Here is a 70,382-nt window from a genome sequence, read left to right as displayed (position 1 = left end):
TGTGTGTATGTGAGAGCGTTTCAGTAGTGTGTGTGTGTGTATGTGAGAGCATTTCAGTAGTGTGTATGTGAGAGAGCGTTTCAGTTGTGTGTGTGTGTGTGAGAGAGCGTTTCAGTTGTGTGTATGTGAGAGAGCGTTTCAGTTGTGTGTTTGTGTGTGTGTGAGAGCGTTTCAGGAGTGTGTATGTGAGAGAGCGTTTCAGTTGTGTCTGTGTGAGAGCATTTCAGTTGTGTGTTTGTGTATGTGAGAGCGTTTCAGTAGTGTGTGTGTATGTATGTGAGAGCGTTTCAGGAGTGTGTGTATGTGAGAGCGTTTCAGTAGTGTGTGTGTATGTATGTGAGAGCGTTTCAGGAGTGTGTGTATGTGAGAGCGTTTCAGTTGTGTTTGTGTGTGTATGTGAGAGCATTTCAGTAGTGTGTATGTGAGAGAGCGTTTCAGTTGTGTGTGTGTGTGTATGTGAGAGCGTTTCAGGAGTGTGTGTGTATGTGAGAGAGCGTTTCAGTTGTGTGTGTGTGGATGTGAGCGTTTCAGTTGTGTGTTTGTGTGTGTGTGTGTGTCTGTGTGTGTGTGTGTGAGAGCGTTTCAGTTGTGTGTTTGTGTGTATGTGAGAGCGTTTCAGGAGTGTGTGTGTATGTGAGAGCGTTTCAGTAGTGTGTGTGTGTATGTGAGAGTGTTTCAGTAGTGTGTGTATATATGTGAGAGCGTTTCAGTTGTGTGTGTATGTGAGAGAGTGTCAGCAGTGTTTGTGTGGATGTGAGAGTGTTTCAGTAGTGTGTGTGTGTATGAGAGAGCCTTTCAGTAGTGTGTGTGTGTGTATGAGAGAGCCTTTCAGTAGTGTGTGTGTGTGTATGTGAGAGCGATCCAGTTGTGCGTGTACGTGTGTGTATATATGACAGCGTTTAAGTAGTGTGTGTGTATGAGAGAGCGTTTCAGTAGTGTGTGTTTGTATGTGAGAGCTTTTCAGGAGTGTGTGTGTGTATGTGAGAGCGTTTCAGTAGTGTGTTCGTGTGTGAATGTGAGAGCGTTTCAGTAGTGTGTGTATTTGAGAGCATTTCAGTAGTGTGTGTGTAGGTGAGAGCGTTTAAGTAGTGTGTGTATTTGAGAGCATTTCAGGAGTGTGTGTGTATGTGAGAGCGTTTCAGTAGTGTGTGTGTATGTGAGAGCATTTCAGTTGTGTGTGTATATGTATGTGAGAGAGTGTCAGCAGTGTTTGTGTGGATGTGAGAGTGTTTCAGTCGTGTGTGAGTGTATGAGAGAGCCTTTCAGTAGTGTGTGTGTATCTGAGAGCGTTTCAGGAGTGTGTGTGTGTATGTGAGAGCGTTTCAGTTGTGTGTGTGTGTATGTGAGAGCATTTCAGTAGTGTGTATGTGAGAGAGCGTTTCAGTTGTGTGTGTGTGTGTATGTTTGAGCGTTTCAGGAGTGTGTGTGTATGTGAGAGAGCGTTTCAGTTGTGTGTGTGTGTGTATGTGAGAGCGTTTCAGGAGTGTGTGTGTATGTGAGAGAGCATTTCTGTTGTATGTGTGTGTGTATGTGAGAGCGTTTCAGGAGTGTGTGTGTATGTGAGAGAGCGTTTCAGTTGTGTGTGTGGATGTGAGAGTGTTTCAGTAGTGTGTGTGTATGAGACAGCTATCAAGTTGTGTGTGTACGTGTGTGTATATGTGACAGCGTTTCAGGAGTGTGTGTGTATGTGAGAGCGTTTCAGTAGTGTGTGTGTGTATGTGAGAGCGTTTCAGTGTGGTGTGTGTATGTGAGAGTGTTTCAGTAGTGTGTGTATATATGTGAGAGCGTTTCAGTTGTGTGTATATGTATGTGAGAGAGTGTCAGCAGTGTTTGTGTGGATGTGAGAGCGATCCAGTTGTGTGTGTATATGTGACAGCGTTTAAGTAGTGTGTGTTTATGAGAGAGCGTTTCAGTAGTGTGTGTGTATGTGAGAGCATTTCAGTAGTGTGTGTGTGTGTATGTGAGAGCGTTTCAGTCGTGTGTGCGTGTGTGTATGTGAGAGCGTTTCAGTCGTGTGTGCGTGTGTGTATGTGAGAGCGTTTCAGTTGTGTGTGCGTGTGTGTATGTGAGAGCGTTTCAGTTGTGTGTGTACGTGTGTATATATGTGACAGCGTTTCAGTAGTGTGTGTGTATGTGAGAGCATTTCAGTCGTGTGTGTGTGTGTATGTGAGAGCTTTTCAGTAGTTTGTGTGTGTACGTTAGAGTGTTTCAGTAGTGTGTGTGTATGTGAGAATGTTTCAGTTGTGTGTGTGTGTGTGAGAGCGTTTCAGTCGTGTGTGTGTGTATGTGAGAGCGTTACAGTTGTGTATGTGTGTATGTGAGAGCGTTTCAGTTGTGTGTGTATGTGAGAGCGTTTCAGTTGTGTATGTGTGTATGTTAGAGCGTTTCAGTAGTGTGTGTGTATATGAGAACGTTGTAGTAGTGTGTGTGTATGTGAGAGGGTTTCAGTTTTTGTGTGTTTATGTGAGAGCGTTTCAGTAGTGTATGTGTATGTGAGAGTGTTTCAGTGTTGTGTGTGTATGTGAGAGCGTTTCAGTAGTGTGTGTGTATGTCAGAGCGTTTCAGTAGTGTGTGTGTATATGTGAGAGAGCGTTTCAGTTGTGTGTGTGTGTATCTGAGAGCGTTTCAGTAGTGTGTGTGTATCTGAGAGCATTTCAATAGTGTGTGTGTATGCGAGAGTGTTTCAATCGTGTTTGTGTGTATTTGAGAGCATTTTAATAGTGTGTGTGTATGTGAGAAAGCGTTTCAGTTGTGTGTGTGTGTTTATGTGAGAGCGTTTCAGTAGTGTGTGTGTGTGTATGAGACAGCGTTTCAGTTGTGTGTGTTTGTATGTGAGAGAGTTTCAGTTGTGTCTGTATGAGACAGCGTTTCAGGAGTGTGTGTGTATGTGAGAGCGTTTCAGGTGTGTGTGTGTGTGTGTATGTTAGAGTGTTTCAGTAGAGTGTGTGTGTATGTGAGAGCGTTTCAGTTGTGTGTATGTGTGTATGTGAGAGCATTTAAGTAGTGTGTTTGTGAGAGAGCGTTTCAGTTGTGTGTGTGTATGTGAGACAGCATTTCAGTTTTGTGTGTGTGTGTGTGAGAGCTTTTCACTAGTGTGTGTATGTGTATGTGACAGCGTTTCAGTATTGTGTATGTGTGAGCGTTTCAGTAGTGTGTGTGTGTATTTGAGAGCGTTTCAGTAGTGTGTGTGTGTATTTGAGAGCGTTTCAGTTGTGTGTGTCTGTATGTGAGAGCGTTTCAGTCGTATGTTTGTGTGTATTTGAGAGCGTTTCAGTAGTTTGTGTGTGTATGTGAGAGTGTTTCAGTATTGTGTGTGTATGTGAGAGCGTTTCAGTAGTGTGTGTGTATGTGTGAGCATTTCAGTAGTGTGTGTGTGTGTATCTGAGAGCGTTTCAGTAGTGTGTGTGTGTATCTGAGAGCATTTCAATAGTGTGTGTGTATGCCAGAGTGTTTCAATCGTGTGTGTGTGTAACTGAGAGTGTTTCAGTAGAGTGTGTATGTGAGAGTGTTTCAATAGTGTGTGTGTGTAACTGAGAGTGTTTCAGTTGTGTGTGTCTGTGAGAGTGTTTCAATCGTGTGTGTGTGTAACTGAGAGTGTTTCAGTAGAGTGTGTATGTGAGAGTGTTTCAGTAGTGTGTGTGTGTATTTGAGAGCATTTTAATTGTGTGTTTGTGTATGTGAGAGAGCGTTTCAGTTGTGTGTGTGTGTTTATGTGAGAGCGTTTCAGTAGTGTGTGTGTGTGTGTGTAATAGACAGCGTTTCAGTATTGTGTGTATGTGAGAGCGTTTCAGTAGTGTGTGTGTGTGTGTGTGTGTGAGAGCATTTCATTTGTATGTGTGTATGAGAGAGCGTTTCAGTAGTGTGTGTGTATGTGAGAGCGTTTCAGTCGTGTGTTTGTATGTGAGAGCGTTTCAGAAGTGTGTGTGTGTGTGTGTATGAGACAGCGTTTCAGGAGTGTGTGTGTGTATTTGAGAGCGTTTCAGTAGTGTGTGTGTATGTGAGAGAGTTTCAGTTGTGTCTGTATGTGAGAGAGTTTCAGTTGTGTGTGTGTATGTGAGAGCGTTTCAGTAGTGTGTGTATATGTGAGAGCGTTTCAGGAGTGTGTGTGTATGTGAGAGTTTTTCAGGAGTGTGTGTGTGTATATGAGAGTGTTTCAGTTGTGTGTATGTGTGTATGTGAGAGAATTTTAGGAGTGTGTGTGTATGTGAGAGAGCATTTCAGTTTTGTGTGTGTGTGTGTGTGAGAGCGTTTCAGGAGTGTGTGTGTATGTGAGACAGCATTTCAGTTTTGTGTGTGTGTGTGTGTGAGAGCGTTTCACTAGTGTGTGTATGTGTATGTGAGAGCGTTTCAGTAGTGTGTGTATATGTGAGAGCGTTTCAGGAGTGTGTGTGTGAATAAGAGAGTGTTTAAGTTGTGTTTGTGTGTGTATGTGAGAGCGTTTCAGTAGTGTGTTTGTGTGTATGTGAGAGAGCGTTTCAGTTGTGTGTGTGTGTGTATGTGAGAGCGTTTCAGTAGTTTGTGTGTGTATGAGAGAACGTTTCAGTAGTGTGTGTGTATATTTGAGAGCGTTTCAGTAGTGTGTGTGTATGTGAGAGTGTTTCAGTATTGTGTGTGTATGTGAGAGCGTTTCAGTAGTGTGTGTGTATGTGTGAGCATTTCAGTAGTGTGTGTGTGTGTATCTGAGAGCGTTTCAGTAGTGTGTGTGTGTATCTGAGAGCATTTCAATAGTGTGTGTGTATGCCAGAGTGTTTCAATCGTGTGTGTGTAACTGAGAGTGTTTCAGTAGAGTGTGTATGTGAGAGTGTTTCAGTAGTGTGTGTGTGTATTTGAGAGCATTTTAATTGTGTGTGTGTGTATGAAAGAGAACGTTTCAGTTGTGTGTGTGTGTTTATGTGAGAGCTTTTCACTAGTGTGTTTGTGTATGTGAGAGCGTTTCAGTCGTATGTTTGTGTGTATGTGAGAGCGTTTCAGTAGTGTGTGTGTGTATGTGAGAGCGTTTCAGTTGTGTGTTTGTGTATGTGAGAGCGTTTCAGTCCTATGTTTGTGTGTGTGAGAGCGTTTCAGGAGTGTGTGTGTATGTGAAAGCGTTTCAGTTGTGTGTGTGTGTATGTGAGAGCGTTTCAGTAGTGTGTATGTGTTTATGTGAGAGAGCGTTTCAGTAGTGTGTGTGTATGTGAGAGCGTTTCAATATTGTGTGTGTGTATATGTGAGAGAGTGTTTCAGTTGTGTGTGTGTGTTTATGTGAGAGCGTTTCAGTCGTGTGTGTGTGTGTGTATGAGACAGCGTTTCAGTATTGTGTGTGTATGTGAGAGGGTTTCAGTAGTGTGTGTGTGTGTGTGTGTGTATGAGACAGCGTTTCAGTATTGTGTGTGTATGTGAGAGGGTTTCAGTAGTGTGTGTGTGTGTGTGTGTGTGAGAGCATTTCATTTGTATGTGTGTATGAGAGAGCGTTTCAGTAGTGTGTGTTTGTATGTGAGAGAGTTTCAGTTGTGTCTGTATGAGACAGCGTTTCAGGAGTGTGTGTGTATGTGTGAGAGTTTCAGTAGAGTGTGTGTGTATGTGAGAGCGTTTCAGTTGTGTGTATGTGTGTATGTGAGAGCATTTAAGTAGTGTGTATGTGAGAGAGCGTTTCAGTTGTGTGTGTGTGTATGTGAGAGCATTTCAGGAGTGTGTGTGTATGTGAGACAGCATTTCAGTTTTGTGTGTGTGTGTGTGTGTGTGTTAGAGCGTTTCACTAGTGTGTGTATGTGTATGTGAGAGCGTTTCAGTATTGTGTATGTGTGAGCGTTTTAGTATTGTGTGTGTGTATTTGAGAGCGTTTCAGTTGTGTGTGTGTGTATGTGAGAGCGTTTCAGTTGTGTGTTTGTGTATGTGAGAGCGTTTCAGTCGTATGTTTGTGTGTATGTGAGAGCGTTTCAGGAGTGTGTGAGTATGTGAGAGCGTTTCAGTTGTGTGTGTGTGTGTATGTGAGAGCGTTTCAGTTGTGTGTGTGTGTGTATGTGAGAGCGTTTCAGGAGTGTGTATGTGTGTATGTGAGAGCGTTTCAGTAGTGTGTGTGTGTATGTGAGAGCGTTTCAGTAGTGTGTATGTGAGAGCGTTTCAGTAGTGTGTATGTGAGAGCGTTTCAGGAGTGTGTGAGTATGTGAGAGCGTTTCAATATTGTGTATGTGTGTATGTGAGAGCATACATTTAAAGCATTAGCATAGGTTGTACGACCCTGCGTCTCTCAACAATGTCATTTTTTGCTCCTCTCTCTAGATAACCATGGCAAAGGCAATGAGTGTCCTTGAACAGGACAGGACAAATTTGGTCAAGGACATTGAGCATTTTGAAGTTGGAGAAAACGCCTATCTATCATCTGAGAGGCTGGATAGGAACCTATATGAATTGTTAGAAGACAGAAACTTCCAGCCACTAAACCTTCATGAGATACGACCGATAGCACAGCAGGTAAGAATGTCAAGCTTTTCTATTGACTGGTCCAGGAATTATACCGACCTTCACCTTGGTCTCATACGTTTCCTCCTTTTTCCTGCAGCTACTGACAGCTTTAGACACACTAAAGTCAATGGGAATAATTCATTCTGACTTAAAACTGGACAACGTCATGTTAGTGGACCATGAAAAGACACCCTTCAAAGTCAAGATCATTGACTCTGGCCTGTCCTTCTTTACGAGCGAGGCTAATAGCAAACACGGTCAGATCATCCAGCCCTTGGCAATACGGTAAGATCCCTCTGCAAGGCCCCTCTTGTCACATGCTCTTCACAATCCATTAAAAGTTGTTCCAATGTTCCACACACATGCTGACTTTGTGAAAAGTCAAAGTCGACTTTACTGTCAAGTGTACTGTACGTGCATGACATACAGCACAGATGAAATTTCACGGTGCAAACAGGCAATAAACCAACATAAAAATAGTAGCAGGCAATACACAACCCAAAACACAATAAACAATGCCCTCAACTTGTTCTTTACCAACAGTGCCCCTGAAGTCCTTTTGGGACTCCCTGTGTCCGAGGCCATAGATATGTGGTCTCTCGGCTGCCTGTTGTTTCAACTGTTCACCGCCCGTCGCCTGTTTCCAAGGGACAAGTTCCAGATTGTAAGTAGCGAAGACCTCATGACATCCCACTGCAGAAAACATATCCCAAGTCATTTAGGGAGGTAAAGTAGGACATTGGCTGATACAAATTTCTCTCTCCAGATCAGGTCCATGGTGGACGTCTTTGGCCAGCCACCTGACCACCTACTCAACGCCGGGAAACACACCCAGATGTACTTTGAGTACTGTGAACACTTACAACCGAAATGGAGGTTGAAGGTATTTGAACTTCTTCTGTCCTTTCCAGATGTGTTCATTTAGGCAGGAACTATTTGAAATGATTCAAACCTTTAGGAGAAAGTATCTAACGTGTTTTGTTGCTGTCGACCATGTAGGATTACACTTTAGGGACTACAAACTGGAAAGGGCTACTCCAGTACCTGGACGCGCTGATGACAGTAAGTGGTCCATTTGCATTAATACAAGTTTGCTCTCCTGCTGATAGAAGGATGCTGACAAACACAATCTTTGCAAACTCAGTTCCCCTCAGAGACAGACAACAAAGCGGAGTTGGAGGATCGAGCTGCCTTCATCGACCTCCTGAAGGCTCTCCTGGAATTGGACCCAGACAAGAGGATCACACCTCAGGAGGCTCTCCATCATCCATTTATAAAAATGGTCCATCTGATGGTGAAACCAGACGGGGGCCAGTAGTAAGTACCTGAGTTTCTGGTATCAGTAGAGTTGAGCAGACACCTGAACAGGTGAATTCAATGACTGACAGAGTCATTCATCGTCATGTTTTTTGTTTTTTTCCAGTACGAAAGACAGTCTAGAGAAAATGCAGATGAGCCAGGGGGATGCCCCCGCTGAGCCCAAGAAGGGGCTGTTGCAAAGAGTCCAATTTTCTTTGGCAAAATATGCAGACATGCTGTTCTGTTGACACACAAAATCTGGTGTAGGCAAAAGTTCTTCTTTCACTGGTGTAGAAGACGTTTCCCCACTTATCCGAGAGGCTTCTTCCGTTCTAAAGGAAGGTGAGGAAAGCCAGGTATTTAACCAGTTGGGGGATCACCTGGGGGCTTGGCCAGAATGTCATTAGCGCCCTCATCAGCCTGGTGTGTGGCTCATGGAGAATACAAGGTCAAAGTTAATGTCAACTTCATTGCCAGATACACTGTACGTGCATGCCCCCTCATGGAAGCAACATCGAGGACACACCTATGCACCTTGCCAGGGGCTGCAGGAAAGCCAAAAATGAGGGAGAGCCACTGGGGGCCGTGGCCCTCATGCAAATGGACCTAGTTGGCGCAACTGTCCTTGTTCAGAGAGGACGGAGACATTGACCTTCCCCCAAAGGACACCCACCAGGGCACCGTTCCAGGGGCCGCAGGAAGGCCAAAAACAAGGAGGAGCCTTTGGAGGCCATGTCCCTCATGCTAATGAGCCTCCCTGGCACAGGAGACATTCTCAGAGGACAGAGACAGTGCCCCTCCCCTGAGGACACACATCAATACCCCGTGTAAGAACACAAAGGTAAAGTCCAAATCTTTTTTACTGAAATCTGGGTGACCAAATGTTATGGTTGTAACTTGAAACATTGTATTTTCTTTGTAGCCTGTGGCTTTGGACCATCCAGGGGCCAAAGCTCTGTGGGGCCGCCTGAATAAGGATCAGCGTAACTAGCGGGATCATGACATCAGCAGTGAGATGCGGGAGTCCCACCAGAGCGTGAGAGACCCTGTCCAGCCCTTGTCCCTGGTAGCTGGCCAAAGAAGATCCTCAGGAGTTCGTTCCAGTGCGGAGACACTGAGCCTTTTGGCAGAGGGGCAGAAACCACTGAGCTCAATCAAACAACTTTGTGTCAAAGTAGTGGCGCCTCTCTGCCAACACTTGTGTTCATGTTCTCTCCACCTTTTTTGTTTTTTAATGGAAAATTGATCATGTTCATTATTTTTTTAATTCCCTGTGCAAATAAAAACTAATGATCAATGAAGACCAAAGGTTGTGTTTTTAATTTTCCAAATAAAAGAAATGACCCAAACCTGCTCAACTGAAATGATTGATAGTTATTGTTTGAATTGTGTGAGTTTATGTGTTCATCATCCAGCAGCTCCAGATAACGGACGCCTCAAAGTGCAGTAGCTGGCTCGTAATCCTTAAAAGGAATAAGCAGAAGACAATGGATGGTGTTTGTGTGTGTGTGTGTGTGTGTATACATATATACAGTATATTTATATATATATATATATACTGTATATATTTATCGTTTGTGTGTATATGTGTGTGTATATACAGATGTGTGTGCGTGACAGATTAATGTGTATCTGCTATGAAATATATTGATTCTCTATAAATGCTTTTCTATTGTTGTGTTTATATTCAGTGTTTGCAAAATACCTATCATACACCACATGTTTCTTGTATCAGAATATTCCATTAATTTATTGGTAATCCCACCTTGAATGCATATAAAATGTAATGGCGACCCCACGGCTCGTCGGCGCTAACAGGCAGTAGCGGTAGATGCAGGGTCTCCTCTTTACTATGTCTGTGATCGGCCCTGCCATGGACCGGTGACCCTCTGGTCAGAGGCTCCCAGTGGTTGAGGGAACTCCCTCCACCATCAAGCAGGAATCAGCAGATCAAGCAGCTGAGATCAAGTGTCTGGAGCAGGTCACCTCGGAGCAGCAACTCCAAATCCAGGAGCTCCACAAGCTCAACAACAGCATGAGGAGTGAGATACAGGAGCTGGGGAAAACAGTTGAATCAGAATCGCTCCCGATGGTCGAGAAGTGCTGCCATCGTGTAGATGCCTTGGAGAAAACCGTGAACCGTCTGAGAGACAGGATGTGGAGGTACCCTAAACCGGAGGAACTGAGTTGCTCTGACCGGCAGACTGCTGTAGAGTCGGCCATACTCAACTTGGAAAAAGGGATCGAGTGTCTGCAAGTTCGTGTTGCAGCCCTGGAGGAGGGAAAGGTGGACCGGGCTCAGCTGGAACACCTCAGAGAGCTCATTCATGACCGTGAACACATGGAAAAGTCTGAGGCAGTTTCTTCAGCCAAAGCCTATAAAGAGCTTCAAGAACAAATAAATGACCTCTGCAACTCTGTGGAGGAACTGGAGAAGCAGCTGATGGCTGAAATTGCTTTAAGTGAAGAAAAAATGAGACAGCAACGCCATCAAGATGAGGACGTGGGTCAAGTGAATCACTCAAAGAGCAACATTTTCAACCTTGAATTCCAGTGGGAAAATCTACATGAGACTGACAAGCGTCTGCAAAACGACAGCAGAGAGCAACAGGCCGACATCGACAACCTGTACAAGACAATGAACCAGCTGGAGAAGAAAAAGGCAGACAAGCGGGTCGTGGAGAGTCAGATTAAAGCAGAAAAACAGGCGCTGGAAGGGAAAGTGAGTCATGAGCTTGACTCCTTGGCAGAGCAGCTCAAAAACGTGTCTCTTGAGGCGGCCACCAGAGATCAGCAGATGCACAAGGTCATTGACAATTTGTCATCGGAGCTGACGAGTCAGTTGGACTCTGTGAAGAAGCAGCAGGAGGATCGTTGGAAGACAATCCAGAAGAAGCTGCAGGCTCAGGAAGCACCAGAGAAAGTGGTTGCCGCTGGGATCAAGAAACAACTGAAATGCCTTTCATGCGACCGACCAGTTGCCATGCCTGTTCCCAAGCCCACCTCAGAGCTCCCCTCAGCCAGTAGACCCCCCCCCCCAGTGCAAGCTCATCCACTCCCGTGCCCTCCACACCCCAAAGCCCAATCAAAGCCAGGTCGTCCCTGACACACAGGCACCCAAAATCAAGAGTGCTGTGACCGGTCAGCACGCTGGCATGAAGCAGCCTGCCAAGAAGAAGATGGAACCCTCGCCTCAGCCCATACAGTCTAGAAAAGTGAGAAATGGGACTGTTCACCAAAGACACGGAAAGGTTGCCATCCTCGGAACAGACGGGCGTATTTACAAAGGTTCTTGAATACACAGGTCAAAGCAGACGTCCGTCCCCACGGATCCTGGATCTGCTCCACCTTCCTGCCTACTTCCATGCTCTCATGAGCTCAGTGAATTCAGGCGTTCTAAATATTCCCCGCTCAACTGTTACTGGTTTTATCACCGAGTGGAAGCAACTGGGAACAACAGCAACTCAGCCTCAAAGTGGTTGGCCAAAATCACAGAGTGAAGTCAGCACACGCTGAGGCGCAGTGCACAGAGGTTGCTAACGTTCTCTGAAGTCCATTGCTACAGACAGGTTACCCTAATGGGAGGGGAAAAGAATCGACGGTGGATGGAGCCCTTGACCTTGAATCCCAGCAGAAAAACAGGCGTTGGAAGGGAAAGTGAGTCATGAGCTTGACTCCTTGGCAGGGCAGCTCAAAAATGTGTCTCTTGAGAGGGCCACCAGAGGTCAGCAGATGCACAAGCAGTGCTGCACACTTGGTGACTTTCTCACTCAATCTGGCGACTTTCCAACTCTCCATGGCGACTTTTTTGTGTCAAAAGTGACTCGCGACAAATCCAGCGACTTTTCCTGGTGTTATTGGAGACTTCTCTGATATTTGGAGACTTACGTAAAATCACATATCTGTGTTCCGCAACTCATGTTCTCAGCGAGCAGTGGGCTCTTCCTGCTCCGCCCGAAAGTCGTCACACACAGGCGATCACCGCCTCCAGCGTTGCGGTAGTTGGCAGCTGTAGTCAGGAGAGGAGCAGAGACCCTCAACCCTCTTCGTCCAGGCAGCAAATGAATCGCGCATGCGCAAAGCCGCCGAGGAGTGGGCTTGGATGGCGGGATGTTAAATAAACGTAAAGGTTCATTCATTTCATTTTTTGTCACCAAATCACTGCATTATACAGTTTTATATACAGTATGTATATTATATATATTATATAAACATGTGATAAAACATATTTAGTTTCTTCAACACTTTTTGTCTCGACTGCGAAGTCTCTCCTGCAGCATCCAATGCGATCACGTGCACATTATGCAAATTAGGTGATGGCGTCATTTAGCGACGTCCTGCGACTTTCCTTCCTGAGGAGTTGGCAACAATGAAGCCAACTTTCCGAGGTGGCATTTTTCACCTCACATCTCGTGGCTGCGTGCTGCTGCCTCGGGCTGAAGTCTGCACAGGTAAGTTTTAAACAGCCTTTCAGTTTGCCTACCAGCCCGGCATCGGCGTGGAGGACGCCATCATCTACCTCCTCCACTCATCGCTGGAACACCCGGAGAAGGCTGGAAGCACTGTGAGGATCATGTTCTTTGATTTCTCCAGTGCCTTCAACACCATCCAGCCCATCCTGCTGGGGGACAAGCTGCAGCATGCTGGAGTGGACCACCACCTTACGACTTGGATTACGGACTACCTCACCAACCGACCACAGTATGTGAGGGCACAGGGCTGTGAGTTGGACATGCTTCTCTGCAGCACTGGGGCGCCGCAGGGGACTGTCCTGGCTCCGTTCCTGTTCACCCTCTACACCTCGGACTTCACCTACAGCTCTCCATCCTGCCACCTCCAGAAGTTCTCTGATGACTCTGCGATCGTCGGCCTCATTACTGACGGAGATGATCGGGAGTACAGGGGACTGATGGAGGACTTTGTGGACTGGTTCCTGCAAAACCACCTCCAGATCAACCCGGGGAAGACTAAGGAGCTGGTTGTGGATTTCTGCAGGAAACAACATTCTCCACCTGCACCAGTGAACATCCAGGGTTCAAACATAGAGAGGGTCACCTCCTACAAGTACCTTGGTGTTCACCTGAACAATAAACTGGACTGGTCACACAACACGGACGCCCTGATCAGGAAGGGGCAGAGCCGGCTCTTCCTGCTCAGAAAACTGAGGTCTTTTGGAGTGTAGGGGTCACTCCTTAAGACCTTTTATGACTCTGTAGTGGCCTCAGCCATCCACTTTGGCATCGCCTGCTGATCAGGCAGCATCTCAGCCCGGGACAGAGAGAGATTGGACCGGCTGGTCAAGAGGGCCAGCTCTGTCTTGGGCTGCTCCCTGGACACTCTGGAGGAGGTGGGCAACAGGAGGATGCTGGCTAAGATCACAGCAATGAAGGACAGACCCTCCCACCCCCTCCAGGCCACTCTGACAGAACTGAGCAGCTCCTTCAGCCAGAGACTGTTACACCCGCGCTGCAAGAAGGAGAGGTACCGCCGCTCATTCCTGCCCACTGCTGTCAGGCTGTTTAACAGTCACACCTGAACTCTGGACTCCATTAGGCCAGACATACCTTTTCACTACAGCTATATGAAGACTTCCATCAACTGCAAGATACAATTGTGAGCAACTGTAATAACTGCTTTTCAGTATACAGTGTTGCAGTACCACTGTACATAGACATACAGTATATTTGAGACTGTACATACTCCACTGCTGTACATACTTCTTCCTCTTTAACTTTGTTTATTATTTTTATATATTACTTATTTTTGTACATTTGCACATACCTCATATTTATCTTCACATACTATTTATGTTAAATTCTCCTTGTTCTTGCTGCTGTAACGATGTAAATTTCCCCACTGTGGGACGATTAAAGGTTGATCTTATCTTATCTTATCTTATCTTATTTAATTTCTTTGAACGTGAAATAATAGGGGAATTTTTACTTTGAGTTGAGTCATCATGGAGAAAGCGACCTGCACCTTTTAAACACAAAGCTTTTCAGTCCTCAGCAGTTCGCGGCTAACTGATGCTAGCAGGGCTGCAGCAGTTAAGCCAGTAACGTTAGCTTGTCTGGGCTTGTCTGTATAATTAGTGCAATTTAGCATATTTTCCTTTTTTTTACCGGCCAAACACACCTGTCCATTGCAACGTTGGGCTGGTGCAGGCCAGGCAGCACGTGTTCAGCAAAACACCGGTTAGCAGGTTGGCATCAGAGAGGCGACAGACAGCTCGTTGGGATTTCCACGCAACAGCTTTATTTCTACGAACTCAAACATTGACCATAGAATGCCAGGTCTCCACGGCGCTACATCTACAAATCATACGTGAAGAGCAGAATATACACAGCTTACGAACTGCACCAGCTCGTCGTTACTGATGAGAGTCCAGTCTTGAGGCAGTGACTGGAGCATAGCAGCGATCGGCATGCAGCACTGGCATACAACAGAAAGGAGGCGCCGCCCTGTGGCGCAATCTGGTACTGTAGTAATAGACTGGCTGTGACACCATGCACTCGCGTTTTTACTTATTAATTTTTACCCTTCCATCAGACTGAGTTCAATAAGTCAAGGCAGCATGGTGATTTTCAATTTTGTTTAATTTAAGTTGAATTTTGAATTTTGAATTTCCATTCCTCGTCCTGGTTATACTGAATCACAGTGTTTGAAAACGTTGAAATGCATGTATTTGGCTCAGTTTTTTACTGACTGCTGACTTATATGACTGTCCTGGTTTGTTGAGTCGTCTCCCTAATTACTGAGTTAAGTGAAATTCATCTTCACAACAGCAACATATATCTAAAATTAAAAATGGGACAGAATATTATATTGTTCGTCTTGTCAACTGTAGTTTCTCGTCTACTGTTCACTAGGGCTGCAACGATTAGTCGATGCTGTCGACAAAAATCGATAATAGAAATAGTCGACAATAAATTCCATCGTCGACTCTTGTCGCCAGACGCGTTTTTCCAACAGAGTGAGGCACCACTCTTGATTATGATCTCTGCCGAGAGTCGCTCATGCACTGTAGCGTCTCTGTCTCTGAGTGGTAACATAGAGAAATGGCGGCGTCAACATCACGTACGCGCACCAAAACTTCTAAAGTTTAGTGGCACTTTAGCCTGGATAAGGCGAATAAAAAGACTACTAGCAAAGGTTGCTAAGCAGACCTTGGTGTCATGGCGGTGTTGCAGGAACATTTAAAGAGAAAGCAGGTCGGACAGTTGAACGGAACGGAGTCTGACTCGCCTCGGTGAGGTTCAAGTAACATTCAAGCAGGACGGTTTTTAGGACACACATTGTACATTTTATAAGAGTGTTTTCGCTATAAAAGAGAGCTTCAGTGTTATGAGACTGTCACTGACAAACGTGTTTTAAATTAACGAATGTTCAATAAAAGATGTATATTTCATTGTACCATCTTTCTTGTTTATTATCATTTGCCACATAATTAAATTAACAAAATGCTAAATTTAAGAAAAAATTAATAATTATCCGATTAGTCGACTGATCGTTTCAATAGTCGGTGACTAGTCAGTCGACTGTTAAAATAGTTGTTAGTTGCAGCCCTATTAATTAGGCACAGCCTCGTCCAGCGCTGTCAGCTTTGTTTATGGTACGAGAGGTGAGAACACTGTTTATTTCTACACAGTAAACACGTTTCGAATGCTGTGAAAGTTTGTGTGTCTGAAACACGATGTGTCATGTGATACAGTACAGTTTACACAGCAGGTACAGGTTCCCTACTACTATTGGAAGTTATGCATATATGCAACTTGTTGTTTGTAGGAAATGTTAACAAATCGGAAGCTTCCCCAAACAGCATCTCTTTCCTGACCATCCCCTCTGTGCACGAACCTTACATGTGGTAATTAAACACTAAAACACCTGCGGCTTACAGTCCAGTGCGTATATATCCTTGTATATGTACACATTAGTTTTTTTACCTAAATTTCGCTGGTGCGGCTTGTAGTCAGGTGCGCCTTATAGTCCAGAAATTATGGATGTATTGTAGTATTTTAAATATAAAAAGTGTTTGCGGCTCCCAGTGTTGTCTTTTCCGTTGAAACCGGATCAAAATGGCTCTTTGAGGGTTAGAGGTTGCCGACCCCTGGCCGATGCTGATGATGTTGTTGTTGTTATAATGTTTAGCAGGACATTGATGCTGTTGCCAGTGTTACTAACAAGTTCTCTAAAGTGTCGGCTGCAAGGGTGAACTGGGGAAAGAGTGAAGCCTTTGCTGTTGGGGAGCGGCGTGGGGGCCTCCCGGGCCTCCCTCAAAGCATGACTTGGAAAAAAGATGGTCTACAATATCTTGGTATCTACCTGGGGAATGAAACTGTGGTTAAAAAAAGAACTGGGAGAATGTTATTGAAAAGGTGAAGGGGAAACTGTTGAAGTGGAGGTGGATTCACTCACACACGTCTTCTAGAGGAAGAGTGTTGGTTTGAAATAATCTTGTAGCCTCTCTGCTGTGGCACGGGCTGGCCTGTTTGGATCCACCATCAGGTTTGTGAGCCCAGATCCAGGCAAAGATGGTTCATTTCTTCAGGGATGGACTGCATTGGGAGTCACAGTCAGTTCTGGTTTTATCTAGAGAGGAGGGGGCCGGGGCCTTGTCCCCCTGGCCAGTAGAACAGCTGCTGTTAGGCTACGTTTTATCCAGAGGTACCTGACAGGGCCGTCTGATGTGGTGTGGAGGGATGAGGCCAGCTGCATGCTCAGGCGTGTTAGTAACTTGGGACTGGACGCTGCTCGGTTTTTAACTGGTTTAAACTTTTAAAGTTAAGTGGGTTCCCTCCATTTTATCATGGTGTTTTTCAATCCTGTGCTCCTTTTAACTGGACAAGGTTTCAGGAGTCTGACTCTCTGCACTGGTTGTTGGAAGAGCCTTTAGTCTGTGGTGGCAGACTGGATGTCTGCAGTAGCACCGTGCCTGGGCTGATGGGGGCGCTGTGCAATTCAAAGATCGTGACACTGAAGCAGCTGGTGGACACAGTGGGGCCAGCGCTCTCCCATGCCCAGGTTTTGAGCTCTTTGTTGGGGATGCGATCTGTCCGGCTGGTCCAGAGATGCTTGGAGCTCTGGAGGCAGAGGCTCTCTGTCCTGGAGAGGAGCTTCCTCCTGAGGTACGGCAGAGGGGAGGCTGAGCCTGACCTCACAGACCTTTTTCCCGATTGCCACCAGAGTCCTGCGACCACAGAGCTCAGTGGTCCTCTCCTGAAGGTCTGCTGTAAGGAGAAGCTGAGCCTGCACGAAGCACACAGACAGACTTTGTGCATGAACTGTGTGAAAGTAATTAACAAAAAGGGCCTGTGCAAGAGAGCAGCCAGTGTATGGACAAGCAGACTGGGGGACAGAGTCCTGGTGAAGACTCTCTACTAGCCCCTCTCAAAGAGCAGACTGGGGGACAGAGTCCTGGTGAAGACTCTCTACTGGCCCCTCTCAAAGAGCAGACTGGGGGACAGAGTCCTGGTGAAGACTCTACTAACCCCTTTCAAAGAGCAGACTGGGGGACAGAGTCCTGGTGAAGACTCTACTAGCCCCTCTCAAAGAGCAGACTGGGGGACAGAGTCCTGGTGAAGACTCTACTAGCCCCTCTCAAAGAGCAGACTGGTCTGTTTTAAATGGCGGTGTTTTAAATCAGCGCCCTTCCTGTAGTCTTTTCATGTTTTTCCTGAGTGCAGCAGATTGACAGAGTTCTTTAGGGTTTGAACTGGTGGTTTTAATCTTTTTGGTGCTGTGCTGTCTGCCCCTGTTTTTATTGGTGGAGTCAAAAACAACAAGAAGAACAAATCCAAGTGCCACATTTTAAACTGATCATTTTCTGCCAGTACATTGCCTGTTCTTCTCCAGACACCTTCCCTTGTAGCTGCTGACGGATCATTCTGTAGACTTACAGGTCACTCTCCAGAAAATCGACAGAACATTCATCATCATGGATCTGAATCCACAACAAAATGTACAAACTGTAGCATTTCTTCCTGGTCATTTATTCAGTGCATCTGAGGTAACAAGTCATTACAAATATAACAAAGTTTAACTTGTGCTGGAGTGTTTTCTCTAAAGGCAAATGTCAGGAATACACGTGTAAAGAACATGCAGTGGGTGTGTGTGGGTGAGACAAGTAACAACTCACTTCATGTCACTTCCACAAAAGACACCCCTCACCACCCCAAAACAGATCAGTCAATAGAACAGGTAGAACCTGAACCATGTCCATGTGGCTTTAGCACAGATACGAGTCCTCAGTGAATGTGTGTGGGACGGGTAACAGGTCACATGACCATCTAAAGAAGATTCTTTGATAAAAAGCTCAATTAAAATTAGGTGGAATTCACAGGAGCTGCCACATCGAGCAGAGAAGACGCCCCTCACCCCCCCAAAACAGATCCAAGAACATCTAGAGAACAGACAGATAACACAGATAAAATTCTATGAATCTGCTCTTGCTCCTGTCGCCCAGATGTGGCACGGCTGCAGGTTTACATGGCGGGGGAGGTGCCAACCCCCCCAAAATCTGTCCTGTCTGCTGAGGCCCATATAGTTTGGTTTATTTTGCTGATCGCCGGCCTCATTGAGACGCTGACTCAGCACCGCGTCTCAATGCAGGCTGTGGCAGGGAGACAATGGAATGAGATAAGATGGTTACAATTGGTTAAGACACGGAAAGGTTGCCATCCTCGGAACAGACAGGCGTATTTACAAAGGTTCCTGAATACACAGGTCAAAGCAGACGTCCGTCCCCACGGATCCTGGATCTGCTCCACCTTCCTGCCTACTTCCATGCTCTCATGAGCTCAGTGAATTCAGGCGTTCTAAATATTCCCCGCTCAACTGTTACTGGTTTTATCACCGAGTGGAAGCAACTGGGAACAACAGCAACTCAGCCTCAAAGTGGTTGGCCAAAATCACAGAGTGGAGTCAGCACACGCTGAGGCGCAGTGCACAGAGGTGGCTAACGTTCTCTGAAGTCCATTGCTACAGACAGGTTACCCTAATGGGAGGGGAAAAGAATCGACCGTGGATGGAGCCCTTGACCTTGAATCCCAGCAGAAAAACAGGCGCTGGAAGGGAAAGTGAGTCATGAGCTTGACTCCTTGGCAGGGCAGCTCAAAAATGTGTCTCTTGAGGCGGCCACCAGAGGTCAGCAGATGCACAAGGTCATTGACAATTTGTCATCGGAGCTGACGAGTCAGTTGGACTCACCAGAGAGTGTGTTTTTTTTTTTGTTTTATGTTTTTTTAGAGAAAGGGATTTCTGCCAGGAACAAAAAACAGTTCAAATGCCTCTTGGGCGACTGTCCAGTTGCCATGCCTGTTCCCAAGCCCTCCTCAGAGCTCCCCTCAGCCAGGGGACCCCCCACCAGTGCCCCTGGTACTCCACGCAGGCTTCCCTATGAGGATAAGCTTCGGTTCCACGCCCTGCTGTCACGCCTGGGGGTGCAGGACACGACCATTGTGTGGCAGAAGAATCAGCTCTACATGGAAAATTAAACCTCCGAGACCCATGGCTGGTGATGTACATAAGCTCCACGAAACCGCTTTCACACGACCTATAATGCCATCCTCATCATGGCTGTGGTGTCAGCAGAGCAAGTAGCTGAGATCAAGCGTCTGGAGCAGCCCAGTGCCCCTGGTACTCCATGCAGGATTCCCTATCAGGGCTATCACCTCTCCTGCCCCTGGTACTCCACACAGGCTTCAGTGCAAGCTCATCCACTCCCGTGCCCTCCACACCCCAAAGCCAGGCCGTCCCTGACACACAGGCACAGAAAGTCAGAGTGCTGTGACCGGTCAGCACACTGGCATGAAGCAGCCCGAGAAAATCATCACCCAGACCCCATCACCTCATAGCTCCACTTGACCCCCTCACCCCCCAGGAGCCCCCCTCACCCCACACACCCCACTGCTCCCCAGGAGCATATATATATATATATATATATATATATATATATATATATATATATATATATATATATATATTATTGCCTGGATCAAGTGAATCACTCAAAGACCAGTATTTTCAACCTTGAATCCCAGTGGGAAAATCTACATGAGATTAACAAGCGTCTGCAAAACGACAGCAGAGAGCAACAGGCTGACATTGACAACCTGTACAAGACAATGAACCAGCTGGAGAAGAAAAAGGCAGACAAGCGGGTCGTGGAGAGTCAGATTAAAGCAGAAAAACCCCCTTGACCCCCTCACCCCACAGGACACCCCCCTCACCCCACTGCTCCCCAGGAGACCCCCTCAGCCCCCAGCTCCCTGGTTGAGGAGACTCCCTCCACCACCCAGCTGAAACAAAAGGAAGGACAGCAGCTGATACAGGGGGACACCTCCACAGCAGAGCCAGCAGCTGAGCCTGGCACTCCAGGCGTCAGGAGCAGGCCGCCTAGGTTAAGGTTAGACAATTTTTTCCTTCGCAACAGTATGAATTGTAGATAGGGTTATGTGCAAGTTGACATTGCCACTTCACTCCCCAGATTCCACTTTCAGATAACGGTGAAGGAATATCTTCCCTGGAGGAATATCCAGGAGACATTCCCACAGCAACAAACAGGTGAAAACCCTGATCTTTATGCTTTATGCTTCCATTCTGAAACAAAATTAAGGGGTACGCAAAATACATACTACTTTCCTCTAAAGCTTTCATTCATCCAAAGTTGTTTTGGTAATGTTTATTCTCACCTAAATGTGAACAGTATGATAGTTAAATGAATCTACGTGCTGTCTGGTGATCAGAATGGTCCAGATGAGGGCCTCGTTGCAGAAGCAGCGAGTGGTCAAACATCTGTAGAACGTTTGAGAGGAAAGCATCTTGTTAGTCCAAGAAGAGAGCACCAGCTGCAGGACGGACCAAACAGGTTCATCAGAGGCCTAAAATAGCAGCAACTGAGATTGTTGGCATTCATTGCTGTGTTATACTGTATGGGTAGTTTTGGCATTCTTGTCATTTCAATTAAATTAGATGTGATGAAAATAATGGTTGTCCTAGTCCCTACAGTGTATTTTCTTAAAATGAGACACAAACATGTATGATTGTCATCAAACCTTCACTTGAGGGTTTCCATGTATTATATCTTCATTATTATGCAGCCTGCTGGAGAGGGGGTCTCCAGAAAGACCCACCCAGTGCTGGAATTGCTACCCTCCACCGACTCACACTGCACTTCTCAATTTTGTGGGGATCACCAAGATATGCACATCGGACCGGCAGCACAGGGACTGTCGTTACAAGTTACTGGTTTCATTTTTATGCTAAAAACAACCCCTTTAACCAATACAGAAAATGTAAATAAAGCAGTTTTTATTTTTTAAAACCGACGTCTTAAAATAGTAATATAGACCACTGATAAACATGTACTGAAAGTGAACACCAGCACGGTATCACTTGGTTAAAGAATTATAACCACATAGAACTATTCCAAAGCATGATTGTATTGTTCATTCATGTTTAATTTACATTGTAATTCAAGCCAATACGTGGTTCCACATGAGGCTGCATTGAGACTTGATGGCTGCGACGTGTAGCTTCCTTTAATTAATGCAGTTCTTAAGCATGTGAAACTCGTCACTGTTTTCCTGGTGATCATCCACAGTTGGACCTTCACTGCACACATTATGCAGATGTGGCTTAACTTGCTTGATCTGACTTAAATCTGGGGTTTTATTCTGCCAATCCAACAATTTTGTCTTTTATAAAGCATGAAGTAAGCATGAAGCATGAATAAGAATTCAGTTTGATCTTCATGTCTGAACTCACTGTCTTGATAGAAACGATGTCCTGTCTTGCAGCCACCCAAGGATTTGTGCTTTTCAGTCCTCTTGTTTCTGATTGGTTAATGGAGCTCATTTGTTTTCTAGCTTTGGGCAAGGAGTTGCACATTTTGTGTATTTACTGAATGTAGGCAGTAAACAGCAATGTATCAAGTGCTAATTCATCTAGCCTGAATGGACATGTCAGGGTTCTTGGTAATCCTTGTCATGGCAAACTGTCAGCCTGAGGAAAACTTGCTCTCAAAGCCTTGTTAGGTGTGACAGTCGAGCCCTGTGTTTGTCATCACCGTTTCATTATAAAAGGCATCCTGTGTCATTCCAGCAGGAACAAGTCTAAAAAAAGGGTCTATTCAACAGTGGAGCTACAAGATGGAAGATTATGTAGAATTCTCTGCATGTCAGTCTTCAGAGCAGGTTGGCAAAGGAGCTTGGGAAGACTGGTGGAGAACTCTGCAAGGATCGTCAACAGAACATTGCTTTCACGTTTACGTCTGAGGTGTCAGAACCCAGTCATGTTTAGGCGGTGCCCACTGACCTGCTCCACAGGAAATGTGTTTCGATCCGCTCAAAAGAGACAAAGAGTACGTTATTCCTCTACCCAGTAATGTAGAGAGATTCAGTCGTTACTGGGGAAGTTGCTTTAACCACTGCCGAATTGTAAGAAAGAGGGATTGCATGCGTGTGTATTCTTGGTGCGCCTCAAAACGAGTGGACAACGTCCAAAAACGTCAACTTCAGAGGATTCAATCTCCTGTAAAACGATAACGCCGACATGGACAAGCACACACAAAGACAGTGCTGGTGTAACAGTTGTGCTACAACGAAATACAAACAAAATCATGGGGTGAACACTTTTGCAAGACACTGCACCAGGCCTCCAGATGTTGAACTTTAGCAGACTGTTGTCCTGCAGAATCAAAGACTTTCAAAAGCTTCATTTTTCAGTCAAGCAGCAAAGCGAATGTCCTGTTAGCTCCACAGCTTCATGGGTTCTCAAGGGTCATGGAAGTGAAACAATCCTAACTTTGGAACATGTACTTTCTATGTGATGGTAAGAAATACACAAGGTTGTGCTGTTGTTGTCGTTCTTATTAGAAATACTGGTGACGACTGCATGACATGAAAGCCTGGGGTCAATTGAAAGGTGCTCTATGTTGGTGCTGTTCATGTTCGCTCAACATTTACCATTAAATTTGGAGAATGGATGGATGGATTTTTAAGGGTTGCCTAACAACAACGGTGGTGCTGAAGGAATCCAAATGTACTTTATAACATTCATAGCTAACATTTTAACATTGCAATAGAAAAGTAAGGACTTTTTTTTCCATTAGACAAGGTATTATTACCCAGCAGCATTGTTGATTTTGTCAGTAAAATACAGTATTTAAAAAGGTTGAAGAGAAAAGGCAGCTCTAGAAAAGAACTGCTGTTGTGCACGCTTTGAAACTGATCTGAGCACACTGAAAGAAATGGTGACATGCTGATGACTTTGTTCTGTTCATAGTGTACTTACGAAGAATACACTAATTGAACACTTTAATAGCTTTGATTATTAGTACCCTTATTTCAAGTGCACTTTAACACTGCTATGCTAACAATGATGTGAAAAAAGAGTTAGAAAGTAATCTTATTAAAAGGGTGCTACAAGTGCACTTGATAAAAGGAGACGCAAATACACTCACATTAAACTTGTGTTGAAAGCATTCAAAGTACGTAATAAATAAATATACTAATCAAACACTTACATGTATTTCAGTGTTAGTACATTTTATATGAATATACTTCATATGAATTTAAGTATTAGTACTAAGTAGCGTACTTTATCTAAGTAAACTGAAGTACTACTGAGGGAATAATGTATTTGTAATTAATACATTTATAATATATTTTTGGTTGACTTTATTTCAACACATAAAGTCAATATGTGCTAGAAACGTACTTTCAGAAAGTGTAGTACATTTTTAGTACATTCAAGTAGATTACTTTTTTACCTGGGAAGTTACGGCACTGTGTTGATGAACAGCAGCAGGAGCGCAGTGACAAGAAGGGTTCAGCTTCAGGTGCAGCTTCCCTACCAACCAGTGGTGGAGGTTCCCTCTCCGCCAGCAGAGCCTCCTGATTGGTGTTGGACCTCAGACGCCTCCTGCAGCCGCTCTCACAGACACGTTGGGCTTTTCATCAAGACGCGGTTTACCTTTTCAGCTGTTTTCAGCTGCTCTGTCACTTGTCTTCTCTCACCAATCAGTTTGTTTTTCAACCATTTTGCACATTTTGTCTTCACACGCACACACACACACACACACACACACACACACACTCTCTCTCTCACACACACACACACACACACACACACTCTCTCTCACACACACACACACACACACACACACACACACACACACACTCTCTCTCACACACACACACACACACACACACACTCACACACACACACACACACTCATAGAGCCTTGTCTTTGTGGCATTGTATGGACACCAGACAGGGACATGCTTTCTGGGAACCACTCTTTCTGAAGGTTGTACAGCACTGAAAAAAATCAGGCAGTTTACTGGAGCAGGCATAAACAGAGATGTCACTTCAAATGATCAATCAGACAAAGTAGAGTTCCTGACCTGAGTAGGAACCTTTTTCTGGGGACTTTCATGTTTTCAGCCATTCGTGGGGTCAGCATATGCACACTTTCTGGTTTTTCTGTCTTACTGAGTACCACTTAACACACATTCAGGTTAAACTTACTTTGAGAACCACTTCACACTGGTAACTGTCAAGGTGTGTGCCAAGATATTTGCTGGAGCTTAATTTCTTGCAAAATATAGGTTCTGTTAAGTAATTGTACAACACACTTATATCCGATTTCTGATTACTGATAAACTTAAATAAATATTTAGGTCAGTAGTGTATTATTCGAAGTTTCCACTCTCCTTTTGTCAAAAAATATGCCTCTTTCTCAAGGTTGTCTGAGCTTGTTTGTGATTATTACAATTTCAGTGCTAACATATGACACCTGGTATTAATTGCAGACAAAGATGTCACCATTCAGGTCAGCATTATTACAGGACACAAGTCCCAATAATTATTAAGTAACAACACTTGATTGAGAACTTTTATTTGAAATGTTGGGATTTTGAAGCAACTCAAATCCACTGAATGCTTACAGGCTCACATGAACACTTTTTTTTGTTACTGACCCAAAAAAAAAAAATGTAAAGCATGAAAAGCTCAAATATCTGGTCAGATTCATAATCTTGACTTATTCTGTGCACAAACACTGTAAGTCAGAATTTTACCAATTTCAGCATTTTTACTTATTTTAAAAGTCCTTGCACTGCTGATTGAGTGCAGACATCACATTTTAGAACTTCTTACTTAAAAGAACATGATTTAAACATGTAACAGACCTAACAGGTGTCAATGGGATAGTTTCAAACTTTGTTCTTGAGAGCTGTGATTCGATTCTTAATGTAAAACTTAATGCCCAGCCAATTTCTGTTTTTAAGTGCTTCTTTCTCCAGTTCAAGGCACTAATCACAATCACGTGTCCCTGGAACACGGCATGAAGTGATGAAGGACATCATGTGCTTCTCGACAGCAAGGATCTCCTGTTTCTCCCACATCCTTCTCTTGAAAGGTTGATGACCTGTACAGCAGTTAACACAAACAAAGAATGTGACATTCAAGATTACATGTTTGATATTATTAATTACTGCTAATAACCAAACCTGCTCTGTGTGCACAACAATAATAAAATTAAAATCCCTAAAAACCTTACCTTTTTCCCTTTTTGGCAGTGACTTGCAATGACCAGCTTGTGGAGGTGTCATGGTGCCCTGCTGTGGTGCTGCATCACTATGACTCACATCTGGCTCTGCTGTCACATTCTCCTCCCTCTCATTAGATGTGACCTGACTCTCTGAAATCCAGAAGAAAATAAATTACAAAACAATAACAATTATGAAGTATTAGTCATACCACAGTAAATTACAGCCATCCTGAGTCAAAAGTATCAGTATCAGGGCCAATCAAGTATTTTTTTAATGGGTTTATATCAGCTACAATAAAGCCAATCTGAATCTCATCATTTCTTAACTGTACTTTACTGAGTTTCTTTACTGTACGGTTTTGTCCACCTCAGTCTGCTAGCGTTCCAACCATGCTCTTCGTTACACAGCGACACTGTACAGTATAACATTTCACTGCAAGTGAAAACTGTGTGTTGGCAGTGTGTGAAAATGACAAATTTTTTGGCTATACACGACCAATCAAAAGTTTGGACACACTTTCCCATTCACTTGAATGAGAAAGTGTGTCCAAACTTTTAACTGGTCGTGTACCTGTGTAATTGATTTCTGACACTCAGCCAAAAATTGCACGTGAAGTAGATCCACTCCGAAACACCACTGTACAATCAGAGTGGACTGAGTGTTTCTGTAGTTCCAACAAGGTGTGACACACATAAGCTATAGTTAATCATGTCATGTCAATTTCAGGAGTGGCATTCCCCAAGTAAACACTCATTAATATGTCAGTAATTTGAACATATCTTCAGTATTTTAATCACATAGCTCGCGAAAAATAATGTGTGTTAGATTTAGCATCTACAGCTGTTCGGATACATATTTAATCAATATTTCGGACACATCCATATAGTAAATTGTGGTTATCCTTAAATGCATAAGGATAGTCAGATTTAGGATCATATGAAAATAAAATAAAAATACTTACCTTGTGAGTCTGATTCACATGCCACCTCAGGGTCTCTGTCCAGGTCGCTGTCCAGGTGCACATTCTCTGTGGAGTGTTAGAAGAGGGGAGGGAGGGAAATGACTGTTACTGAAAGCAGAATGCAATTCATTTGATCCTCACATGCTCCAAAAATGCCCAAGACAAACATGTGTGAGACATAACTATTGTTTAATCACATTACATAAGCAGACATTCTTTTATGTAGAAATATGTGTAGATATAGCGAAATGATAAGTACCTTCAGGATCAATGCTGATGTCATCCAGCGTCTTGCCTTTGAATTCTGCAAGGCGTCCCTGGTCAAGGGCCATGAGAACTTTGCTAATTTTAGCAAGTTGGAGGGTGCCCTCAGGAAGTCTGTAGAACTGCCGGTGCACTCTAATATCATGGCCAAGAAAATCAGCTAACTGATCCAGCTCTGTATTACTGAGGTTGAGAACTTGTGACAGGGTTCCCGTTTGTTTGCGTAGTTTTGTAGACCTGAGACATTCAGGATTTTTTGCACCACAGATCCTGGAGAAGTGTCGAAGGCAATCAGACCCACAGTAGCAGGACAAAGTGGATGGTCTTGCAAATAAATATATGTTCTCCTGAGGAACCCCACATTCTTGCCGTTTGCTGACAAGCAGATCCAATGCTTGCTGCATTGCTGGGGTCAAAAGCACAGGAACCTTTCTTTCCCTTTTTCCTCTTATCTCTATCCTCCTGAAATGCTGACAGAGTTTCTTCTCTAGGTCTGAGAGGGCAGCATTCACATCTTCACATGGGTCTGGTGGATTTTGAAATAAATAAGCAGAAAGGGGAATTTTTGATGCTTCCCCAGCTTTTCGTCGGTTGAACAAAATGACTTGTGTCAAAATGACCTTTGCCAGCTGTGTCCATGTCTGGGGGGATGTCTCTTTGGACAATTTACTGCAAAGATCTTGTTGTTGCACATTTAAATAGGAATGGAGAGTCTGGACATCCTTTGTGAATGGAAGTAACAGAGGAGTATTCCACTTGGACTCCTGGAGTGTTCTCAGTGATGCAGCTGATATCAGTTCATTCCACCTGGCTTCATACACTTTGCGGAACGTACGAGCATCTTTTGCTGCACTGTAGTTGTTCTGTACATTTGCACGACTTTCAACAAGCATTGAAATCTTTGTCAAGCTGTGTCCAATTTTGAGTGCCAGGCTTGGGCACTTGTATGCACTGGTTTCACTGTCATAGCCTGCCAGGTGTTTCACTGCTTGCACAACATGCATAAAACTGGCAGGTTTGACGTGATCTTGAATGGTCTTCAAGGGTGTGGTTTTCCTTGAGCATATCAGAAGCCTTCCCAGCTCTCTCAATTTCTGACGAATGTATTCATGTTTGCCAGCATCATATCCGAGCCTGTTATACAGATGCTCACCATACTCCATGATACAGACATCAGATTTGACAACAGCATATACTTCATCTTGATTCATGTTGTTAAGCAGCTTCCAGAACTCTTCCTTGACACCAGGTGGTGGAGGTGCAGCAAATGCACAGAGGGCCTGGACACGTGTTTTGCCAGGTTTATGTGGAACACGAGGCTTGAACTTGCAGGTCTTCATGTGCCGCAAAAGGATTTTCTTTGTGAAGAAGCCTTGACAATATACACAATGCATGAAATTCTGTGTTTGAGAATCCTGTTTTGGTTGCCTGCGAGGAACAAGATTTCCAACACCAGCATTCAATACATCAACATTATGTGCAAAGTTCCCCCTATTTCTCAAATGTTCCATATGCATTTGTCTTTCTTTGGAGCCTTTTGGGAAAGACAGAGCCAATGTGACCTCTGGCTTATTGTGATGGGCACGCTCCAAATGCCTTGCCATTTTTATAAATCCCAACTTACAGTACAAGCAATACTGCTTTTTGTTGTACATTCTCATTTTTCTCATTTTTGCAGACAGCAGGTATGGAAAGCAAATCATCATCTACTTCATCTTCTGCGAGGATGGAAGAGGCTCTGTCAGTAAGATTTTGCTCCAGATCAGGATTTTCTAACAGGGCTCCGATGTCTCCCCCTACACTCTGTTTTGTTGAGTGACCAGTACTTTTTCGTGTTGCGGGGCAGGATACACTGCTTAAACTTTGCCTTTTGCGTGGCATGCCAGAGCTGCTTTCTTTTCTTGAGGGTGAGCGTCCTCTATTCATTTGCTTTGAAGAAGCATTGTTCAGTTCTGTCAGTTAGAGACATCCATCTCCGACGTAAGCCATCTTCCCTAAGTTTGGAAATCTTTTTTTTTTTTTTTTTTTACCTGTCCTGTTCAGTAGCTGAGGCAAGCAGCATCAGTGTTCCTGGTGCCTTGTTTTACTGAAGCAGTTTTATTCTGCATAGGAGGAATCTGATAAACTCCTCCTATTGCCATTTATGTTTAACTTTATTAGGAATGGTGTTGGTTCATTGATGAAGCTACCGGACTGAGGCTCAGGAATGGACAGGAGAGAGAACAGGGACAGGATAGGGAAGACAAGGGGGAGTGGGGAGACAAAAAAAACAACAACAGCAATAGCAGAAAACAACAACAACAACAAAAGCACGAAAACAAACAAAGACAAAAAACAAATAAACAAACAAAGAAAAAGTAACAACAACAAAAGAAAAAGAAAGAAAAAGAAAAAAAAACAAAAAACAAAAACAAAAAACAATGGTTGCAGAATTTCCGGTGCAGGCTTACCATTTGGTTTAATATAATTTTAAGATAAATGTCTGAGTGTGTGTTTATGGGTCAGTTGTGCGCTCCATGCGTGTATGTGTGTATACGCGTGTGTACGTGTATGTGTGTGTGCTACGGTTTATCTTGGATGCTGTGCGTAGCTGGCTGTAGCTGTTGTGGGGGGCCAGGACATCGCACCCCCAGTCCAGGATGGCAGGTAGGTCAGGACCAGGTCACCAGAGCACCCCAAAATCCCCAGGACACGGGGAGCCCCAGGCCAGCCCTCCCCCAGGAAACAGCCACAGATCCAACCCATGCCAGGACCCATAGGAAAGCATAGGAGCAGCAACCCCCACCCGGAAGCAACCCACCGAGAGACGGGGCAGAGATGACCCCGGTCCCGCCGGGCACTCCCCCCCCCCCCCCCCCCACAGCATGAGCAGAGCCCAGGGGCACAGGGCCCCTTCAGCCCGAGACCCGACCAGAGCACCCCAAGGGGTCCGCCAGTGGCGAGGCCGACACCCACCCACACTCCACACCCAGGCGGGGCAGCCACAGCCCACCACAACGACCAGGCCCACCGCCCCCGAACAGAGCTATCCCCCCCCCCAACCCTCGATCCCCATCCCCTCTACTCATCCCCTGTTCTCCCCCTCCCCCCAGAGCAGGAGGGTTTCAGGCTATAGGGCACCACCAGCCAGCCAGCCGGGACCCCCCACTCCCCGGAAAGGTCCAGCCTACCCGCCGGGGTGAGCCGAAGGCACGCACGCCCAGGACCGCCACCCCAAAACAATCATACTCTCATCTTCCTCCATACAGGGGCTGAGAACACCATAGATGCTGATACGGTCCAGGGCACCTCAGACTTAGTGAAACCGCCAGCGAGCGATCCACCGTACAGCAGCAGGGCCCGTGACCAACCCCAGCCCAACCACCATGCCGGGAAGAGGACCACCCCCCCCCCAGGCCCCCAGGCCCGCAATGGTGCGGTTAGCAAAGGAGGCAGCACTGGACCCACTCCCTGCCCCAGCTGCCCCCCCATCCCAACATGGTGCAGGATGCGTGTTGTGCATGGGAATGTAGATGTGATGATGTGGATGACTAGAATGTAGTTAAAATTGGCGGAGGTACCCAGGGCATGGGAGCCCCGCCGGTTGCAGACGGCAGAGTCTCCCAGTACATCCTCATGCACTCCCCCAAGCCCTAAATGTCTACGATGTGATTAAAATTGGGGGGTCCAGCCCCTCAAGGCCTAGTGATACATAAGATGTGATGTGATGGGACAGAGAGGGAATGAGAGGGGCTGAGGAATGGGCCAGACCTGCAGGGGGTCAGCTTCCAGACTGGCCCCGCTGACCACCCCGTCACCACTGCAACCAGCCAACAGGGAGTCTAGCCTCCCTGGTCCAGAGGTCAGATTGGAGCACCAAGGGGCACTGTCCGGAGATCCGGGCAGAGGGCCCACCACCGTGCAGTCAGAGGGCAGGGAGGGCCCAGGCCCCCAGTGCACAGTGGAACCCCCAGCCAGCAGCCCGTGGTCAGGGCCCCCAGTTCGATCAGCATCAAGGAGGTCAGCCCCCATCCTCAGACGTCCCCTAGCATCCTCCCTTTGTCCAGAGTGGTGGCAGTCCAGGACACCGCGCCAGGGCCCAGCCCGCCCGAGGGTGGGCCGAGGCTAGCAAACCCCTCCCAAATGTGGGTGCCACACCCCTAGGGGAGCAGCAGGGCCCCAGGTCAGCATGTCCCAGGCGCCAAGAGTCCACCTCTACCTCACTCTCCAGCCCCTACCTCCCTCCCTCCCTCCCGACCCCCCTCCCCCTGACCCCCCTCCCTCTCTAACCCCACCTAACCTTCCTTCCCCACCCTCCTCCCATCGTCCGGGGGCAAATATGCCCCAGCCGCCACGGCAGGCCCCAGCACGCCCCGCCGGGGTCCGGGGACCGGGCGACCACAGCCCCCCACCGCAGGACCCCACTGGGGGACTTGCGCGAATCCCCGGCAGCAGAGCACAGGGCCCCCGACCCAGCCCAAGGACCCCCAACCCCCAATCCCATAGGGTGCCGCTATGATAGGGGAAGCCGCCCCCACGCCCCCCATGTCGTCCCTCAACAGGCGAGACCCAAAGCCGCCCCAGAAGGCAGTAACCCAAGGCCCACCAGCCCAGCGAACCACCGGAACCCAAGGCAGCCAGCGTCCATAGCCACCCGCCCCGGGGCCAGAGCCACGAAGCCCAGCCCCCCCAATCAAAACTATGTGATGGATTTAATTATCGGGGACCAGATTTGTTCGAACTCTGACGATCGACTTTCCTCCCAAGCAGACATTCTCTCCATGGAAATGTGGTCTAATAAAAGGTTTCTATATTGAGTGATGCTTAGGTTGTTCTTGGATTTCCATTTCATCAGGATGGCCTTCTTTGCGATGCTTAGAGCAGTGAGAAGCATGCAGGATTTGTTTACTTCCATATTAACATCAGTGAGGTCACCTAGCAGACAAAGTGAGGGGGAGATGGGGATGGGGTACCCGAACCACCATGATAGGTCTTTACAAACCCTCTGCCAAAAATTGTTAACAGGTGTACAAAGCCATATAGCATGCAGATAGCAGTCTGGTGAGCCAGTCGCACAATATGGACAAATGTTTGTTTGTGTGAGGCCCATCTGGAACATCCTTTGTCCTGTGTAGTGTGTTCTGTGGAGAACCTTGTAATTTATTAATTGTAGGTTACCACTGCGAATCATTCTAAATGTGTTGGAGCAGATTTCTATCCAAAAGTTAGGGTTTGGGTTGATCGACAGATCTTCCTCCCATTTGGATGAAGGAATAGAGATTATAAGTTCTGTTGTTGAAACTATTGAGTTAATTTTAGACAGTAGTTTAGGGGGTGAAATTTGTAAAAAATCTGTTATTCTGGGTGGAAGCTCGAAGTCTAACTGGGTGAGGTCAAACCGTGCCTGTATTATAGATTTGAGCTGAAGATATTCCAGAACTTTGTTTTTGTTAATACCATCATTTGCTGTAATTTGGTTAAATTCTATGAATTCTTTGTCTTGGAAGATATGCTGTAGATTTTTAATCCTTTTATTGGCCCATGCAGCAAAATGTATTGTTTTTTTATTTTGCAGGATGTCAGGATTGTTCCAGATAGGCGTGAGCCTGCAAGGGGTGTTCGAGAGCCCATTGCTTTTGAGAAATTCCCACCAGGCTATGAGGGTGTTGCTGATGCTAATGTACTTAAAGCAGCTGTGACGCTTGATAACAGGGCTGATAAAAGGGAGATCAGAGATTTGGATTTCTTTGCAGAATGTTTGTTCAATATCGCGCCATGCTTGGTCTAATGAGTTTGGCTTTAACCATTTTAGTACGTATTGCAATCTATTGGCCAAGTAGTAATTATAAAAATTTGGTAGTTCCAAGCCACCATAGTCTTTACTCTTTTGTAAAGTCTTTAAGCTTATAGTGGTGGCTTAGCTTTCCAGAGAAATTTGGAGATGTTAGAGTCGAGTGTTTTGAACCAAGTCCGGGGAGGTTGGGTCGGAACCATCGAGAAAACATAGTTGATTTTTGGCAAGATCATCATTTTTACTGTTGCTATTCTTCCCATAAGTGATATGGATAGTGTGCGCCACCGGGTGAGGTCGTCCTCTATTTCTTTGATTAGGGCGGTATGATTTAGCCGTGTCAAGTCAGACAATTTGGCAGAGATGTTGATGCCCAGGTATTTAATGTTTCCTGGCCGTAGTGGTGCGGCGAGCATACTCTGGAAACCTGAGTTGATGGGAAGAACAGTTGACTTGCTCCAACTAATAGAGTAGTCAGAAATGGTTGAGAATTTGTCAATGAGTGCTATCGTTTCAGGGAGAGATGATTGTGCATTCCGTAGGAAAAGTAATACATCATCAGCATAAGGGCTTATCTTATGGATCACATTTGTAGCATCAATTCCCTTGATGTTGTTGTTTTGCCGGACTGCAGCTGCGAGTGGCTCTATGAATAAAGCAAAAAGGGAAGGGGAAAGTGGACAACCCTGTCTGGTTCCTCTTTGGAGAGAGAAGCTTGGAGAAGTTTGATCATTTGTTCTGACACAAGCACTGGGAGCGCGGTAAAATGTTTTGATCCAGTTCACAAAGTTATCTCCAAACCCAAACTTTTGTAATGTGGTGAGGAGAAAGTTCCAATTTACCCTGTCGAATGCTTTTTCTGCATCTAGGGAGACAATTATGGCATCCTTGCTCTGACTGTTACAGTCGTCTATCAGGTTGATAAGTCTACGTGTGTTGTTAGTAGAGTGCCGTCCTTTAATAAACCCGGTCTGGTCAGGATGTATTATGTGAGGTGTTACTTTTTCAAGCCTTCTAGCTAGCGCCTTGCTGATGACTTTAATATCTGCATTTATTAGTGATATTGGACGATAGCTTTATGGAAGTGCTGGGTCTTTGTCCGGTTTAAGGAGAAGGTTAATAATCGCACGGTTCATGTCGGGTGGCATGGTCGAGGTTTCCTGTATTTCAGTGAACATTTTGTAGAATATTGGTGCAAGCTCAGGCCAAAACTCTTTGTAGAATTCTGCAGGAAAGCCATCCGGTCCCGGGGCTTTCTTGTTTGGCATATGTTTAAGGGCTTCTTGAAGTTCCTCGATAGAAATAGGAGACTCCAGAGCCATTATTTGGTCTTGATTTAATTTTGGCAAGTCAAGTGTGCTTAGAAAGTTTTCAATGCAAGATTTGGATGGGTTAATCTCAGGTGAGTAAAGTTTTTTTTTATAGAATTCCCTAAAAATGTAATTGATTTCTTCTGGGTCACAGGTTGTTTCCCCATTGGAGTCCTTAATGGAGGATATTGTTGCTCTTTCTTTGTTCCGTTTTAGTTGGTTCGCTAAAAATCTGCTGGATTTATTGTTATGTTCAAAGTTCTCCAAGTGTAGTCTCTGCAGCTGAAATTGTGTTTCGATGTCGAGTAAATTATTTAGTTTTAGTTTTAATTCCCTTAATTCTCTCAGTAGGTGTTCCTCTTGGGAGGCAGCATAAGTTGTCTCCAAGGCTTTAATTTTTTCATTTAATTCTGTTTCGAGAGCTTTCTCCTGTTTTTTCTTATATGAAGAGTAAGATATTATTTTGCCCCGCATGCCTGCTTTTGCCGCCTGCCATAGCACACAGGCTGAGACATCAGGCTGGTCATTTATCTCACAGAATATTGTCCATTCCTCCTTAAAGAATTTAATAAAATTGGGGTCCTTGAGCAACGATGTATTAAATCTCCATTGTTTAGAAAGCGGTGTTCTAGTTTTTTTTGTGAGTGTCAGAGTGACTGGTGCCTGGTCGCTAATGACAATGGGGTGAATCTTGGTGTCAAAGACATCCTTCACAATTGAGTTGCTAATTAAAAAGTGGTCCAAACGAGAGGAGGAGTGGTGCACTGGTGAGTAGTAGGTGTATTCCTTAAGTGTGGGGTGGTGTGAGCGCCAAGCATCGCAAAGACCGAAATCACTCATGTACTGCTTTATTATGTCGGAAGATTGGCAGTTGCGCTGACTAGCTGCTCTACTGATTCTGTCCACTTGTGGGTTCAATACCAGGTTGAAGTCCCCTCCCACTATGAGTGCTGTGTCTGAGTGGGCTGAAAGTGCAGTGAAGAAGCTGTGGAAGAAGGAGGGGTCATCAACATTTGGACCATATATCCTGGCCATGCATACCTCTGTGTTGTGTGTGGCTATGGTGACTCTTACAAACCTACCTTCTGGGTCTACGATGGTGTTATTACAAGTGAACCTGACGTTTTTGTGAATCAGAATGGCTATGCCTCTTTGCTTGGTGTTATAACTCGCTGTGTATGTGTGCGGGGACAGCGGGCTTAACACATGCTTACCTGTTTTAGGTAGATGGGTTTCCTGTAATAGGACAATGTCTGCTTGTAAATTTTGTAGGTGTGTTAAAATTTTAAGCCGTTTTTCACGTGAGCCGATTCCACGTACATTCCAAGTGACAAACCGTAGTTTGTTCGTGTCTAAACTAATCTACTGAGTGTAAGTTGTAACAAGTAGGTGAGTGAGAGAGAGAATGTGTACCTGTATCTTTGTGCACGCGCGTGTGTGTGTGGTGGCGCCAGAGAGGATGAGAGTGCATGTGTGTGGCAAATGTAACAATATTATATCCCTGCACTACAAACCATATAAACATCACATTTAAAAATAACATGTAACACAGAACAACGAAAGGAAAGACAAAGGGGAGACATAAATACACACATAAATACTCACATAAATACACACTCGTGAGTAAACTCGGCATGTAGCAGTCTACCATGTGTGTTTTTATGTTTTAGGCTTAACACAGTATTAAGAGAGAAAGAAGAAAAAAAAACACAAAAAAACAACGAATGAGAGAAACTGGTGTTACCTTAATCCATGACCTTCATCATGCTAATACAATTCTCGGCTGAATCCGGTGAGTTCCGTGTGGAGAGAGGAGACGCGCTTTAGCAGAGCCAAGGGGTGATCTCCGGATCACGGAACAGCTGGCCGTTAACGTACAGTTTATCCACCGCGATGACAGCGCGGGATCCTCCGTCGATGAACCTCTTCCTTACAGGGAACAGGCGTTTGCGGCGCTCCAGCATCTCCTTAGGGAATTGATCGTTCACACTGAAGTCCATTCCTCTCAGTTCCCTGCCCCGGCTCTTCACCAGCTCCTTCTGCTTGAAGTGCTCGAACTTCGCAATGATGGGTCTGGGCCGCCGTTTCTCTGGTCTCTTCCCTCCAAGGCGATGCACCCGGTGGAAGGTGATGTTCTTCACGGTCTCCATCGGAAGTTTCAGCTGTTTGTGGAGGAAGTCTTTGATGGACATCTCGGGGTCTTCCTCCGTCTGCTCAGGTATGCCGGAGAATACCAGGTTGTCCCGCATGCTCCTAGCTTGGATGTCAAGGATAGCCTCTTTCATCCGCTTGTTCTCCACTGTAATCTCCGTCGCCCCCTCGGTGAGTGATTTAATGGAGGCTTTAAGGGCTTGATTTTCAGCGGCCAGTGAAGCCACCTGTTGCTGGCTGAATTCCAGTGACTCACAGAGAGCCTGGAACTCTCTGTGGAGGATTTCCACTAGAGAGAGTCTTGCATCGAAACTTGTCAGTTTTTTGTCTATTGATTCCAGAATGTCTCCGAAATCCTTATCGGGCAATGAGGGTGCGCTGGACGGTCGGCTTCTTTTAGGAAGTGGGGTCGTCACGTTGTCCGTCTTGCCCATGACGAGTTGGTGGTAGCACTCGTCGACGTACTCCTGCAGACTTTCCACTGTCTCTTCTTCCAGATTTATTTTGAGGATTGTTTGTGGATGAGAGAGTTGAAAATCGCTTTCCGTGGTTTGAGTTTCCGATTGATCTAACTGTGTGAATCGGCGTTTAAGGAGTTAGCTTGTTCTGGTATCTTCAGATGTGTGCCGCCATGTTGAATCACGCACAAGTGTGACGTTCACTCTGACATGCTCACAAGGTTCACTCTCCTAAGTTTGGAAATCTGAGCATGCTGTCTTCCTGATTGACTGGGCCAATAACTTCGCTTGTATCTGTACCTTCAGAAGAATCCTCACTACTCTTAGGAATATATTCCTCTCCACTGTCATCTGAGGTGAGGTCAAAAAGCTCATCTGAATCAAAATCAATCTGTCTGTTCACCTTCAGAAAAGAAAAAGTAAATTCAATTAAAGTCAGCACATGATTAAACACTTTCCACAGGCACATAACTCAAGATGCAAACTATCAGTAATTAAATTTCATGCACGTTTTAATCTCTTCTCTACATAGTGTGTTGCTTACTTGTATGCTTTTGGTCCTCCTCAACCTTGGAATATAATCTCTGTCCTGGTCGGTGATGCTAGGTCCAGACTCAAACTCAGAAGTCGGACATGTCTAGAGTGTCCAAAAGACATGTAATTTGCATTTGTACCAATGTACAAAAAGAAAGAACATGAACAAACCACCATACATGTAAATGCTCAAAAATGTATTAACATTACTTTACCTGGCAGCTTCCATTCAACTGGGAAGGACTTGTGCATGGACTCAGATTCGTCAGAATCTGTGTAATCTACAAGTGTAACTTTGTCAGTTGCAGGAAAGAGTTCTGGTTCATCTGAACCCTATAAGAAAAAAAAGTGAAGAAATGATATATATGACAACAAAATACGCAAACATATACATCTGTATAAAAACTGACGTGTAGAAAAACTAACCAAGACATTGTCATATTGTTCAAAAAACTAACATGTACTTTACCATGGTGGCATTAAAGTAATTTGAATATATGGCAAAGACACGGCATGACAAAAACTATTCGTGAATATTGCTATTTGAGGTGGAAACTATAGATTTGTAGATAATTACTCATATGACTGTAAAATCCATGTCAGCAGCCATCACTTTAGTGTCCTGTTTACAAAAGCATTTGGGTTAACTGGCAGTACTGAATACACCTGGAAAATATTTCCTGTATCTGACTTAAAATCAAAGTTACTTTTGATAGGTTCAAGTTGGCTGTGATTCTGTCTTACATAGGTTGCCTGCTGTAGGAATACTGTAATGATTACAGATGAAAAAAGGCAGAGGTGAAGTATGACAGGACTGAATTTATGTGTGACCAAAAGCTGGTATGATGGGGACTATCATTAAATCTGTATGATATCATCTACCTACGATGGTCCCAACAATTAAGAGAAACCAGACAAGTGTGTGACGGTCCCCATTAAATCACAAAAACCAGAGTGTGCTTGGCACCGTACTTGACGTCAGAGCTGTAAAGATCTAAAGTAAAACCAAAGAGTATTCACAAGTGTAACTCTTGCACACATTTGACTAAAACTAGAAACAAAAGAAGGGTTTAAAAACAACAGATTATTACCATCATCTGGGAGACTGAAGATCTCTGCGCAGTGTGCTCTGCTGTTCTGGAGACTTCAGTGTCCAAAGACTCAGTCATAGAAGATTGTCCTTCGGCCTGGAATGATAATTCATAATCATTATGGAGTAGCTCGTCAACAGAAACAAGTTAGTTTAAGAGACAAAATGGGAAGGAAAACATCTGTGATATTTATGTTTGAACCGTCCTTTATCTGATTCCAAATCGTCTTTTCTCTGATTCCAAATCGTCTTTTCTCTGATTCCAGTCACAAGAGTGTAGCCTGTTATAGCACTGTAGTCACCATTACAGTTGGTGACTACTATTACAGAAACCAAAGAGTATTCACAAGTGTAACTCTTGCACACATTTGACTAAAACTAGAAACACCAGACATTGTACATTATTAATATGTTGTAGTATTAAATAAATGAATGGAAGTTGCGTTAGTGTCAATCTGTAAAACTGTAAAACATTCACATTCATTAACCTTTCTTTCCATGAATGACAATTTTTCACACTCGCATTCAGTGACTCATTTATGACAAACCTGTTTCCTCCATGGCCAGTCAGTTCCACCATAGTCATATGACATCTCTTCTCCTGCATGAATGTCCCTTAGAGCAAATAGACAGAGGTGTGGTTTGCCCTCAGTTATGATCCTCTTCATTTTGCAGTTTGGATGCTCGTGGTCATCATTAACGAGTCGTCCAAAGCTGTCATCTTCTTGAGCTGCATCAACACTTTAGAAAGGCAGCAAATAAGTGATTCGCCTCAAAAAATTTAATCACTGATTGTAATTTAATACCAGTTCTTAAAAAGAGAGCTTCAGATACACAAGACAGGCCACTTACTAATGGTTATAATTGCTAACTAGTTGACCATTCAAAAATCTAAAACTTAATGTAAAAGCCTTCCCACCATGTTTTTTCTTGCCAGTAGAAGTCAAACATGAAAACAACACATCTACTGTGATATGCCCTCCTCCGCCTTAGAGATTCTTCAGAATGTATTAGTTCCCCTCTGTACTCCACCACAAAGTCTCCTTTTCTGAAATGGACCTTGGCAAACACACCTCGCCCTAGTGCACAAGCAGATATTGTTAAAAGCTTTACAGTTGTGGTATTTTTTTGTATCCCTATTAGCTGCATAAACAGGGGATCTAAGACATCAATAATCATCATGAACAGATATCATTAATAAAAGGTTATAACTACAATAACACCCCAAATATAATAATTTCAAACTTTGGTTTGTGCATCCGCATCCAGTCAGGCCACCAGACCAGAGCTAATGTCCTTGATAGATAGATAGATCCTTTTTCATCCCCAAATTCAAAATGCACTGCTAATTTCTGTGCAACTTTCCATGTCTTCTCTTCACTAAACAAGGGTACAATTAAGCGGTAAGAATAAACACATGCACACATACTGTACCTTTAAAAGAGTTAATGTATCGAACTTCCAAGGCTGCTGTCTTGTCAAGGGCCTTGACAGCATGTTCTATTGCATCCTGTCATGGTGGTTTCCTGCATCTCCTTGACATTGCAAATCCTAAAATAAAATAAAATGCTTAGATATTTTTAGACAGCCTCATAAATCTTTTCATAAAAATTCTTTGTTAGCTTTAACAACCAAATGTAGACCACCAGAGTGTAACACTTTAATATACAAGGTTCAAACTTCAAACAATGCAATCAGAAAATGAACCACTCCATATACCAAATCTAAATTGGAAAAAAAAATGGCAACATGCTGAGCCACTCCACACCGCACCTGTCCCTCACTCAACAATAACAAATCAGCCTAAATTTGGGTTAAAAAACTCTAAACCAGTGTTTCTCAAAGTCAGTTTTTGAGTACTACTGCCCTGCATGTTTTAGATGTCTTCAACAAGTCTGATTCAAATGAATGGATTGTTATCAGGCTTGAACCATATTTCTCTCATTCAGCTTTGCTTTCTCTCAACACCTGCTCCCTCTCCTGCTCCTGTTGTCAGCTAGCTCTGCTATCAGCTCACTCGCGCACACTCTTTCCCAAATATTCAGTGTGTTGCGCTCTCTCTTCCAAATTCAGCATGTCGGATCCTGACAGCCTTGCAGATACCTAAATCAGACCCAGGACTGCTGGCAATGGCTATTTCTGGGGGGTTTACCCGCATTTAAAAACCCTACATATATACACTAATTTTGGTGTAAAAAAGGGTATAAGACATGCAGGGCAGTGACGCTCGAGGACCGAGTTTGAGAAACACTGGTCCAAACAACCTTATAACAGTTTACACACTACCTAATTGAGAAATGATGGACTCCCTTTACAAAGGGCTTCATAATATTAAACTGGGTGCTTCACTTTCCACTTTCAAACTTATACCACTAACATGAGGCATAGCCCTCATGTTAAACTTGAAAAAGAATACAAAAAAACTTCATTGTGTCCCATTTATCGTGCTACTTTATGCTTTACTGATTCAAAATAAAATGAAACCAACTTTTTTTTTAGCCAGACACGTGCCTGCTGTTCCTAACAACTTCGAGCCGATTAGCCAATTAGCTTAGCTAGCTAACGTTGTTAGCTTAGTTAGCTAGCTGGCATTATCATTCATGAGTAAAGAAATTGTGGTCCGTGCACAAACTTTCTTGTCTTTTGACTTTTTAAAAACAGAAACACTCCTGTTATTTGTAAGAAATTGTAACATTTATTTTAATATTTTTATGTTAACCGAAGCTATCTAGCTAGCTCACGTTCAGGTAAATGTGAGCTTTTATGGTTACCTGTTTAAAAAAAACAAAAACATTTCTTCATGGTTTGACCACATTTAGACCACATTTAAATCATATAAAACAAGCTCAGTTCACTGAAATAAATCCTAATGTTGTGCCAGCACAACTTACCTTTTTATTAACGCTGCTCTGGCTGCTGTGCTGACATTGAAAGGCGAGACTGCCGCTTCTCCTCTCTCCTCCGTAGTTCCAGCCAAGGAGCGCTTGTTTCGTATTATGAGCACGTCTTGTAAGGGTGGTTATACTGTTATAGATAAAACTTAACAACTCCGCCCACCGGGCATGTCACGAAAACCGTATCAAGGCAATCCAATCTGTTCATTCAATACAAACGAAACTTTTTATCCATAAAGAGTTTTCCCCAATTTTTCTTGATTATATATACATATTCCTCATTAATATGGCGTATGAGACATTATACCCCTGACTTGGAAGTTAGGATAATTAAGCACTAGTTTATCTTATAAGCAGGGGTGCACATAAGTGGTCCGCATGCGCGCATGCGTAAGGAACCTGGACAAATGCGCTCGGCTTCAAAGGCTTTTATACGCTTTTGCGTACCGACTGCTACCGAGCGCGGGGAAAAGCACTTCTCAAATTGTCAAAGAGACAGGCCCCGCTAAGTAATTATTTTCGTGTTCCGTGTTTCGTGTCCCCGCGCTCGGTAGCGCTCATGTGCACCCCTGCTTATAAGCTTGTTTGCACACGCCAGCATGTCACTGCGTTGCTATGGTGCGACTTCGTCTGCAGTCAGGAGGAGCGGAGTCAGATAATACTGGTGTGTGCAGTGACCACTTTATCAAAGGTAACATAATTTATATGGATATGTTTATGAAGCTAACTGTTTCCTTACATTGTAACGTTAAAGTTATATAATCTAAGCTAGCACAGTATGGGCTATCTTCCATCTCGTCCATTCGGCTTTTCTTGCGAACCACCATCTGGCCCCAATAAAACAGTTAGCTAAAATCCATTAAAATATTCTGATTAGGGAAGGTAATCGAATGGATAAATTAAGTAAAATAGAATATAGTTGTGTAAAAACAATAAAACATTCCAATTAGGGTAGACAATTTGATAAATATATTAAATGATTAATGATTAACAAATAACCAGTTGTAAATACGTAGTGCAGATACAATAAATCTATGTTTAACCAGTATTCAGTGCGAATAATCCGTCTCTGACTGCATGTCCCTGTCTGGTGTCCGTACAATGCCACAAAGACAAGTAAATGTGCTTGCACATGCGCAGGAGAGCCAAGTGTGTGTGAGTTGTGTGCTTGTGCATTACCAACTCCTACCACTAGGTGCCGGTACTGAGTTACCTCTCCTAAGCACATATAAGCACACAAAGTTGGTTTCTGTGCATTGTAGGGATACCCCTGAAAATGTGACAGGGCATCCCTGTGACCTTCTTTTCACTGAATTCAAGGTTTTTTTTGTGGGTTTTTGGTTCCCACAAAAATTTTGGTCCCCACGCTGTGACTGTGTATTCAGGTTTTGAGCCCCACAATGTGATAAAGACATACACACACACACATACACACACACACACACACACACACACACACACACACACTCACTCACTCACTCACACACACTCACTCACTCACACACACACACACACACACACACACACACTCACAGTCACACAATAAAAGCCAACAGCCTCAGCGGGGAGGTACGCGCTCTTTTCCAATGTTTGTGATGTACATATTAAGAATATGTATGTTGAGAAATGGCGTGTTTTTGGTGTTGAACTTTGAGCTCAAATAAACTCTTGGAAAGGCGAATGATTGGATTTTCTCATCTTTCAGTCCAGCACCTTTGAAGTTCTCTCTGGCTTTGCTTCTGAAACTGTCACTGGCTCCTCTGTTCACACTGGGTTCCACGTTGACCACTGAAGGAACTCGTTCTAAGAAAGAAGTGCAGATGACAGATTTATTTATTTATATTTTTGAAAAGCTTCACGTACCCCTGGAGGACCTCCACGTCCCTCCATTTGAGGACCAGTGCACGACTACATGTCTCTGTCCCGCTCACACTTTGGAAGGGTTCCTTTCTCCAGTTGTAACTTGCATTGAGCAGATTGTTTCCATGTTTGTTACTCCTACGTTTGATGTGCAGTATATAATTTATCTCGGAGAAATAATTCTGACAAAGGTATCATAGAATGAGGCAAACACCACGGACTACAGCGCAGCACTTCATTAGCATGACAAACCAGCAGATCATTTTCAGATGGAGGCAAAATTGCACGTATTATTGTTCCTTACATCACCTTGAGTCAGAATCAATGGTTTTTCTACTCTGGACGCTATTTTTTTATTTGAAACAATGTATTACACATGTCCCATTTCAGACAGAAACAATTCTAATGAACATGGAATGAATTCATAAATGTCACATTGGCTTTAAAAAGATGTTAAAATAATTCCAGAGAAGAGTTAATTGAACAAGCAGCTATTTAGGCTGAAAAAATTGAAATCAATTAAGTTAATAGATGAGTAGAAAAGACTAGAAGACATTTAACTTTCCTAAAAAGGTATCTTCTCAATCAAATAACCTGGCGTGACTGTCCCATGGTCGCCACCGGGGAAACAACCGTTTCTCAGGTGGCCCACGTGACTCACCCCTGCTTTTATTCTCTTATTTTCCGTTTCTATTGTCAGACAGTCAAACAAGTGTGGAGTACTGATTGAAACGAGGCCCATTCAGGTGTTCACCTGTTAACCATAACTACCTGGAAGCTCTGCTCTGAGCACGTTCTCAAACCGAGCTCTGAGACACGCCCACTGACTCTCCTCTGCCTGTCACTCAACAGAGTACCGAGAGGCTGCTGGGGAGAACAATCTCACCCTGGCGGACCGCCACCAGCGACACTTTTCAACTTAGAGTTGCTGGTTTGGTCTCGAGGCACTAAATCCTTAACAGCGTCTGAAAAGTCGCTAAATCTCGCGACCAAATGAACTGAGAACCCTGGGCTGCAGAACCGCTCCAAGCGGAAATGCTGATTTGATTGGCTGGAAGCGTCACGTGGGCGCTGCGCGGGCTCGAGGCAGAGAAGTGCTGGGCTCATACGGTGACGACAGACATGCACGCGCCCAACTTTCAACCCACGAGCATGCGATCCCAAGGTAGGGGGGATACCTAATTTTTCCAATAAATGTTAACCATTTCCAGGACATTTGTCCTTTTTTAATCATTTTCCATGACTGGAAAACTGTTGACCAGTTTTCCAGGTTTTCCAGGACACGTGAGAACCCTGTAGTGAATAGAACTGTCCTTGGGGATGAATCAAGTATTCTGTTCACGATTCTGATTCCAGAATTTGCTGTTTTATTTCATTGTTTCACCATGTGATTTTTATTGAACATAGGATTCATGGCGGGAGTGATGAAGTCAATAAGTAGGAGTAAGGATGAGTCATTTTCTGTGCTTGGGGCGAGTCCTCAATGGCTGTCTGTGTCCCACAACATGGTCTCACAGCAACAACAAAATCATTGGTGAATGAATGATAAATATAGCAACTTCTGATCAACCCCTATTGATTTCTTGACACCAATTCTGCGAATGTTATATGTCCATCACAACCCACCCCCTCCAAGATAATGGTGTACCTGCTGGTCCCGATACTTCAGTATCATTTCTATACTGACAGTATTTTAGCATTTTTAGGAATAGAAGCTTGTCCTCATAGGGAAGCCTGTGTGGAGTACCAGGGGCAGGAGAGGTGATAGCCCTGATAGGGAATCCTGCATGGAGTACCAGGGGCACTGGGCTGCTCCAGACGCTCAGCTCAGATCTCAGCTGCTTGCTCTGCTGATTCCTGCTTGAAGGTGGAGGGAGTTCCCTCAACCACTGGGAGCCTCTGGCCAGAGGGACTCTTCTGCCACACAATGGTCGTGTCCTGCACCCCCAGGTGTGACAGCAGGGCGTGGAACAGAAGCTTGTCCTCATAGGGAAGCCTGCGTGGAGTACCGGGGGCACTGGTGGGGGGTCCCCTGGCTGAGGGGAGCTCTGAGGAGGGCTTGGGAACAGGCATGGCAACTGGTCAGTCGCCCGAGAGGCATTTGAACTGTTTTTTGTTCCTGGCAGAAATCCCTTTCTATCTCTCAAAAAAAATCACTTCTCTGGTGAGTCCAACTGACTCGTCAGCTCCGATGACAAATTGTCAATGACCTTGTGCATCTGCTGACCTCTGGTGGCCGCCTCAAGAGACACATTTTTGAGCTGCCCTGCCAAGGAGTCAAGCTCATGACTCACTTTCCCTTCCAGCGCCTGTTTTTCTGCTGGGATTCAAGGTCAAGGGCTCCATCCACCGTCGATTCTTTTCCCCTCCCATTAGGGTAACCTGTCTGTAGCAATGGACTTCAGAGAACGTTAGCAACCTCTGTGCACTGCGCCTCAGCGTGTGCTGACTCCACTCTGTGATTTTGGCCAACCACTTTGAGGCTGAGTTGCTGTTGTTCCCAGTTGCTTCCACTCGGTGATAAAACCAGTAACAGTTGAGCGGGGAATATTTAGAACGCCTGAATTCACTGAGCTCATGAGAGCATGGAAGTAGGCAGGAAGGTGGAGCAGATCCAGGATCCGTGGGGACGGACGTCTGCTTTGACCTGTGTATTCAGGAACCTTTGTAAATACGCCCGTCTGTTCCGAGGATGGCAACCTTTCCGTGTCTTTGGTGAACAGTCCCATTTTTCACTTTTCTAGACTGTATGGGCTGAGGCGAGGGTTCCATCTTCTTCTTGGCAGGCTGCTTCATGCCAGCGTGCTGACCGGTCACAGCACTCTTGATTTTGGGTGCCTGTGTGTCAGGGACGGCGTGGCTTTGATTGGGCTTTGGGGTGTGGAGGGCACGGGAGTGGATGAGCTTGCGCTGGGGGGGTCTACTGGCTGAGGGGAGCTCTGAGGTGGGCTTGGGAACAGGCATGGCAACTGGTCGGTCGCATGAAAGGCATTTCAGTTGTTTCTTGATCCCAGCGGCAACCACTTTCTCTGGTGCTTCCTGAGCCTGCAGCTTCTTCTGGATTGTCTTCCAACGATCCTCCTGCTGCTTCTTCACAGAGTCCAACTGACTCGTCAGCTCCGATGACAAATTGTCAATGACCTTGTGCATCTGCTGATCTCTGGTGGCCGCCTCAAGAGACACGTTTTTGAGCTGCTCTGCCAAGGAGTCAAGCTCATGACTCACTTTCCCTTCCAGTGTCTGTTTTTCTGCTTTAATTTGACTCTCCACGACCCGCTTGTCTGCCTTTTTCTTCTCCAGCTGGTTCATTGTCTTGTACAGGTTGTCGATGTCGGCCTGTTGCTCTCTGCTGTCGTTTTGCAGACGCTTGTTAGTCTCATGTAGATTTTCCCACTGGGATTCAAGGTTGAAAATGTTGCTCTTTGTGTGATTCGCTTGACCCACGTCCTCATCTTGATGGCGTTGCTGTCTCATTTTTTCTTCACTTAAAGCAATTTCAGCCATCAGCTGCTTCTCCAGTTCCTCCACAGAGTTGCAGAGGTCATTTATTTGTTCTTGAAGCTCTTTATAGGCTTTGGCTGAAGAAACTGCCTCAGACTTTTCCATGTGTTCACGTTCATGAATGAGCTCTCTGAGGTGTTCCAGCTGAGCCCGGTCCACCTTTCCCTCCTCCAGGGCTGCAACACGAACTTGCAGACTCTCGATCCCTTTTTCCAAGTTGAGTATGGCCGACTCTACAGCAGTCTGCCGGTTAGAGCAACTCAGTTCCTCCGGTTTAGGGTACCTCCGCATCCTGTCTCTCAGACGGTTCACGGTTTTCTCCAAGGCATCTACACGATGGCAGCACTTCTCGACCATCGGGAGCGATTCTGATTCAACTGTTTTCCCCAGCTCCTGTATCTCACTCCTCATGCTGTTGTTGAGCTTGTGGAGCTCCTGGATTTGAAGTTGCTGCTCCGAGGTGACCTGCTCCAGACGCTTGATCTCAGCTACATGCTCTGCTGATTCCTGCTTGATGGTGGAGGGAGTTCCCTCAACCACTGGGAGCCTCTGGCCAGAAGGACTCTCCTGCCACACAATGGTCGTGTCCTGCACCCCCAGGTGTGACAGCAGGGCGTGGAACAGATCATGGATCCCAGCAAACTTGATCACCTCTCCTCCAAGTGATTCTTCTAAGAGACGGTGGAAGCTTGTCCTTCCACGCAACTTGTTTGAACGAGAGTGATGTGACATTTCTGTCCAAAAACCCTGAACTTCAGTCAGCTCTGTTTAGGATCTGGTATTAATTTAACTTCTCTTTCACTGAGGTCATCTTATACATGAAATCTCTGATGTGGTGATCTCGGGTGTTTCAGTGTTCTCACTGACACTCATCTTCACTGCCACAATGACATCAATCCACCCTTCAGTGAAGGAACTCTCCACATCTTTCTCAGAGACGTTGTCATAGTTACGGTTGGCATAGTTACGTTGAAATTTTGGGGGGTGGTGGGATTACCAATAAATTAATGGAATATTCTGATATAAGAAACATGTGGTGTATGATAGGTATTTTGCAAACACTGAATATAAACACAACAATAGAAAAGCATTTATAGAGAATCAATATATTTCATAGCAGATACACATTAATCTGTCACGCACACACATCTGTATATACACACACATATACACACAAACGCTAAATGTATATATATGTATATATATGTATGTTTATATATATATGTATATATATACATACATACATACACATATATTTGTATATATGTATATATACGTATATATTATATATATGTATATATTTCTATATATACATATATACGTATGTATATATATATGATATATATATATACGTATGTATATATATATATATATATATATATATATATATATGTATGTATATATACATACGTAGAGGAGAGGAGAGAAGAGGAGAGGAGGGGAGGGCTCCATGTAACCTGATGTGTCCCCCAGCAGTCTCAGCCTGTAGCAGCATAGCTATCAATGGTTCAGAGCTACCTGAACCAGTCCTGACTGAAGGCTCTGTCGTAAAGGAAAGTCTTAAGCCTGGACTTAAATGTAGTCAGAGTGTCTTCCTCTCTGACCCATGAAGAGATGCTGGTTCCACAGTAGAGGAGCCGGTACCTGAAGGCTCTACCTCCCAGTCTGTTTTTAGAGATATTGGGAGTCACTAACAGACCTGCATTCTGGGAGCGGAGTGCTCTGGTAGGACAGGAGGGACTAATGAGTTCTTTCAGAGAGGATGGAGCTTCATCATTGAGAGCCTGATGAGTCAGCAGAAGGATTCTGAAGTGGATTCGAGATCCTACAGGAAGGAGAGAAGCTAAAGTGGAGAGATGTGTTCTCTCTTCTAACTCCCGTCAGAACCCTGGCTGCAGCGTTCTGGACCAGCTGGAGACTCTTTAGAGAGTTGTTTGGACATCCTGACAGGAGAGAGTTGCAGTGGTCCAGCCTGGAAGTGATAAATGCATGCACCAGTTTCTCAGCATCACTCTGGGAAAGGATGTTCCTAATATTAGCGATACTTCGCAGATGGAAGAAGGCGGTCCTGGTCACATGCTTTATGTGGGAGCTGAAGGAAAGGTCCTGGTCAAAAATGACGCCAAGGTTCCTTGCAGTTGTCCTCAGGGTCAGGGTGATGCCATCTAGAGTAGTGATCTGGTAAGAGAGGTGTCCCTGTGGTGTTTAGGTCCAAACATGATGACCTCAGTTTGATCTGAATTTAGCATTAAGAAGTTAGAGGACATCCAGGATTTCATGTCTTTCAGGCAGTCAAGGAGATTAGTAAGCTGGCTTGTGTCGTCTGGCTCCATCGACCAGTAGAGTTGTGTGTCGTCCTCATAACATGGAAGTTGATCGAGTGCTTCTGGATTATGACACCTAATGGGAGCATGTAAAGAGTGAAGAGAATCGGTCCTAAAACTGAACCCTGTGGTCCACCATATGTGACTCTGCTGTACTCTGAATAGTCATTATTAACATGAACAAACTGAAACTATCTGATAAGTAGGACTTAAACCATTTTAGGGCAGGTCCTTAATCCCAGTTTCACGGTCTAGTCTCTGTAGCAGGATGCTGTGGTCGATGGTGTCAAATGCAGCACTGAGGTCCATAAGGACAGAGACAAGACCTCTGTCTGAAGCTATAAGAAGATCATTAGAGACTCTGACCAGTGCTGGTTCAGTGCTATGGTGTTCCCTGAATCCAGACTGGAAGGCTTCAAAGAGCTCGTTGCTGTGCAGGTGTTCATGTAGCTGCTCCAGGACAACCTTCTCAAGGATCTTGGAGATATAGGGAGGTTGGATATCGGCCTATAGTTGGCTAACACATCTGGGTCAAGAGAACGGTTTTTAAGTAAAGGGTTGATGACAGCCACCTTAAAGGCCTGTGGCTCATAACCTGTGGCTAAGGAAAGATTGATTTGGTTCAATATAGAAGTGTTGACTAGAGGGAAGGCATCCTTAAGGAGGCTTGTCGGGATGGGATCCAGCAGACAAGTGGCTGACTTGGAGGAAGTGACTGCAGAAGTCAAGTCTGACAGGTCGATGGGGAGAAGCTGTCCAAGTGAGCACCAAGTCTGGGAGGTGCTTCTATGGGGACTGTAGTCTGTCCTCCATTACTGGCAATCTTTGTTCTAATATTCACAATCTTTTAAGTAAAGAAAGAAAGGAAGTCGTTACTGCTGAGAGTTGGGGGATGCATGGCTCAACAGCACTATGGTTCTTGGTGAGCCTGCCCACGGTGCTGAAGAGGAACCTGGGGTGGTTCTCATTCTTTTCTATTAAGGATGAGTAGTCAGCGCTTCTGGCATTACGGAGTTCTTTTTATTTATTAAAAAAACTCTCCTTCCAGGCTTGGCGGACTTCCTCGTGCTGGCTGGAATGTGTCTTCCTTTCCAGTTGTCTGGTCTTCTGTTTCAAGGCACGCAGCTTTGGGCTGTACCAGGGAACTATTCTTTTCTGGCTGATAACCTTCATTTTCAGGGGAGCTACGGCATCAAGTGTCCCAAGGAGTGCTGCTGCAGTGCTGTCCACAAGATAGTCTCCCTGGGTGGGGTGAAATCAGCTTAACTGCCCATTATATCACTACAAGATGTGGCAGCAAGCTCTGCTGGAATAAGCTCCTAAATCTAGAAACAGCAGTGTCAGATAGACTTCTACTGAAGCGGGACTTTTTCCCAGGTAGGATATAATTTGTTAAAGTAAATTCAAATGTGGTTAAGGAGTGATCAGACAAGACGGGGTTCTGAGGAAGAACTGTGATGAGGTCAGCTTCTATTCCATAAGTGAGTACTAAATCAAGGATGTGATTAAAAGTGTGAGTGGGTTTGTTTACCCTCTGACAGAAGCCAACAGAATCAAGGAGCGACTTAAACGCAGTGGCCAGACGATCATCATTGACGTCCACATGGATGTTAAAGTCACCCACTAGAATGACTTTGTCTGAGTTCAATGCCAAGTTAGACAGAAAGTCAGGGAGTTCTTCTAAGAACTCAGAATAAGGTGCAGGAGGACGGTACACCCCAGCTAGTAAGAGTGGTTTCTCTGCTTTCCAGTCTGGGAGGGAGAAGCTGACAGTCAGGCTCTCAAATGAGTTAATGAACAATTAGGTGGAGGGTTAATGAGCAAATCTGACCGATAGATTGCAGCCCCTCCTCCTCTGCCAGTGGTGCGAGGTACATGGTAGTTAATGTAACCAGGAGGGCAAAATTCATTTAAACTAACATACTCATCTTGCTGCACCCAGGTTTCAGTGAGTGCTAATACACCAATCTGATAATTAGTAATTAAATCGTTCACTAGGAGAGACTTGGATGGGAGAGATTGAATATTAAGCAAACCACATTTAATAGTTTTACTAGGTTGGTTTGCTGGAGCAGTGGTTTTAATTTGAACTAAGTTGCTATAAGTTACTCCTCCAGATTTGGGTGCAGGCTTATAAAGCCTCGGGGCAGACACAGTTTCTATAGGCTGGGTGGGTGACAACACCAAGGAACCAGCAGAGGGCGTGCTAACCTGCTGCTCTGCCTGCTGGTCTGAACTCTGGGTGCTTGTCAGGGATTAGTATGGCTGACAAACTGGCCTCTGTTCCTAGATAAGAGAGATGCACCATCCAAAGTAGGATGGACGCCATCTCTCCCAATCAGACCAGGCTTTCCCCAGAGGAGCTCCAATTGTCTGTGAGCCACGTTGTTATCTCAGCACCACCTGGACATCCAGCGATGGAACGAACGCATGCGGCTAAACATGTCGTCACTCGCTAAATTGGGTAGCAGGCCAGAGAAAATTACGGAGTCCGACATTGTTTTTGCGTAGTTGCACACCGAAGCCATGTTAACTTTAGTTCATTCCGACTGGCGAAGCCGGGTGTCATTAGCGCCGACATGTATTACAATCTTACTGTATTTAACCTCACGTTTTGCCAGCAGCTTTAGCCTCAGCGTCGCCCGCTCTGGCCCCTGGGATGCACTTTATGCTCGCTGGAGTCTCTACCTTCACGTTGCGGAGAACAGAACTGCCAATGACTAATGTCGCCTTCACAGCGGGGCTGCGAGCAACAGAGCCGACATGCAGAGTTTTACTCTCAGCGGGTGTGTCGCTGAGTGGGGAAAAGCGGTTGCAAACATGAAGGGGTTGGTGGGCAAACACGGGCTTACTGCGTCTAGGTTTCCCTCGTGATGTCACCCAGCGGGACTGGCTAGTTCCCAGCTGCTCGGGAGCTGCAGGGGAGCTGCTAGCGGTGGCTAGGCTAGGTGGCTCTGCACCCGCAAAGGTGGACTGAGAAGCTCCTGAAGGTAAAGGACTAGCGCTAGCCTCCATGGTGCGGAGCCGGATCTCTAACTCACTAAGCCTCGCCTCCAGGACTACAAACAAACTACACTTTTTACACGTACCATTATCACTAAAGGAGGCAGAGGAGTAACTAAACATCTGGCACATGGAGCAGGAGGGAGAGGTGGGGGGAGAGGCGGAAAGAGAGAGAGCAGCCATAGCTAGTATGCTAAGGTGAGCTAGCGGACCTGTGGCAAATATAACAAATAGAACGAGGAATTTCAGAGCAAAGTCCTGCTAAAGACTGAAGTGACAGAAACCTCTGTATTACACCAAAACGTCGTATACAGTGGTGCTTAAAGCGATTAAGTTAGCAGTACACCTGAGGGAGCATTGAGAGAGTCGAACAACACAGCGACAGGATTACAGGCAGGAAATGACGCAACACGCTCACCGTAAGTCTCGAGAAGCCAGGCCATATTATTATGGTTTAACCACAGTGGTTCAGGAGGTCAAACTGTTTTGTGTGACCGGCCATGCGGTGCATAGGCACAGAGGATCGGGATCCTGATTTTCCTTATTGCTGGGAGACATAATGGGTGATTGCAGCAGTAAGCAACTCCGTATATATTGTCTTCACATTTGACAGTAACAAATTGACCACTAATTAAGTCTAACCCGAACCCTTTATTAATTAATCACTTATTTGTTTACAGACAACCCGACCGCACCACACTCAGTTTAAAGAGGAGCCGATTGACCAGGGCGCAAGGGTGTGTCAGAGGGCTAAATCATCCTTTGTGTATGTAAAACACCCACCACACAATTTAACACATTTAATTTAAAAAATACAGACCCTGTGAGAAGAAGCCATGCACAGCTGAGAGAAAGGCAGTGAGCCCCAGGCATGATGGGATGGAAGTGCATGCTTTTCTAACAGTTTTATCGACACCCTCAGACCTAACAAGTTTTTCTTTTTTTCAAGTCATATATCCTACACCAGGATTCCTACATATCCAGCAGGCGGTCAATATGCTTGAAAGACTACCTATTTCCACACCTCACAACATTAAACTGCCCTTGACACCGGAGGGCGCTAGAGGGCGCTGGATCAAGCAACTGTCACCCACAGTGGTGGCGCTGGAAGACATTTGTCAGACCAGACCTACAGAAGACGATTTTAAAGATCTGGAGGAAATCTTTGCAGCAGAGCCCGAACCAGCACAACCGGCAAGATACCCTGAACTTTTAAATGGAGGGCCTCACACCACACAGCCACCACAACCTGAACAGGTAATTGCTAGACATGTACATGAACCTGAAGCCGTTGCTTGTAGCAGTATTAACACACCACACATTTCAAGACAAACTGGCTATGGGCAGGGGTCTGTGAGGGAGATTAGCCAATTTAATGCTACAGAACTGGCGCAAAAAGTTGATTTTAGGGATGTAGCTATTGACAACCCTGAATGTGTACCCACTTTTATTAGAGACAGGCTCTCTGGAGTGATTGACAGCGCATTAGAAAGGTCACAACCTGGCAGTGTTTTAAATGTTGTGTTGAGAGGACCGTCCCTGGTGAGCGACCTGCGTATATAGAGGCGGTGTCACAGGCAATTCAGAGTAATGACTCATCGATGACTGACGACGAGCTGGAGTTTATTGTTACAGTTGCACAAAACCACTCAGGAGCAGGGCATTTGAAATTGGGGAATGTGTGCTATGATCAGATTCTATCTAAAAAGGCACATACCCTCTTTAACCCAAACAACTATGAAGAAGATAACAGCCTTTGCTTTTCACTATGCCTCGTGAACGCTGCCGATGCCGCAGCGTCTGAACAAGACAAAATGGTGCTTGCCACACGTCTACACGCGTCGGCAGGGCTCAACCCCTCACGGCCGGTTTTATTCACACACATGGCCAAATTTTAGGCGGTAATACATGCCAAAATTGTGATTTACCACCACACAGAGGCCCGTGAATAATTGCAATGTTTCGAGACGAACACCGCTCCTAATTTAAACACCATCTGGCTTCATCTACACAACAGTCACTATTACTTCATCACCAACGTGAAAACTTTTTTCAGTACAGTGTATGTCTGCAATTACTGCTACAACACTTATGACAGTCCTCTAAGGCATAAATGTAAATATTAGTGCAATGTGTGCTTTACACACTGCTGCAAACGAGCGTCAAACACTTTAAAATGCAAGGACTGCAACCGCATCTGCAAGTCAGAGGTTTGTTACAAAGCACACAAAGAGCACGATAAAACTCATGGCCAGATGCCCTGTGACATCTTAAAAAATTGTAGCGGCCTCGGGGTGATTTACAAAGTCGGTAAAAAACCCATGCTTGTGCACCTGCAAAATGTGCTCACTGTAATGAAGGTGTCATCAGGGCAGCTCCGGCCACATGTGCTTTATACAGCCTAAAGAGAAAAGACCTGGAGAGAAAATACAGCTTTTATGATTTCAAAACCCGGCACCACGAGGGAGGGAAAACACGAGGCATGTTTTGTGTGTGCTATGGACATGGATGGAAACAAATTCTGTTTCAACACTTTGCGCTTGCATTTGTTGATCATTACAGACGGCCCAAGTTTCACGGATTCACATTCATAGCCCACAATGCTTCAGGATTTGACAACTACATCCTGCTGGAGCATTTTGTCCGGCGGGGGATTGTTCCATCCGTCACCGTGCGCGGAAGCAGAGTGATCCATATGTACGATGAATCGTGTGACCAGAGATGGATCGACTCTTTTTCTTTTCTTCCGATGCGTTTGGCAAAAACCCCAGACGCTCTAGGATTTAAACATTAGATAAAGAAGAGAAGATCAAGTGCAATAAAAAGCGATTCCACCTTAAAAATGACACAGTAGTTAAAATAGTTCAGGTAGTTTATAAGAAGCGCCAGGTCTTTCCCGATGACACCACTCTGCCTTACAGTTTTTAAAAATGGATTCTGGTTTTGACCCCCGGTTAAAACACCCCTTTAGCATGGTGGTGAGCGGCCTATCCAATTGTGGAAAAACATTTTTTGTTAAAGATATAATAGAAAATGCGCAGTGGACTATTTCACACCCTATAGACAACGTCGTTTACATTTCTTCGTGTTGGCAGCTGCTGTACGACCAACTCTTAAAACTCAGAGAGATAAACTTTGTGAAGGGTTTACTGGACTCTCTGTGTGACGATTCTCTACTACAGTCCGACAAAAAGAATCTACCAATTATTGACGACTTGATGAATGACGCCGGTGGTAATATAGAAGTTCAAAATGTTTTTACAAAATATGTACATCATCGAAATCTTAGCTGCATGTATCTGGTGCAAGATCTGTTTATCCAAGGCAAAGCCAGCAGGACCATCAGCCTCAACACCAACTATCTGGTCCTTTTCAAAATCCAGGGACCGCTATCAAACCTCATTATTAGGGAGACAGATGTTTCCAGGAAAAAGCGAATTGTTGTTCAATGATGCAACCTCCGCCGCTTACGGGTACCTGTTCATAGATTATAAAGCAAAGACCCCTGATGATTTGAGACTCAGAAGCAATCTTTTGGCTGAGAAGACGGTCGTCTACGTGCCTAAAAAAAGATTAGAAAAAAAAAGTCATGACGTTTTCATGCGTTCAAAGAAACCTCCCACTGCTGAACTGCTATATAAGTCACCGCCAAATATGAGAAGGGTCATTGTAGCAAATGTGGGGTCCGATCTCATCATTTCTCTGTGTTAAATAGCGCTTAATGTGCTGAATGGGAACACACCTCTAAACACTGGGCAGTACAGACAGCTTAAGAAGAAAAAAACAGATCAGACTCACTGCAGACAAAAAAGTCCAACTCGTTAAAAAGAGAAAATCAGTAAACCAGTCTAGGGGCTTTTTTACTGCCGCTGTTCGGTGCTGCAATCCCTTTCATTGTTGACCTCGTCCGGAGAAAGTAGAGGGAGCCATGGAATATGCGGATAAAATGTATCTGGTTCCCCAACGTCAGCTGTATTCGCTGAAGCAGCAGAACACCAGCTCCATTACAGTTGATGCGTAAAACGAGCTGGACAAAGCCATGGCCGAGGTTCTGGATCAGCAAGGTGTGAATTTGCATGAAAAAGCCAAAAAATATGCATCCATCTTACAGAGATATCTGACACTTGTGAGACAAGGTGAGCAGGAAAAGAATGTGTTGACTCTGTCGCTCCCTTTTTCCCAAAACCCTATTCAGGCCGTTGCTCATGCTGAAGGGGGGGCTGTTGCCACATCTGCTGCAAACACACCAGACGCGAGCGAGCGTGTAGTCTCAGGTTTAATCAAACACATGCCTAAGAGGAGTTTGAGAAACGCGGAGCACATTTTGGCATTCCTGACTAGGGCTCCAGACACTGTGTTCTGGTCAGACCAAGGGGAAATGATTCTCAATAATAAAATAATTAAAGGCTCACACGTGCATGATTTGATCAAGAATGTCACAACTAACCACAACGTCTGGACTCATTAAGACCGAGGGGGCGGTCGACTTGTCTAAAAACTTTGGCTGATTTAAATGTGCCGCTTTCTGCGATACCAAACACTCATGTCCGCAGAGCCATCGGTGACATGGAACACGCAGATGATGTCAGCTGTACCTGTTCAACACCTATGATTAGAAGAGGCAGCAAGAGAACAATGTTGGGTGACGAGTTGTGGGAGACCTATTGATGTTTAGTGATTCTTTTCTTCTTTTTTCATTTTATTGTCGTCGTCAATACATGCATTATACCGGCTTATTTTTAAAAAAGCTATTTGATCAAAGTGGAAGAGCTAATGGAGTGGATGTCTGCATTATTCTTTTCTTTCATTTTTTTCATTTTATTGTCGTCGTCAATACATGCATTATACCGGCTTATTTTATTTTTAAAAGCTTTTTGGTCGATGTAAATCCATGATTTTTTCACTTATCATACACGTTTTGCCTTGTATGTTTTTATTATCAATAAATGTTGGTGCATATGTTATGATGTTTTCTTTGAGAATCAAATAGGCCTGACAGCACACTGATTTATTTATTTTCCACACTGCACACTTGTGAAATCATGGCCGTGGCACACGGCTACAGGTTTGATATTGTTTACAAACTTACACACCATAGCATCATTACGCAGTAAATTATCCGTATACATTTTTAACACTCTATCAAAAGACATTCCTTTCTGCATGTGGTCAAGAAAAAACACACAGTGGTTTCCACAGGAGACAGCCTGATGGCTTTGAAACTGTTTTTTTTAATAAGACACAGCTATAGAGTTTTTCCATAAAAAAAGTGTTCATCTCAGGGGCAAAAATATCAGGTGTATTCCCAAAGCTGTCGAAAAAGCATCCGTTCTTGTCTTTTATGACGTAAACAGCGAGCCAATGCTCTCCGGGCAGATGTGACGGATCTGTGTTAACAATCGTCATTGCAGGGAACCACGGTATTTTCCTTTTCAGGAGCTCATCACACACCAGTACACCTAAAAAACACTGGTCTCTCTTCAGTATTTTTTAACAACTCAGGTCAGCTTGGCGGTGTCCATGGTTCTCAGTAGGAGTCCAGCATCACCTGTCTACTGTTTGATATCTCAATGACTGAGTCAAACACTGAATAACAAATGAGGTTAACAGTTCTGGCGAGGGGATTTCTGAATCGTGCCTCCAATCTCACATTTCCAGACTTGATCAGAGAAACGTTTCCGCCATGACCCTCGTCAGGTTCCAGGTTGAAACAAAACAGGCCAGACCCAATTTCTGTCCTGTTTATGGCGAGTGATCTGTCCTTCAGGTGTGGACCCGTGCTTTGAATGAGTTGAAAGTACTCTCTTACATATTGACCATTTGGGAAATGTGGTTGAAACGGCTTGGCTGGATAGGGTGCACCATCAACATACAGGCTGATGAACTCGGTGTTGCAATGCTGAAAATCAAACGGGTTTCTGATATATGAGCCTGTGTAGGCCTCGTTATCAACAAAGCATACAGTTACAAATTTCGGGACCTGGCCGTTGTAAAGGTTTTCCTGATTGCACACCCTGGTGCCCTGGGGGATGGAGAATGTCTTCAAGGCAACTCTGTTGATTGCCCTGCTGCGAGCTCGTCTGACAGCGGGAGAGATGGAGACTTTTTTCACAAACATGCTGGCTGACATGATATTGGCTTTATACAACACATTTTGTGGAGTCATCAGACAAAACTGGTCTGTAGAGCGTATAAACTTTAACGATATGTCGACTCCATTGAGCATACGTTTTTGTTGGAAGAACAAATCAGCATGTATGTATCGGTGCAATCAGCTCGACAATTCTGCTGTGTACGGTATACGCTCCTCTGTGGGCGAGTCCGGGATTAGCGCCAGTTATAGACGTGTCGTTCATGTGATTATGGCCGTCTTCACGAAACAGCACATTGCTAAATTGTGTGTTCAGAGTGTCCGTGTTATAATTGATTAAACATTCAATTATACCCCTGTATGGGTATGTGTTGGAGCTCTGTGTGATCAACCTATCCCCTATTTTAACATCAACTTGAGAAAACAACGTGCATCCAGGGTAGTTAATAAACCCCACGTCAGCCTGACCGTCCAGAGCCGTCCCATCCAGGATTTGGATCCACACTCGTCTGTAGATATATGAGTCGTTCAAATCCAGGTAATCCTCGCCGCATGCCGAAAGATAGAACTCCAGGGGGCCATTCTCTGTGAGAGCTGAGACTGGTGCTACCTCCACATATGTAGATTCCTCAATAGACGTCTGCGTGTATGGGACTGTGAACAGGTCGAGCTCAGTTTTCACACACTCTCCTGACTGGGTGTGAATCAGCGACATTTTGTTAAAATATGTCTCTTATCGCTGGTCTGACGCGAGCTGATGATGTTCTTCTCCTCTTTGGTGCTGCCTTCTTTCTGGAACGACTGTGTGTTTTGGCAGGTGTTTTATTTCTTTTCTTCTTTTTAGGGGCGGTGACACTTGGGGGTCTTTTTCTTGGTCTGGCGCTGCGTACAATAAACCCATTTCCTTCCTGATGCCCCGGCATGGCACTCCTCACTATGTTTGAAACCACATCTCCCATAATGCCGGTGGCTGCTGTCTTTAAATGAGGTTTTGCTATATTTAAACCTCTTCGCAGCAGTGGCAGGGCCATCCTGAATAAACTGCGAAACATCCCCCCCAGACCGTTACCATATTGGGTGCTCGTCCCTATGAAACCCGGCAAAGCCCCACCTGCCTGGTTCATGTAATATTTTATATATCGCCCATCGTTGCTCACGTGAGGGGCATATATGGCTGCAATCGTTTTTAAAAATTGTTCTTCACAGGTCTTCAGTGTAATTTCACGATCGCCTTCCCGTACATAAACGGTATGTGCTCGTTTTGATCGTTTTTGAAAGATATCTCCACATCGTCTATAATAGATTTGGAGAGCGATGTGAAGTGCAGCTTGTCAAAAGTCAATGTGGGCATGTGTCGGGGCTCGTCAGCCACATTTATACACCTCAAGTGCGGGACGTGGCTGTCGCCAACCAGCTGGTAATCCATGATATTGCCATAAATAAAAATATTGTATCGCCCCCCATGGATGTCTGTGGGGAAGGGGGCTATATGTTTTATAGGAATAACTGGCGAATAAATCTCAAACTCCCCACCTGGGGTAAAACCCAGTATTTCAGCTAGTCGCCCACGCAGTGTGACGGTGGTCATTTGAGTAACATCTTTCGTTTTGTTAGTAGACGGTTCAAACCACCCGATGTAAACCCTATTGCTGATGTTGTTGTGCGTAAAGTGTATGACCCCATATGTGGTGTGGGTGGCAAGCTTTGTGTTAACTTCTTTTAAAATTCTAGAGACTGAATCATAATGTCCCACTGTTAGCAAAATGTCTTTTGATTCCACACTCTTTGTCCCATGATTAGTCGTCGTCACGGTGATGACGGTGGAGGAGGCGGGAAAAAAAGCCCAAATCCTGGGTATGGTACTTCAATAACACCCACCTCGTATGGCTCATTTCAAACAACAGTCCTGGCCAGTTTTGTCCTGTAGTTCCATATCTTGTTATTAGGATAAAGGCGTGCTGATGCATTACTAGGCAGCGTGATGTAGAACCCGCTCTTTTTATCCATCTCGTGGCGAGCCAGAATGCAGAGTGGTTAACACTGTGATGTGGCTCTGACATTTATGATACATCAATGATATCACGGGCATCAACCCAGCTATTAAATTTCTCAGGCCACCCAAACCACTTTACCAGAACCATGTTTTTGCCCGCCTCTTTTTTCCGGGACAGTATTTTCTCAATTTTAAAGCTTTTGTATTTATCCACTATCACATGCTGCAGCTCCTGAGCATAAAATGTTCCTCTAACCGGCTCTCCCGCCATGTCTGTTAATCTGTATACGGGTGGGTCTCTGGCCACGTGCTCACGGTAAAGTGTTCATCTGTAAAAGTCTGTTCATAACCCTTTCTAAACACGACTCTCAGCCTTGATATTCACTCTGTGTCCCCCACCTTACAGTTCAAAGGTGTGACTTTGGAATTTGGTCTTGTTTTGTACAAGTTGTGAAAGACTATGGCCTCATTTTCACTGTTCACATCACAAGGAGCCATTTTAATTGATCTGTGAAAAGACTTGTTGTATGCACTGACCAGCTCCTGGATCACGTCCACGTATCTCCTTGAATTAACAGATGTTCAATACCTCTACATAGGTGTCTTCAAGGTTCTGTTAAACCGCTCCACAACACTAGCCTTGGTCTTGTTCAGGGTGGCAAAATGTACGATGTTATGTGTCTTCATCAGCCTCTGAAAGTGTTTATTATAAAACTCTGTTCCCACATCCGTCTGGAGTTCTACAGGGACGCGTCCACTGCTCAAAATGTCCGCAAACGCCTTTGTCACACATGCCCCGCTTATAGATCTGGGACACCGGACCCACGCATATTTACTGAACACGTCTACACACGTCAGCAAATATCTCAAATCGTTATTGTCTTCAGAATACTCGCCCATATCAACCAGATCAGCCTGAAATTGCTTGTCAATACCACTGACCAGTACTCTATCACGGCGAAAGTGTTTGAAAGCCCTGGCGTGGAGTGTGTAGGCGTCCTGGCCCACTAAAAAAGTTTTAACGGTGTCCAAGTCAGGAGTAGCAGCCCCTGTCTCGCTAGCTGCCTTACGCAGACTGTTATACTCCCAAGACCCCCTGGGTGCGAGGGGTCGTAGTAAATATGATGCAGTATGGTGTTCATGGTCAAGACAAACCGCAAATGATCATGTGTTGGTTAAACATCCTAGATTTATTTTAGAATCCTGACACACACACGTAGATACAATCTATAAAGACTAACAATTTTAAAAAGAGTGAAAGCTGGTTACAGCTGCAGATCAGAACAACTTGAGCAGCTGCTGGTTTGGGCTCCCATGTGTTTTCACCCGCTCGTCGAAGATCAACCAGAAGTTTTCATGCTTGCTCACAGCGTCACTCTGCTTGTCAAGTATGGCTGCAAAGTTGTCAGCCTCTAACAGTTCAGCCATGTAGATTCCACTACTCTATCTTCAAAGGGTCACAGAGCATGCACACTAGAAACAGCTGGGTTATTTAATCTACTCAACCGCTGGGTTATGAAATGGTTTACCTATTATGGGTTATTTGTATGTGATTGGGTTATTTTTGTACAGCATCGGTTGACTCAGCACCTGGGTTGTGTGTGCTTCCAACGTCATCACGTCAATCCTAATCCACACATCGCGGCAATTTCAATTCACCGAGAGCTCACGCATCGGAGAGACCGACTGGTCTTCCTCGTGGCAAAGCAGATCAGCGGCAAAAGGTTTGTGCACATTAATATCTAATTCATATTGTCAAAGCTAGTTGGTCGGTTTGACTGACAACCTAGCTGGCCATTTAGTCGCTGTCCTGGGAGCACAAAGGGATACAGCTTTTCTGTTAGGTCTCAGCCATTTACCTAATGAAAGAATGGAACTAGTTCATAATAGGGAGGTCAAATGGTTTTTCAGGGTTTGTCGAGATTACATATTTTAAGCGCTCGAAATGCATCTATCTTGTTCTATGTCCTCGTATAGGGTTAGTAAACAACAAATCAAAAGTTTCCTGACGTAGATCGTCCTTTTTGGGAGTCTGAATAAAATTTTACGGATTTAGCTCCCGTAATCATCGATGCCGGCGGGAACTGACAGGGAGGGTGAACGTTCCATTATAAGTGCAATGTAATCAAGTGGCAATTCCAGGCAGCCGCCCTGCACAAAAACTAGCATCTGGGCTGATTTCAACCCGCTAATAAACACCCATACTGGTGGTGTTGGAGTGAGAAAATTGTTGAATCATTTCATTCTAACACCTACTCCTGGGAGGAAAAAAATACATGTAAAAAAAACACGAAAAGTTATAGATATTGGAGTCTGTTTCTGGGATTTTTTTTCCGAACAGACAAAACTTTTTTTCTGGGATAACGAAACCACTTTGATACGTTTTGCGGATTACTTAACAGTCAAAAGACTTGTTTTCAGTATAAAGGGTGTATGAAAAGGCCACAGAGAACGGCGCACCGTGGGACTTAGACTATTTTATGAAAAACTGGACCCAAAAAAGAACTCTTTTCAGTTCTTCCGTCTTTCAGAGGGGCTTCCCAATCAAGTTTTTCTATTTGGACATTGAACTGTCACTCAAATTAGAGCCAGCCGTTCGTGTTCGTGTTATGTGTTTGTTATTCTGAGTTGTGTTCGTGATGGAAAAGTGATAGACAAGGGACTCAGGCCGTTGGTCTCCACTGGCGGGTTACTCAGCAAGACTCTAACTGTACGATGAATAAAATTAAATAAGACGCGCATGGCATGGCGCTCACGAGATATAGCAGGCCCCTGCTCTCAGTGGGCATGGCGCAGACTCAGTCACGTTCACACATCAGTCACCATCTTGTTTAAGCTAACATGATGAATATGCTTTTAATAAAATCTAAATTTTGTGTGGCCCCCAGCAACAATCTAGATAAGATAAGATAAGATAAGATAGGTTCTTTATTTGTCCCAAACTGGGAAATTCTCTTATTGCAGCAGCAATATAAAAGTACAAAAAATACAAAAATTAAATAAAATAACCATAAAATTAAAATCTACAATCTGCCAGAATATGGAGCAAAATTAAATAAGGAAATACTGTAAACTTGTCATTTGTATGAGTAATGTGCAATGTTCAAGTGTGCAAAATGAGAAGAGTTAGGAGATGTACAGGATATTTACAAAAAAGTACAGTGAAGTGACCATCAAATCAAATCAAATGTGACTATTGTACAGAGCTATTGCTTGCGGCAGAAATGACTTTTTGTACCGCTCTGTGCGACAACGAAGCTGCAAAAGTCTCTTAGAAAAGGAGCTCCGTTGTCTGTCCAGTGCGTGGTGGACAGGGTGGTCAGGATTATCCATGATGGAAAACAGTTTGTTCAGTGTCCTCCTCTCCACCACCGCCTCCACAGTGTCCTGCCTACAGCCAATGATGGAGCCAGCCTTCTTAATAAATTTATTAAGTCTGTTAGAGTCCCTGGCTCCGACGCTGCTGCCCCAACAAGCTGCAGCGAAGAAAAGTACGCTGGCCACAACAGACTGGTAGAAGATCTCCAACATCTTGCTGCACACGTTGAAGGATCTGAGCTTCCTCAGGAAGTAGAGCCTGCTCATCCCCTTCTTGTATGCAGTGTCCGTGTTGGATTTCCAGTCCAGTCTGTTGTTGATGGTGACTCCCAGGTACTTATAGTCCTCCACCACCTCCACATCCTCTCCCAGAACACGCAGTGGTTGTGAAGCTGTCCTCTTCCTTCTGAAGTCAATCACCATCTCTCACCACCACATCAGACAGGACACCGCCCAGATGGACGAACTGTGGCCTGCCTGTCAGGTAGTCAGTGATCCAGGAGACAATGGAGGTATCGACACCCATCACCCGCAGCTTCTCCCCCAGTAGCAGTGGCTGGATGGTGTTGAAAGCACTGGAGAAATCAAAGAAAGTGACTCTCACAGTGCTCCCACCACCATCCAGGTGCAAATGAGCTCGCTGCAGCAGGTAGATGACTGCGTCATCAACCCCCAAGTGGGGCTGGTAGGCAAATTGCAGAGGGTCCAGAAACATCTTCACCTGCGGCCTCAGGTGGTCCAAAACCAGTCTCTCCAGCACCTTCATCACGCGTGATGTCAGTGCGACTGGTCGGTAGTCGTTGAGATCCGATGGCATCGACTTCTTAGGGACAGGAACCAGGCAGGACGTCTTTCACAGTGCTGGTACCCTCTCCTGACTGAGACTCAGGTTGAAGAGGTGTTGCAGGACAGGAGACAGCTGGCTGGCACAGGTCTTCAGGACCCTGGGGCTGATGCCGTCAGGGCCTGCCGCCTTACGTTGGTGGAGTCTCTCCATCTGTCTCCTAACCTGGTCTGTAGTCACAGTCATGCGGGGGAGGGGGAGGGTTCTGGTGTTGTCAGTGGAGGAGGAGAGGTGCTGTGTAGGAGAGTTCACCACAGGGGAGTGAGGGGGGTGGGGGGGTGGGGGTGTTTGGCCCAGTGGGGGTGTGTGTGGGTCTGAAGGTGTGGAGGAGACAGCAGGCTGTGAGCTAAACCTGTTGAAGAAACAGTTCAGCTCGTTCGCACTCTCCTGGCTGCCTGATGGTCGTGTGTCTAGGTTTTTCATGTGGCCCCATAGGAAAAACAATTGCCCACCCCTGGTCTAGAATCAATCTGAAGATTTTCTTGTTAATGTCTCCTGTTAGCAGAAGTTCTGTCTGTCGCTGCATCGCGTCAGCAGCGTATAATGGAAGTGGGCGGATCTCGTTTAGGCAGTTTACATCAGACTGCATCAGCCACCAATACTCTTGTGCAGTAAAACATAGTGATTGTTATAGTGATGTAAAGTTAGCTCAATTTACATGTATGTAATGTATCACATATAAATTCTAAAGGGAGAGAGGGAGGATTGGATTCTATATTTTTGGATGCTAGTTCTAATATACACCTTCTGGTGCAACCTAGACACATCATCAGTGTTGTATCCTGGGGTCACGGGTTGTTTCGGGTCTCACAACAGACACCCTCGCCCAGGCGACCCAGCCGGGGTGATCAAGTCCCGGCTTGTGTCTAGGTAGCTTTTGTGGTCCACGGATCGCCCCGCTTGATCCACAGCCATCTGGATGCCTTCTCTACTGCGTCGGAGATGTTCTTGATGGCTTTTCTGTGCTGCAGTCCCTTCAATCCCAGCATCTTGAGTGCCCTGCTGAGAGACTGGCCGGCAAATCCTCTGCAACCGACCTCGATGGGGTTGCATCGGGTCCTCCATCCCTTGCCTCGGCATTCACCTGCCAGCTCCTCGTATTTGGCCCTCTTCCTCTCAAAGGCCTCCTCCATCCGGTCTTCCCAGGGGACAGTCAACTCCAGCAGGACCACCTGTCTTGTTGACTCTGACACTAGGACCATGTCAGGCATGAGTGTGGTCACTGCAATGTTCTCTGGGAACTTGAGCTGTCTCCCTAGGTCGACCTTCAGCTGCCAGTCCTGAGCTGTTGCCAGCAGCCCCCCTGCCTGACTCCGGAACTGCTGGAGCTTCTCCCCAGCCCTAACAAAGGCGATGTACTGCCTTGATGGTTGCTTGCCTTTACTGGTGGAGATCCCTGTGCAGATGGCCTCTGTGATGACCCGCAGCACTTGGTCATGACTTTGAGGATCATCCATAGTCGCTTCAAGAGTCTAGGGCATCTCTTGTAGACAACATATGGCACTCCACTGGGGCCTGGCGCTGAATTGGATCTAGCTGCCTTGACAACCTCCTCAACTTCTTTCAAAGTTGGCTCCTTGGTGTTAAATGCTGAGGTGGGTTCTGGCGGAGCTATCAATGTCCTGCATGGCCCCAGGTCTTCCTCTCTTGCACTGTCACTGTAGGTGGCACTGAGGTACTTGTTAACCTCGTCTTCAGTGCAGGCAAGGTGGCCACTTCTTTTCTGCCCAAGGGTCTTCTTGGTGAAACCAAAGGGATTGGAGATGAAAGCTGCACGTCTCCTGGCTCTCTCCCTGCCCCTCCTCCTATGCCACTCAGCTCGACGGAGGGTGGGGAGTTTTTTCCTCAGGATGTTACGGAGCTCTGCCAGCCCGGTCTTCTCCTCCTCCTTTGCCTGCTTGAACTGCCGACCAAGCAGTCTAAGCTCCTGCCGTAGCTGGCTGATCTTCACCTCCCGCCTGTTTGGCTCCCCTAGCCCTCTGGTTGGCTGCTGTTCTTTTATGCCAAATCTTTCAGCGCCTATGCTGATGATCATTGCCGACATTGTCCGCAACTTCTGGTCAGCATCTCCCCTTGCTGTAGCACCAAGGACTTGATCCAGGTCTTCATCAAACTGGAGCCATTCTCTTTCCTTGTTGGCTGAAGGCCACATGACCCGGCGATGTTCGGACTGCCTGACATAGGGTGGGGCTTGTGGAGCGTGGAGGGTCTGGGCACTGTGGGTTGACTCCCGGCCGGGCTCCTCCTGCGTCTCACCAGGTACTTGACCTGTGCGTTGCACCACCTGCGTCCCTGTCAAACATTTCATTTTGGTCTGGTGGATCTTCAGACCACGCGGGTTCTTGCAGACTTTGCCACATGCACAGACTGCACTCATCGTCGTTTTTCCATTATCGTTGTCGTTGCCTGGTTGTCTGTCCTGTTGGGGTGCTCATCCTCCCCCCCTCTCAGGCACCCCTGTGGGTATAATACAGTAGGGTTTTCCGTAGCTTGCTTGTGGGTGCACCCTCACGGGAGCTGCAGTTTGGGTTGCTGGCCCTCTCTGCCCCGGTTATTGTCTTTCCAGTAGTCAGCTGTCTTTCCAGCAGTCGCCATACTTTCACGGTCGTCATCCGTCCTATTCCCGGAGGTCACTGGCTTGGCCAGATCAACTAGACTAAATATAATGGTTGAGTTCACTGTTCACCCACAAAAAGCTTGTTATCTTCCCATTGGCTGACATCCTGCTGCTTGTCTGCATTGCTTTTGGCGTGGTTATATCTGAAAAGTTAATACAGGAGCTATTTTATTTTTGCTTCAGCTCTTTTTGTGTTTGTTTCAGATCAATGGACAGCTTTGTCATCAACATTTTGACAGAGTGGCAGCTGACAGACCTTGTAGGTAAATTTAAAGGTGAGAAATATATTTATTTCCCCATCCACAGCATGTCAAGTCTGCATTGCTATTCATAGTGATAATCTGGACAGTCATGGAGTTGACTGCATTCCTTGTATAAATTCTTATGAAATATAAGTTCCTCTTTTTTTCAATAGTTCCCATGCAATGTGTCAAAGTGACTTCAATAAATGAATGTGGCACATTTTGTTGACTTTCAGTGCTTCATTCTATTTTGTAATAATAAATGATGGAAGATGCATGTTTATTATTATAGCTTCCATGTAATTCGCCTCACATTCTTGGTTTCTGCTCCTCTGTTGTAAAAATAAAGATGTCTTTGTGTTTTCTATTTTTGTCTTTCAGGGGAGGGGATTGATGAGGAGAGTTTTCTTCTATTCGATGAGGTTACCATCAACCAGTTGATCCCAAGAGCTGGCCCTGGGCTGAAGTTCCTCAAAAGATTTAGAGGACTTGTTCGTATTTAAGATCAATGGAGACGTAGAGAGGCTCAATTCTTCAGTTTTCCACACATTATTATTTCTATTTACTATTTAATAGTTTCTTTGGAAGATGGCATATACTTGCTTTAAGTGCAAAAAGCCAATTTCAGGGGGTATCAAGAGTCTTTTTATGCATTTACGTGCAGTCCACAATGTAAACTCAGCATCAACACATTTCCAGTGTAGTGAAAGTGGTTGTGGTCGGACATTTTCTTACATGTGGTCTTTTAAAAGACACTTGGAAAAGGAGCATGAAGTTGGAAATGCTCTTGATGACCCCTTTGAATGTCCAGCCCCACCTGTTGATGTACAGAATGTTGAAATGCTGAATGCTGAAATGGAGCCAGCACAGGGAGATGTGGAGGTTGAGGAGGATTGGGATGAACTCGAGCCAGAGGGCATTATCAGTCGGGTGGCCCTCTTTTTAGCCCACCTTAGATCCAAATCTTCTATGACATACTCAAACTTAAACTTTGTGGTTCAGCAGACCTCCAGTTTAATTAGCGATATTGTCAGCAGACTGCAATCAAAGACGATGTCTTTATTTCGTCAGTTTGGTCTTGATCACAGTCAAGAGGTAGAAGAGCTTGGGGTGAAGTTCTCAGAAGTAGCTGAGCCTTTCAAAGGATTGGAGACAGATTATAAACAGATGCAGTATTTTGCTAAATCTGGAAACTTTATTCAGCCAGTGGAGGAGCTTTTGTCAGGGGTTTCCTATGTTCAGCCAATGGCCTCTGCCTCTGGCATTGTCCGGCAAGTTGGAATTCGTCATTCATATCACCGTAATCCGTTAAAGAGCCTTTTGACCAAGATTCTTGAAATTCCCAGGATTTTACAGGCCATGCTGGAATGGCAGCACAGAGAGGGTGATGCAATTCAGGATGTTTTTGATGGAGAGTTTTGCAAAACACACCCATTGTTCCAGAACGAGGTTTCCCACCCCACTTGTCATTTACCAAGATGATTGTGAGATAGTAAATCCGCTTGGTTCAAAGACTGGGATTCACAAGTTAGGACTTATTTATTTCATCTTGAAGAGCTTGCCACCGGACCTGCTATCAAGTTTGCAGTCACAGCTCCTTTTAGCCGTGTACAAATCCGATGACGTAGCGACCGATGGCTTTGATGCAATCCTGCGCCCGATCGTGGAAGAGATCAGGTGTCTAGAGAGTGATGGCATCCTTGTTAATACCCCCAACCATCAAGGTGTTGTCAAGTTCACAGTGGTCCAGGTAGTTGGAGATAATTTGGGCTTGCATGGCATTCTTGGCTACATTGAAAGCTGCGGTGGAAATTGTGTGTGTCGGTTCTGCAAAGCAGATAAAGGGGTGGTGCGGTCTGTGACACTGGAAGATCCTGCACTATTGCGTGATGGCAGTAGTTATGAGGCCGATTTGCTTACAGCCAACTCCTCCCAGACAGGCCTGAAAAGAGACAGTGTCTTGAACAACTTGTCTTTTTATCATGTATCCGACAATATGGCAGTTGACATGCATGACGCACTGGAAGGGGTGGGGCCCTATGGAGTCAAACTTGTGTTGAATTCGCTAATTGAGCAAAAGCATCTCACACTAGAAAAGCTCAATTACAGAATAACAAGCTTGGACTATGGATTTTGTGATAAGGGTAACAAACCCTCTGTCAGAAGCAAGAGTGACCTCAGAAACCCTGAAGGTTCCATGCGGCAGTCAGCATCTCAAATGTGGTGCCTACTGAGGTTCCTGCCGACAATGATAGGTGACCTTATCCCTATGGACAACAAGCATTGGGAACTTCTACTCCTCAGTTCATCTTTTCTCCTTCGCTTACTGTAGCAGCGACACCGTACTTAAGCAAAATTATTGAAGAGCATCACTCCCTCTTTCTGGAGCTCTATCCTCACCAGAATTTACAGCCAAAACACCACTTCATGCTCCATTACCCTGGAGTCATTCAAAAACTCGGACCATTGAGACAGCATTTTTCAAACAGGTTAGCCATGTAACTTGCAACTTCAGAAACATTTGTAAAACCGTGGCATTTTGCCATCAGATTATGCAGTGCCACAATGTCCTGTGTGGAACTGTGTTATGCCACAATACAGAAGTTGGTCCAGGGCACAGTACATTTCGGACCAACATTGAGGGATTTAAAGAGATCCAAAGTGGTCTAGAAGGTATTCCTCTTTTTAGTGAATTGTATGTGCCAGCCTGGGTTACATTTAGGGGAACTGAATATAGAGCAGGCATGACTGTATTCCTGTCCTATGGTCCATATGGTGAGCCTCAGTTTGGTCTCATACAATCAGTTTTACTGCCAGAGCAAAAGTCACACACACCAACAATAAAGCTTGTTGTGAAGAAGTGGGAAACACAGTGGTTTGATAGGCATTTATTTGCATACAGTGTGATTCCCACTCAAGTTTTGGCAGCTGCAGATGTGAGAGAGCTGCTTGATCACCATCCCTCCATGCAGCCAAGTCATACAGAGAGGATGATGACAGTTTACACGTTTCCCTGCGCTGTAGACCTTTCTAGATAATCAGCTGACTGCCACCAGGTGTGTGTGTGTGTGTTTGTGTGTATGTATGACACTTGCAAATAGTATTTTGACAGGTTTTTATGACATTGACATTGACCCCTATTTTAGTCTCATGTGGCAAAAACATTCACAGATTTATATATTGACCCCCACCCACCTTGTTCACCATCCATCCAGGAGTTTACAGACTGATGTCCAGCCAACTATTCCAGGTGGCAGCAACTGTTTATTATATTAACCTGGTTTTTTCTCGTAGGTTGAACCTGCTGTTGACCTTCCATCCCACCTATAAGATCTGATGTCACATCAACTGCCACATCTCCAACCCCCATGGAGGAACAAGCAGCACCTGTGGTACCAGTGAATCAGATGATTCAGACAATACACATCATTCCACACTTTGTAAGTTCTACTTTTACGAATTGGGTGTCACTTTTTATAATCAACACTAGGCTGGGTAATTAATCAAAGCCAAAATTTAGAAACAAAACTGAATATATCTTGTGTATGTTGACTGATCAACAAGCTTTTTTTTTTTTAATTGGCAAATCCACCTGGAGAAGAAACAGTAATTTTCTTATAAATTACATTTATTTGATTAGCCTTTTAAGCCCCATACTTGTTTTGCAGGAGTCCATATCTTCATTTAAAATAGCCAATTTACAAGTTCACGACACTTCTCATTTCAATTCTTTGAGCTTGTAGCTCAGCTTATTTCTGATTTCTTAATCTGATTATCTCTTAATCACTGAAACCATGTGTTACATTTTGCTATGCAATGGTGGTGCATGAAAAGAGTGACAATCACTCTCTACAAGCTCACA

At 45.0% G+C, this 70,382-nt stretch overlaps 4 protein-coding genes across 13 annotated transcripts in view; 1 reads left to right on the top strand and 3 right to left on the bottom strand.

Annotated features, from left to right (window-relative positions):
- LOC147242015 (homeodomain-interacting protein kinase 2-like) overlaps positions 1-9,037 on the top strand; it is a 36,349-nt gene extending 27,312 nt beyond the window's left edge. For all 9 annotated transcript variants that reach the window (XM_086192018.1, XM_086192015.1, XM_086192019.1 and 6 more), the window contains 8 exons: positions 6,259-6,450; positions 6,539-6,726; positions 6,985-7,105; positions 7,208-7,324; positions 7,441-7,503; positions 7,586-7,758; positions 7,865-8,581; positions 8,663-9,037. In XM_086192018.1, coding sequence (XP_086048144.1) covers positions 6,259-6,450; positions 6,539-6,726; positions 6,985-7,105; positions 7,208-7,324; positions 7,441-7,503; positions 7,586-7,758; positions 7,865-7,988 — 978 coding nt within the window. In that variant the 3' untranslated portion in view covers positions 7,989-8,581; positions 8,663-9,037. The remainder of the gene's footprint in view (positions 1-6,258; positions 6,451-6,538; positions 6,727-6,984; positions 7,106-7,207; positions 7,325-7,440; positions 7,504-7,585; positions 7,759-7,864; positions 8,582-8,662) is intronic.
- A 15,643-nt stretch (positions 9,038-24,680) lies between these two features.
- On the bottom strand, positions 24,681-29,011 carry LOC147242014 (uncharacterized). The gene is made up of 4 exons (XM_086191434.1): positions 26,516-29,011; positions 26,257-26,322; positions 25,304-25,444; positions 24,681-25,171 (listed from the first exon to the last, which is right to left on the bottom strand). Exons 1-4 carry the CDS (start codon positions 28,224-28,226, stop codon positions 25,056-25,058), a joined length of 2,034 nt encoding a protein of 677 aa, XP_086047560.1. The 5' UTR covers positions 28,227-29,011; the 3' UTR covers positions 24,681-25,055.
- Positions 29,012-32,974: 3,963 nt separating this feature from the next.
- Positions 32,975-38,657, bottom strand: LOC147242013 (uncharacterized). 2 transcript variants are annotated; one of them, XR_015110923.1, is made up of 6 exons: positions 38,382-38,657; positions 37,835-37,930; positions 36,959-37,076; positions 36,754-36,846; positions 35,345-36,612; positions 32,975-34,585 (listed from the first exon to the last, which is right to left on the bottom strand). XR_015110923.1 is itself a non-coding variant. In XM_086191546.1 (5 exons), the coding sequence occupies exon 5, from the start codon at positions 36,183-36,185 to the stop codon at positions 35,424-35,426; it is 762 nt and encodes a 253-aa protein (XP_086047672.1). In that variant the 5' UTR covers positions 36,186-36,612; positions 36,754-36,846; positions 36,959-37,076; positions 37,835-37,930; positions 38,382-38,657; the 3' UTR covers positions 32,975-35,423. The 2 variants fall into 2 exon arrangements, 1 of the variants encoding a protein (XP_086047672.1); XM_086191546.1 differs by having other exon boundaries at positions 32,975-36,612.
- Positions 38,658-39,060: 403 nt separating this feature from the next.
- LOC147242012 (uncharacterized) lies at positions 39,061-46,861 on the bottom strand. The gene is made up of 2 exons (XM_086191545.1): positions 40,725-46,861; positions 39,061-39,384 (listed from the first exon to the last, which is right to left on the bottom strand). The coding sequence occupies exon 1, from the start codon at positions 46,818-46,820 to the stop codon at positions 45,243-45,245; it is 1,578 nt and encodes a 525-aa protein (XP_086047671.1). The 5' UTR covers positions 46,821-46,861; the 3' UTR covers positions 39,061-39,384; positions 40,725-45,242.
- Between the last annotated feature and the right edge of the window lie 23,521 nt (positions 46,862-70,382).

Source organism: Aulostomus chinensis, chromosome 21 (assembly GCF_037954235.1).
Source record: "Aulostomus chinensis isolate RoL2024-O1b breed Wild chromosome 21, RoL_Achi_v1.0, whole genome shotgun sequence".
NCBI classification, from domain to species: domain Eukaryota; kingdom Metazoa; phylum Chordata; class Actinopteri; order Syngnathiformes; family Aulostomidae; genus Aulostomus; species Aulostomus chinensis.
This window is presented reverse-complemented; position numbering and strand designations above follow the sequence as displayed.

Excerpts from the sequence above, each read along its gene's own strand:
- LOC147242014 (XM_086191434.1), bottom strand. The coding sequence starts at position 28,226 with ATGATGATTTGCTTTCCATACCTGCTGTCTGCAAAAATGAGAAAAATG. Across the intron at positions 25,445-26,256 it reads ATGTGAATCAGACTCACAAG|AGAGTCAGGTCACATCTAAT; the intron begins GTAAGTATTTTT and ends TCTGGATTTCAG. Across the intron at positions 25,172-25,303 it reads ACTGCCAAAAAGGGAAAAAG|GTCATCAACCTTTCAAGAGA; the intron begins GTAAGGTTTTTA and ends ACTGCTGTACAG.
- LOC147242013 (XM_086191546.1), bottom strand. The coding sequence starts at position 36,185 with ATGGGCAAGACGGACAACGTGACGACCCCACTTCCTAAAAGAAGCCGA.
- LOC147242012 (XM_086191545.1), bottom strand. The coding sequence starts at position 46,820 with ATGTCACATCACTCTCGTTCAAACAAGTTGCGTGGAAGGACAAGCTTC.